The following is a 72089-nucleotide window of genomic DNA, read 5'->3' as shown; positions in this document are numbered from 1 at the left end:
TTGCTTCTCCCACCCTCTCTGTTCCTTCCAAGCATTCCTTTCAAGCAGTTTTCTGTTCTCTCCTCCAGCCAAAAACAGTCACAAGTTTTGGGCTTGGTTTGAAAAACTGCAGCACAGCTGCTTTGGGTGGGGTTGGAAGCCAATGACCTTTACAGTGAAATGAGAACTGCATTTCAGAGGTAAATTTTCCTTCTGCTTCTTTATTGTTCAACCTAGGCAGCCCTGCATTTAAGTTCAAACAGCATAGGATCCCCTCCCCTCCCTTCCCTTTCTCCTCTCCCACCTGGGGTGGTCTAGGGGCCATGCTGTGCTCCACCAATGCTTCACAATGTCACATCACAGGACTGGAAGTGACCCCATGAACTCTTGAGTTGTATCTCTGACTACTGAAAGCAACCAGTATGGTAAGTGGATCAGGCTCTGTTTTAAACCTACGTAGCTGTCCCAAGTCTTGTTTCATAGATGGCTGCAGGACTGAAGGGCCATTTCTACTGACGGGTTTTTGTGCTGCCATTTCCTTATCATTTAAAAAAATTATTTCCCACCCCTGGTGTGTTCCAACTGATATATTTTTAGAGAGCAATTGTATGCATTCAGCCTTGGTTTTCTCTTCTTTTCATATAGAATAACTTCTCTGGTCCTTTGATGACCCCACAACCTTACTTAGCCTTGCTCCAATTTAATTTACTTTTTTCAGAGTAGAGGTCACCAAAATTGTGCACAGCAGTACAAATTAGGTGTGAAAAGAGTTTTGTGTAATGTCATTAGTTCATTACTTCTTGTATTGGAAATATCTGATTCATGTCATTATAGCATCTGCTTTTCTTAAGGATGCACCATAATCTGTGGCCGGACATCACCCTAAATAATACACTTAAGTCTTCTCAGTTGTTTCACACAAACAAACTCCTCATCTATAGCAGAGATCCTTCTTATAAGGCATTAAGTATATGACCTTGTACTTTTAATTCCATTTCTACTGCTCTAGACTTCAAGGTCACCCAGTTTTTCTCAAATGATATCACAGTCCTTCTCTCTTGGCAGTTCCTTTCTGTGTTGTGTTAGCAGCAAATTACATTTAACACATGACAAACTGCAGCAAGTCATTCAGGTCATTCCTGAAAGTGTTACCGTAAGATCCAACATGTTCCATTGGATAAACTCCACTAATAACCTCCTTTCAACACAGCTGTGCCCCTTTTTGTGCAGTCTGTTCTCCTTTGCTTTTAGTCCGCTGTCGCTTGCAGCAATCTCCGCAAGCAACGCCGTAGGAAATGTTCTACTCGAGGCCAAAAGGAATAAACCTCTTACATTTTCTTCTTCCAGATATCAGTTATCTTGTACCCCCAAAATCATGTTAACCCTTCTAAATGCACTTCAGGTTTTATTGCCTTTTCCACTTGTCACAATGCCTTTAGTTGCTTTGACTTCACCGTTTCCCAGTTCCAGGTGCTAGTTTCTCTAGGATTACAGGGGAAGGAACATTTGTGCCATCTACATTTCATGCATTATCTTCTTTCCAATTTTCTTACACCCTGGTTTTGAGCAACTACCATTTCTAACTACTGTTATGGGCCATCACAACTTTGCTCCCATGTTCAAGATCACCATCTTTATTTAAAACTCAGGTTTTGGGCCTTGTCTAGATTATCCTTCATTTCAACCTTCTCCGTTCTGCCCACCAGTCCTACTCTTTCTGTGTATGATAGAAAAAACTTGCTTTTTCTTTCCAACTCCTTGCCTTTTTGATTCCTATACCTGACCTTCCTGAAGTCTTAATCATAGGCTTCCTTATTGACTAGTTCATCTTCCCCATTCCCTAAAGACTCTGTGATTGCTACTAATACCCCTTTTTTTGGTGGCAATACTACTTTTTGTGCTAGGTTTTTATTCAGTTAGATAGCTAGGCAGTCCTTCTGCATAATAGTTTTAAATTATTTGAAACACAGGCGGTAGATGGGTTTTGTACCTTTGACAAAAGATCTTCAAACCTATGCCTAGAGTACTTTTCATTTGACTTCATTTTGTAAAAGCAAATCTTCACCCTTTTTTTTGGGTTTGAGGCTTTAACTCCTGTTCACACCAATAAACATCAGTTAAGGGTGGTTTAATTGAACTGATCAGCTGACCACTTATAAATAAAGTAAGGAGATAAATCTGATTTTATAGAAAGTAATGTGGCTTGCCATACAGCATGCAGGTTCCAGCATGTAGTCCTTTGCTAGAGAGAGACTTAACAGGGCAAGTATTTTGGCAAACTGCTATTGTTGCATATTAAAATGATCTAATCCTGAAGTCAGACCTTCTTTGCAAAGCGTTGCATGTGTCTGTTCAGTTTTTGCACAACTTGTTTCTCAGTGTGGTATTTTTTCTCCTCCTAGGGAAAGCATATTAAAAATAAAGTCATCCAGGTCTTCACGACCTTACCAGTTATGGTGGCCACCCTCAGTGGCCAGTGTGAGTGGAGACAGAGCCCTCTTTGGCACATCCCTGAGATGGCATGGGAGCTGGCAGCTTTAGCATCCCAGGGAGGTTCTCCCAGAGCTGGCTGGGTGCGTGGGGGCCCGAGTGGGTCCCTTTAGGGGTGCAAGGTGATGGTTCGCATGGGCAGAGGGATCATGTGGCTCCACAAGGAACATGCTCCTTGGCAGCAGGGGGGACACCTGGATCAGACCTCTATCAGCATGTAGTTTTACTGGCGCTAGCACTTTGGAGGGGCTGGGCGCCCCACTGTGAACACAGGACACTTTGGGATGGAGACAGAACTCCTCCTCCTCTCTGGGTTGCTGCAGCAGCTTTACCGGTGGTTTTCCCTGTTGGCTGGCCTTAGCAGTACCCAGGTGTACCCCTGCAGGGATGGGGTGCTCCTTCCTGCCGCCCCAGCAGCAGGATGAGGTGCAGCATCCCTGTGTTCCCGCATCTGGCAGGGCTCTGCTTTTGCCGATTCAGCCCCCTGTGCTGGGGAGCAGAGGAGGGAACTGGGGGTGCATGGCTTCCACCAGCCTGCCTGATACAGTGGATAGCAGAGATTCCTGTGATCCGCCTTGGGATACAGCAGCTTGAGCTGTTGCTTTTGTCTTTATCTCACATTACTGAGTTTTAGCCCCTAATTTATTTTGTGCATGGCAAGGAGAAAGAAGAATACATGTCTGATGTATCCACGTTATGTATCACCACAAGAGTGGGTTTTCTGTAAGGAGGGAGCCCCACAATGGACTTATTTTCTGCATATTTGCTCAGGTAATGTATGCACTTTTTCTTTTTATAAGTCCTGTAGCATATGGTACTTTTTAATTTACTTCAGGTCATGCAGGGGACAATGTACTTTGAAATACAGGCTGAGGAATAAAAAAATAAAGAGACCGACTCAGAATAATGAAACTGCAAAATCCAAAGGACACAGAAGTGTTTTTACTGAAAGCAGTAGGACGCTCCTTCAGCTTCTGCTGCTGTGGCTTGTAGGTGCAAAAAGGTGGGGAGGTGCACCTGAGGGACAGCGCGGAATCAAGCCATGGCTTGGTGTAACTCAGTGTACATAGGAACCAGCCTGTGAGACAAAATGTGAGCACAAACTTTCCCCCTCCAGGCAGAAAAAGTCCATAGGAGAGACTGGGTGAAACTTCAGCCCGGCTGAAGTGGATGGGAATTCTGCCACCAATCATGGGATACAGGAGTCTCCCCTACAGACCCAGAAGGAATTTTGTAACTGTATGGTAACGTGCCAGGGAAAATGATAATATGGTGGGGTAAGTTCAGCACTTGGATAAATATGTGTTTGATATTACATCTATTTACATGTTTTCCGTTGAAGCTATACTGCGTCATTCCTCCTTCAAGGACAGTGAAGCCTGGAAAAGCCTTTGCGAGGGAAAGTAGCAGAAAGAGCCCCTTTTCTGCTCATTTAGCTGTGTCATACACAGAGAAGGCCCTAAGCCCACATGGGGGCTTGTGGTTTTTCTTCAAAGGCTCTGCATGAGTACAGACAGTCACAGTTGATGAGGGTTGCCCCCAGTGTGCACTTTTGTTTTCTAACAGAGCCTCCTCGGAAAAGATGATGTTACAGTATTGGCCAGTCAGTCAGTCTGTTGCTCTTGCTTGGCCGGTCTTGTTGTAACATGATGATACTGGGGTGGGTTTTTTGCTAGTTTTCCATGAGCTTTCAGAGAGATCAGGCTCCAAAGCACTGAATTCCTGCCGAACATTTGGATCCCATTGGTATCTCCTCTCTGCTGGGTCAGTCCATCCCACTTCCCAGGCAGTTCTCAGCATCCTCTGCAGAGCTGCATCCCTGGTTTATTGACAGGCTTTTCTCCTGCAGACTGCACTGAATAGCTGACTTTCTCACAAACATAAGTCAGTTCACAATAACCCTGTCAGATAAGGAAGAGTTATTACCTCTACTTACACCAGAAACAATGGGAGCTTTTCTAGTGACCACAAACATACAGTTGCCAAAGACTAACTGATTTTGCTAGCGTGGATTGTGTTCTTACCCAGAAGAGAATAATTGTTTCTGAATGGCGAGGAGATGTCTCCACTGACACAGGGTGTGGCACAGGGATGGTGGGGATAAATGTAGTCACTAATTTTAGTGATTCACTAGAAGGGATATTCTTCCCTCCAACCTTTGGTCAGCAAGTGCAGGGTTAGTTTAATAAAATACAAGGATTATTATTATTTTTTAAAATTAAAAGAAGGAAGGGATGTGTTTGGTTTGTAAACACAAATGCAAACACATTTGGTAACTAAGCAGTTTGGCCAGTGTTCTGCTTGTAAAGACTGAGGTTTGCTGTTAGGCTTTGGAATAATAGCATATAGCAGTACACTGAGTATTTGTCACAAAGTGATTTCATCTTCTATGTTAATGAAGTCTACCCAATGCCGAAACTGATGCTTTTAAAAGCCAGATGTGACGAATGGAAAAGTTACTGCTTTGGAGAAAGAATAACATACTGTTTAGCTTCACTATTTAGAACTATATGAGTATGAATTTAAATCATGTTGGATTTAATATCTCAAGACTTGAATGCAGCTCTCCACAAATATCAGCTCCTAAGAATCTAAAAAATGCTTTTGCATTTAAAGAAAATAAACATTTTCTGTGCTTTTATGACTAACAGCTTTTAATATTGAAATTCAAAGATAAAAATCACTTTGAAATAGCTTATGGCAATTGATACTGTATGTTTACATATTACATTCTTTCATTCTTTTTCAGTTTAGACACTGAAAATAGATGAGGTGGTTACTGAGTTTGTTTTTAGAAATGTCAGTTTCACATTCCTCTTAACACATTGCTAAAGCTTTGGCCAACTGTGTCTAAAACAGATCTGCCACCATGAGATGTAGAACCGAAGGGACACCATCACAGCTTAAGGTATGAAATTGCCTCACAGGTACAGAGTGAGACCTGAAAAAGACACCCAGCTAGACACAACCAGAGGAAGAAAACCAGAAATGAGAGAACCAGCCCCTCTCCTCCAAAAGAATGCAGTCCTGCTCCAACAGATGGACCTCAAATAAGCCCAAGAGCATGCCCACAATGAATTAACCAAGGCACAGTGTGGATGTGGTAATGACATGGATAGGAGAGTCTGTGTGCTTGCAGTCAGTCCCCTCACCTGTTACTGAAAGCACATAAGGCAGGAGTGTCTGTAAAGATGAATCCCAGTGGCTACCATCTCAGAGACTGGACTACCAGTGTCTAGGATGATACGTGGTGTGAGGAAGGGGAAGGGCTTTGCACTAGGGGGGAGCTAAGATGTTGAAGTGCAGCAGCTCTGTAGTCCAGCTTCAAGACAACATCACACACGATGGATTTGAACAAGAGGCATGCTTGAAGTGTCATGTTGAAGAAATGCTTAAGAATTGCTGATACCCTTTTGCAGCCTAGTGTAGCCTTGTAGGCTACACTGACAAGGTAACAACATGAGAAACAGCAGAAATGAGAAACACTGCTGCCAGGGTCAGGAGGGTCCTGACACTCCTTTCCCCAGTGCCAGTGAGGAAATACTAGAAGTTCTTTAAACCTTGACTGGGGAACCCTTGAGCAGTACCACCTAACAGCATCACGCCTCCACAACTGCATCCATCAACCACAACGTGACAAACCACACTTTTATATAATGGAAGTTAACTTCCCTCAATGCAAGGTGATAAAAAGGCTGTGATACACAAGATTGAAGATCTGCTAATTAAGAAATATGCACAAGAAAACAGCAAGATAGCAGTTTGTATTGTTTTTTCTTGACACAACAACCTTACATTGACATTGTACTTTTCTTTAACTGCATATGTGTGGGGATGGAAAGATGTTTTTGCATCTGATGCCATGAAAAGATTTTCCCTTCTCCATTTTATACCTTCAAATGCCCTTATGCTTTTGCTGCTCTAAAAAAAAATGAATCCCATTCCTTGCTAAAGTTTAAATCTCTTGTTTAAAGAGATTTAATTAACTAGTTACTTTACTTGCCTTTAGTCAAGTCTAATTTGCATGTTATTGTCACTTTCCTGGTTTGGTTTTTTTTGTTGGTTTGGTTTTTTTTTTTTGGAAATGTTCAAGTAGTGCTTTAAACCAAGACCTACAAAATGCCTTAATGGATCAGAAATAGTCTTTATATTGCAAATATCTTGATCTCTTGATAACGTGTCTTTTCATTAATGGCATATCCCGAAGATTATGACTTTGCTGTTTCAGCATAGCCTTTAACGCTAAGGACATTTTTACTGGTTCAGCATGTAAGGAGTGGGCACCCAGGGGCAGAGATTCATGTGGTGCAAATTCCCATTGCTCTCTGAAAGCCATTTCTGAGGAAGCAAATTCTGATACCTGTGTAAGGATATTGGTTTACAGCAGCTGTGAACCTTCCCTATATACTCTAAGTCAAGGCTGAATACTATTACTTAATATTGTGGTTACAGAATCTGCAACAAGAATGTTTCCAATGTTCATGTCAGGCCCAAACTTATGTCATATTTTATAAATTTCAATTCGTTTTTGCTGAATGCCACAACTGACTGCTTGGCATTAGCTATAGGCAGTGAGGAACTGACTTCTGACCCCAGTTATGCTCCTGCAGTGCCACACTGGTGACTCCGACCCCAGTTACGCTCCTGCAGCACCACACCGGTGACTCGGAGGCCATGGTTCCACCGCGTGTCTCCTCTCTTGGCTCTTGGCTGGCTGTTTGCCAACGAAGTATGAGTGCAATTTGGAGCATTTTCTGGTTTGTGGTGGCGCTTTAGAACATGTCCAGGCAGTGCAGGAACCTTAGTGCTCTGCTAGAAAGCAAGAAGCGTTGCTTTACACCACTTGGGAATTTTTGGAAAACCTTACCCTACATATTTCAGATTAGTAAAATCTCCTTCAAAAAACCCATGTCTTTATTTACTCAGAACACAGAAAGCTGAAGCTTCAAAAGAAGAGCTCCAGCATTTTCTGATCTAGCCAGCCTAGTGTGTGCCAGTAGCCATGTGCTTCAGCAGAGTATTTGTCCTCACAGAAACAAAAGCACCATTGTTGTGAACTCCCTCAGAAAACTTAGCACAGCTTCTGCAACTTCTCATATCCGTGCCTGCAACCTCCTTCCGTGTGTGGTACTGCATGGAGATAACTCAGTTGGAATTTGGTCCGTAGCATGTGTACTCAGAAGATTATAAAGAGGATAAAGTGGGTTTTACTCATTTCCTCTGATTTAACATTTAATGTATCAGCATTGCTTTCATTTAGTATTCCTTAAATTAGTAAATCATGGGCTTTAATTGTAAGATTTACATCTTTGTAATGAAAAGAATTATATGAAGTAAAGTTCAAATAGCCTTTTATTTTGTGAAAGACCAACTTTAAAACTAGTTGGATAATCATTGGAAGAGAGCACAGATTTCTGCATGTAGTGTAGATCTGGCCTCCCTTTCAGAGGGAGCACGGAGGCAGAAAGCTGTGTTGCTGGTGTGCTCTCAACTCCCTCATCAGCCCATCTGCACTCCCCAGGCGAGTGCAGTGAGAGGGACGTGGGCACCCGAGCACGTTACTGCCAAATGAACTGAGCGTGGACTTGGAACAGATCAGCTTTCCCATAACTGATTTAATGACCTTTCTTGCAGAACAGATTTTATCTCTGGTCCTGTTGGGATAACTCCCTCAAAAGATTCTTTGGGTGCCTTTGATCCTCCCTGTGACAAATGACTGCCCCAGTCCCACAGAAAGGGCAGCACATACTGCCTCATGACTGAGCTATTTGCTGTGTACTGATCACACAGCTTTCTCTCTCAAGGTGGGACTGACTACTATTACTTCTTCATTCACTCCATTTTTTGCTTCCTCAGTTTCCTGTTGCTTTACACTTTCTATCCTCTATTTTTGTTTTCCTCTTCCAATTTCCCATCACCATCTGCCTTTTCTTCTTTTTTTTCTTTTCTGCCTGTTTCCAACTATTTTAAGGGTTTTTCCTTCCACCTTTCTGCTCTATTGCCTTCTCCTCAATTTCTGTATTTGCTCCCTATTCCTTTTCTCTGCCTAGCTCTTTCTGCTCATCAGTGACATTAAAACAGTGGATAGCAGCTAGCAGAAACAAAAACTGTACATGCAGCTGGTGATAGCACCCAGACAATGGAGCAGAGATGCCTTAAGACTGTTTTGGTTTTGAACACATGGTACAGATAGGGAGGGAGAGGCGGGGGTTTCACTAGCCCTGCTCAGTTCACACACGCCTGCATACATGGGACAGTGTTAGACTGCCATGGGCATTGGTACAGCCGGGGAAGGTAGTGGCAGGAGGACAAGCTTTGCACGCATGGCGAAAGGAAATCCAGAGAGGAGACACAGCTTTGCAATGAGCAGCGACAAGCCAAGCAGAAATCTTTGAGGGGCAGAGAGAGCTCTGTGGTGTGCATGTCAGGCCTAGGGTGACGAGGCTTTTATATATGGGAAGGAAGCAAATGCTGAGCATGGCCCTGTCCGTGGTTGTGTTTCCCAGGAGAAGTCTCCCTGGCTTGCTCCTCACCATGGGTCTACCATGGGCCTCTCAGGTGGGACAGGCAGTGAGCACCCACTGAATGCATGCAGAAGTGCTGGGCATGGCAAAGGACTGCAGCTGAAGGGCAACCCAGCTGGAGGGGGGCGAATTAATGGACGGTGTTAATGGAGTCCTTTGCTCTGTAAGGATTTTCTGAATTAACATCAGCATCAACAGCAGTCATGACAGGCACTGCTGACTGTGGTTGTTTCTGGGTGACCTCAAGCCATCAGCACTTAAGGTTTGCTGATGACATGGTTTGCACATTGCTGGTGGTACTTGTACCCATCTAGCAACGCCTGCTCTGACTTTCCCCTTCCTTTCATAGATGAGTGATGTGGGACAGCCTCTAATATCCCAGGGTGAAAAGAAGGGGCAGACTGAGGTGTATTTGGTGTTTGACATGATGTTACTTGGTGTGGGAAGGCGGCAAGGGATGCCGGGACTTGGCTCGTGGCCGCTGTTGAGCAGGATGGAGCAGCACAGGGAGGCTGCTGGAGGGAGGCCACTGAAGGCGCTGGAGTCCAGGGAGAGTTTCAGTGTGTGTGAGTAAGGGAGAATGTGTGAATATCCGGAGGTCTGCAATGCAATGGCATGTTTAGGCTAATCTCACGTTGCTAAGGAGCCCTACACATGTTTGGTGTTGGCTCCTGTTACCCTTCCTCAGGTGGCCTCCCCCTCCTCCCAGTGAAGCCCATCTGTTTGGCCACAACCCCCATGACTTTTGGCTCTGAAGGATGTGGCCCATCACAAAACCCTAGAGTAAGCCTTTCACAGCCCTGAGGAGGCTCCGCATCCAGCACCCCAGCGCCGCTGAATGCCTCCAGCTGTTTCTTGACAGGCAATTTATGAGTGAGTCAAATTGCTTCACCGGCTCTGCCCCGTGGGGATGCTGCCCGCAGAGCAGCTGGCCCAGCATGCTTCGGGCAGGGAGATGTCGCTGGCTGCTGCAAAGTCATTGCTGTCCTTCAAAGAGCTTTTAGAGACAGCTGAGACAGTGGCAGCGTGTAGGGCTGGGGGTATGTGTGCCTCAGGGTCTGCTTTATGCTGTCTTTCTGGGAGATGTCTCCAGCCAGTTAAAAGGGGGATAACCCCCACCACACACTGCCAAACTGCGTTTGTATAAGCAATGGGAAGCGTTAGATGCTTGGCCTTTCTAGCTGAGGCTACCTTTAGGTTTCTGAGGACGGTGCCCTGAAATATCGATACCCAAGCATCACCTGGGGTGCTGATGCAGAGGCACCCTGCAGAGCTGCCTGTTCAGCCACAGGCAGTGACAAGCTCCAGAGATGTCCATCCCTTCTGCCTCAGTGAAAGGACCTGGTCCCATGCCTGACCTGAACCCAGCTGTCAGCAGGAAGAAAGAGTCAGTTTGGAGTCCCTGAGAATTTTTGGCTACGTGGATGGAGAATGATCATCTTGGTGCCATTGCCTGCTCACCTCCATTGCTCATCTGCACACCATCCACCTGGACTGATTTGTGTACACTCCTTGCCCCATGGGGGCCCTCAGGTCACTGTGAGATGTGTGAGACCTGCTTGGAGGATGGTATGGGGCTGGCTGCAGTCCTTCCAGTGGCTTGGGGGGGACAGAAGGCTGCTGGGGGATCCTTCAACCTGGGAAAACCCCATGGAGACAGAGGGTGCCCCGTCCCCATCTGGCTCCAGGCTGGGGGATGACAGCTCAGAGCAACAGGGCATGTGACTTTGCCAGCAGAAGGCAGGCTGCAGGCAGTGCACATGCCATGCCGCAGAGCCACAGGCAGTTGGGGAGCACTCCTGGCCAGGCACCAGCAGAGCAGCTGGCCGGCCACTAGGCAGGCAGCTTGTGTTTTGTTCCCAGAATGAGCAGCAGCACCTTCTGGAGGAACGGCACTGTGGTGGAGAAAGGATATTCTGAGCTTGCAGATGTGTCATGAGGTTTCTGAAACGAGAGAGGCTCTGGCTGCCAGTTTAGCCTTGTTGCATGCATGCTTCTCATCCTCTCTGCCAGGCTCTGGAGAGCTTCCTCTGATGCTGCACTGCAGCCCTTGGGCCACCTCTTTCTCTGGAGGTGCGGAGGGAAAGGTAGTACATGACAGTCCTCCGCTTGCTGTGCTCATGGAGAGGGCGGTCACTGTGGAAGGTGCCCCAGCTGCGGAGAAGCTCTTCAGCATCACAGCAGGCAGGCACTGATAGACACCTGCGAGACTTGAGGTGGGCTTCATTCCTGTCTTTAGGGCTCTGTTCCTGACTGGCACAGACTTGCCAAAGGTACTTACCTGAGATGGCCTTTCCTGGTGGCTTGTCCAACTCAAAAGTCACACCAGCCAGACATGGATGTCAGCTCTTCATTGAGTCTTCTGGGCTATGTGTGCAGTCAAGCTGATAAGTCAAGCATTGGGTGGTTATGAAAAGCTAGGTTTAAGCTTTCCTGTGCCACACCAACCAGCCTTGAGCCTTTGATAGCATCATCTTTCTCTTAGGATCTCTTCACTGACTCCAGCCTCCTGTTTCTCGTAGTCCAAGCTTCTACCTCTGTACTGCTTTGCTGCCAGCTCCAGACCTTTTCTCTCTTCCACATCTCAGTCTTCCCCTTATCTTGTCTCCCAATCTAAGTTTCTTTTTCTACCTATTAGTTTATCTTAGTTAGCTTTCACCTGACCCCCCGACATGCCCCACAGCTGCACTGACTTATGGCATACACCTCTCCCTTTTCCTCCCCTTTCTCCCAAATCTGTCTCCTGATTTGGGTTGTCAGTCCCACATCCCCAGTTACTCCTCAGCACTTTTTCTCAATCTGTTCCTTTCACTGTTTCTCTACTTTTGCATTTAAAACATGGAATTTGTTCCTACTTTTTGCATGCCAATCCCTCTCCATCCTAAGGGACCCCTATAACTACATCCTGCTACTGTGATCTGGAGCCTCCCTGCAGCCATTAGCATCCAGCAACAGCAGCTGCAGGTCCTGCACCTCCTCCTCAGCCCTGACACAGAGACACACAGGGAGGAAAGGTCCCAGTGCTCACAGACAGCTGTCTCTGAGGGGGGCTCCTCAGCCTCTCACAGCGCTGCTTCCCTCCATTACACAAGGGTTAACCTAGTTAGTTGCTTAAAGTTCAGATGAGATCAACCATCTTCACAGCATGCAAATCTTTGTCAAAGGGTTTAAAGAGAGGTAAACTTCTGATTAAGATGCAAGAGGGTCTTATAATGGAGATTGTCAAGGAAATGTGGCGTGTGCACAGCACAGCTACTGGGTTAGTCTGCAATAACTCCGTGTAAAGACTTACAGGGAGCTATGGATGAGGCTTTCAGAAAAATGAAGGCATTCCTCGTTTAATTTAATGGTTTAATTTATTCCCTTCTGGGGATATGAACTCATAGGATGTCACAGCAATGGGTCTGTGATTTTCATGAGGTAGAGATGCTTTCCAGGCTCTTACCTCTCGCTGGCACGGCAAGATTTTGTGGACATGCCATGGGATGTGTAATGCTGCAGTTTTTTTAGCTGAAGTCACGGACAGCAAATAGAAAGCATTGGGTTATCATCATACCGTGCCATAGCCTGTCCTCCAGGGTGAGGGAGTTTGGTTGGTCAGAAGCTGCACAGATGGCTTTGAAATATTGCAGTGAGAGTTTCATTTGGAATAAATCTGAGCACCATTTCTGGCTTTCTGGATAACTGGAAATCCTGGCTCCAAGCTTTATCCAAGCTTTATATGTCAGCCAAGAAGATGTAAAAAAGAGCATTGGACAGGTTGGCTCTTTAGGCAACACTTAAAAACCATGGTTATAAGCTTACCCTGCCCAAGGAAGTAAAAAGACTTCTTCACATGATTGTATGCCATCCTTTTTTGCTAAAGTAGGAAGACACAGGCTCAGAGATATACTTTCATCTCAGTTTTCTGAAGTTCCTACAATCTAATTTCCTGAGAAGTTGTTATGACTTCCAAGTAAGCAACTTTGGTCCAACACGTTTAGTTCTGGCTGAAAATAAAGACTGAGCAAATGCAGTCTGACTTTGGCCAGACTGCTGCAAGATTAATTGGGTGAGACATGCCAGCGCAGGAAATTAATTTTTGTTTGGACAGCTATTCTGCTATTCCACTATTGGTAGGGATGATTTTCCTTTGCTCAACAGAATGGTCATCTCCACTTTTTAGGATTGTTACAGAGGTGCATCAGAGCTAAAGAGAAATAATGTTCTTCATACCAGGCTAGAGCTTGGTGACAGGGGACGGGATGCAATGGACTCAGACCAGATGTTACATAAAAATGGGCAAGCTTTGGCTTCTAGCAAAACTTATTTTTTCCTAAGGAGATGTTCAGAGAAAGCAGATGCTGTGTCTCCCTGGTGTATTCTGCACTGTGATGCCAGTCTTCAGAACTGGGTCAGGCTTAGGGTAAGCCTGAACAAAACCAGGGTCTAGAAAGGAATGAGAATTTACAAAATCTTGTTGAGATCTTCCATTTTTCCTATGCCCTGAGCCAAACCTTACTGCAGCAGGTGTGACTGCAGGTTAGCTGATCCCCCAGAGTTTTGGGGATCAAGTTCAGAACCAGAGCCTGAAGGGAAAACTGGGGTTTGAATCTGAATCTGTGGTTTCCCTCACATCCTACAGGGAAAAAACATCTTTTGTTTGGTTTTGCCTCAGCATCTGTGCAGCTGGCATTCTGGAAGACCATATATAAAGCAAACCAAGCTAGCCAAATTAATCATCATGCTACTTTTTGTTGTTGTTGATTTAACAGCAGAAGGCGGCACTGATCATGTTTTACGCACTTGTCTTCTGAAAGTTTCCCAGAATGCAGGTAAGAGCGTTTTATGCTGTATGCACAGTATTGTTTGGCAACAGCCTCAGGGGATCACTTTCCAGGCGAGTATGTCTTTGGTCTACTTCGGAGGTCTCTCATGTGGGTCCTCTGGATTTTCCTTCTCTGTTCTTCTGAGGTACTTAAAGCTTTCTTATTGGGAGCTTGGAGGAGGAAACAAGCAACAGGAAACCCTCGGGACATGATGGTTCAAAGGAAAAGAGTCCCCTGCTTTTTACCTCCTGCTTCTTGAGCCTCTGATGTACCTGCCTGTACCTTCTGCCTTGCACACCCTCTCTGCCTCTTGCCCTCGGCCCCCACATACCTTCCAGCTGCTCTTCTCCTGCCCACCAGCCAGAGCTCTCACCCGCTTCTTCTCCAGCAACTTCCCATCACCGGCTGAAGAGTCTGAGGGTTCCCTTCAAAGTTGCTACGCTTTTTTTGAGTCTAGTTTAATAATTTTTTATTATGCCATGCCCTTTGTCAGAAAAGCCTCCTTATACATGGCAAAGGTATGTTTCTTGTACCACATGACACCTATTCCTCATCTCTGAGCATCACATAGCCACCTGCGAGGCCTCCTCCTGCCTCCTGCTGATCACACTGCTCTCTCCCACAGTTCTGTCCAAAAGCAAGCTCCCTCTCTGGGCGTGAAGGACTGAGTGGGACACTTGAGCATCATCTAATCCTTCTGCATGCTGGAATGGCTCAGGCTTTGTTGGACTACCAGTAGCAGTCCTCCTACGTGTCATTACACAACCAGTGCAATGTCCCTTGTTAAACCATTTGTTGGCATGAATTTGACTTTGAGCTCATCTACAATACCAGCACTGTTAGAAGAAAAAGTGATTTAATTATTACTGTAAGTTCTTACCACAGAATATTACGCATTGTTTTGAAATGCCTGGCTGTGGATCTTACTTTAACATTCTTTTAAGTCTGTAGTAAAACAGTGCTAGATGTTCCTCATCCTCCCTTTCCATTGTCACTCAGACAAGTCAAAACCAGCCCGTTTCTACAAGGTTTAAATAATTTTCCCATTAACCTTTTATGTAAAGGTTAGAATACACTTACAGTAAGACTAAGTTGATTTATTTTTTATGAGTTCCTAGGCATAGCATGTGGTTTTTTGTACTTCACTGTGTGCCAAAAATGATGACAGTCACATGTCTGGGCAGGTCCTGTCTCATCCCTGCTCTTGCTGCAGTCTTGGACTCCGAGACTTTTTATCAAACATGTTTTTAAAGTCTGGAAGGAAGGGGACGCATTCCCACATAGGGGTGCAGCTGGACACACGCTCCTCAGCTCCTGTTCCCAGCCTGCTCCCAGGATGAGTGCTGGTTCTGCTCTGGAAGCTGGCCAGCCACATGAGTGTGGCACCATGCCATATCCTACCCCCAGAGGGGCCAAAGCACAGCAATATCTGGGATCCCAGCCTGCTCCTGGCCATGCAGCCATTGCGCTAGAAGCAAATTGCTTAGACTGGCAGAGTAAAACAGGAGAGGAGCGGGTTCCCTGTCTGCCTCTTCCCCACTGTGCAAACACACGCAGGTTCACACAGCTCTTGTGCATCCTGCTGTGTTTCTCAGTTTTACACATGAAGCATTGGGTTGCTTAGATTCACCTGCACAGTAAGCTGTGGGGAACCCAGGGACCAGATGATGTTGTTTATGCTGTGCTTTTCCTCAGCTACCAGCCCTGGAAGAGCAGAAACAGACTGCAGGGCGTCACTGCCTTCTTGGGGTGGCCAGCATCACGTCTGCTCGGTGCAGCCTGCACAGGCAGGCTAAGCCTAATGTGCTGCACACAAATGGTACTGGAGAGGAGAAATCCCATGTCTCCACATCATGTACACTGAATTTTCTTTGGGTGATGAAACAATCTTACACCTTTCTAGCACCTCTTGTCTCTAAATAAAGATCTCCACTGTATGTATGGCACTCGTGCTGCAGACCCTAAACACCTATGGACATTTTCTTTTTTTACCCTACTGCTATGTCTGTGAAGCAAAAGGATGTTCCTTCCCCTGTTTCACAGGGTCACAAGAAGGCAGTGACCTGCAGTGATCTTCCCAAGGCCATGGAGGGCAGTGGTGATGGAGCAGCAAGGAGTCCTCTTCCTGGCAGTCCCAGGCTGGTGGACTTGAGAAGAACCATAGAATCACAGAACCATTTAGGCTGGAAAACACCTTTAAGATCATCAAGTCCAACCATTAACCCAGGACTGCCAAGTCCACCACTAAACCGTGCCACTAAGCACCTCACCTACACATTTTTGGAACACTCCCAGGGATGGTGATTCCACCACCTCCCTGGGCAGCCTGTTCCAATGCTTCACCACCCTTGCAGGGAAGAAAGTTTTCCTAACAACGACTCTAAACCTCCCCTGGTGTAACTTGAGGCCATTTCCTCTTGTTGTGTCATTTGTTACTTGGGAGAAGACACTGACCCCCACTTGCCTACAGCCTCCTCTCAGGTAGCTGTAGAGAGCAATAAGGTCCCCCTGAGCCTCCTTTTCTCCAGGCTAAACACCCCCAGTTCCCTCAGATGCTCCTCATGAGACTTGTGTTCCAGACCCTTCATCATCTCCATTGCCCTTCTCCAGAGACGTTCCAGCACCTCTATGTCCCTGTTGAAGTGAGGGGCCCAAGAAGAGAAAAGATGAGAAAAAAGCAAAGCTGATTTAACAGCGTGCAAGGAGTTGGCAGAGGACAAGAAAACACCTCACTGGTGAGACGGCAGGTATGCCTGACAAAGTGCAGGCAGGCAGCACAGCTTTGCAAATGTGTGACGCAGAGACCTGGGAGAAAGGGCTTGTGTGTCTCCTGCCTATTCATGTCTCACACTTTCTCGTCTTTAAATCCCTTTCCTTTCACTCCTGTGCATTTGAGCATGCAGCCCTGCATTTCAAACCCATGCACTGAAACAGGCTGACACAGAGCTGTGATGCTTGAAGTCTCTCGGACAGGCACTGGTGCGAAGCCCTGAGCCAGCAGCCGGGCTGGATGCAGAGGGCCAGGGCTGGTGACAAAGACCACACTGCATGCTCCCCCTGCCACTGATGTCCATGTTCCCCATAAGGTGGAGAAGGATCTCTTGTGGCTATAAGGTGTTGGCAGGACTACCTTCAGCTCTCAGCAGAACGCTGTGCCAACATATTGAGAGTAGCTTCTTTCAGCAAGGCACTGACTTCCCTCTCATACCACAATCATCCGCTCCTAGAACTGAGTCACGCCACCCAGCACCTAAAATAGTTATTTGTTTTAGCAGAACCCCACAGGATGCTCTTTCAGAGGGGCCAAGAGGTTCCCGTTCCCTTTGACGCAAGGCGTACCGAGGTATCTGGGGGGACACGCTGTGCACTGCCGGGATGCTGGTCCCGCTCCTGCAGAGCTTCCCAGCTCTGCGGCACAGGAAGACGGGCAGCCTGCAGCACCCACACAGATGGGGTGGAGTTACTCATCTCCTTGAAATGACAATTTTCTCTTTGTTTTCTATGTTTTCCAGATGTCAACTGCTGGCTTCAGGGGGAAGGGAAAAATTAATGTGAAGAAACTATTCTAGTAATTTGCCTGGAAAGCCAGGTGCTTCTCCAAGCAGCTTGAGCCACTTTTAAATTAAAACTTCAGTAGACAGAGAGCTGGGGCTTTGCTATGGGCATCTGTAAAACAACAAGCAGCTACCGAGGTGTCTTGGGAGGGACTGGTTTGCCCTTGGGCAGAAGCCAGAACCAGTTGCCCCCCTCTCTGCCCATCACTTACCTATGAGACCAAACTCACTGTGGCAGGGAGCGCTGCCCCTGAGCCCATCCCTGCCCTCCCTGCCTGTGGCTGCCGTCAGGTATGGGAGGCCACCAGGCTCTCTCCTTTCTGTCCCTTCTTTTGTCTTGTGCTCAGAGGGGCCTGGTTTCATACTGAGCAGGTGTAATATGGTGCAAACTGGTTATCGTGTTTGGGGTGACAGGATGCTGTCCTTTGCATATGAGCCGCCTCTGGAATAAGCCCTCTGGAGAAGGCAGTGGCTGCTGGTTCATTCCTTCAGGGGGTTAAACTCTGAGGTGGCAATTGTGATGTTTGAGTTCATTTAATGCAACATCTTAGAGCCTGTCTTTGTAATTTCTTTCTTGCATTTGATCTCTATCTCTTCCCTCAAGCCAAACCACTTTTGCCATTACCTAAGATCTTTTTGATAAAACAGAATGGGGAAAATGCAACATATTTTAGTGTACTCTTAGCATAATAAGTTTTTAATGAGGAAATAATAGATAAAAGGCTTCTTGAGTAGAAAGGGAAAAATGGATCATTAGCATTAAATAAAAATGTACCTTTAAAAAACCTGATTCCTTTAAAGAACATGGAAAAAGTATGTCTTATAATGTAAAGTCAAACTTTCCTCTACTAACACACATTAAAACAGAGCTAAATGATTGCACCACATCTCGGTAAGTCTGCTTTTAGGAAGGTGAGTCTCATGCTGCTTGATGAGACGTTGTTAAGCAGTCTCCTATGTTCATTAGTTATGTAAATAGAGAGGTAAAGTAGCCTCCTTCTTGCCAGTGCCTAAAGAAACAGAGCTTGGACCGCGTCAACTATAAATTAATTCCACTGTTTCCTGGAAGTCTGTCATACTGATGGCAATTATTTTTTTCCCCTTTTGAGTGGAGAAATATGTTATTTGGAGAGAAGAATATCCTTAGAGTTCTTGGCTCTCTTCTTGGCGTGCATGGAGTGCAGAGAATCAAGGTGGGTTTAGGTATTTTTGAGTAGATGTGAAAAATATTGAAAGGGATATTTTCCTCCTGAGATTAAGGTACACACCAACACTCACTTCCATCCTGCCCCCAGGCACTACAGCATTAGACAGTCTTGCAGCGGTGCATGAGTTTTAGAGAGAAGTAATTGTAATTATGAACTAGAAAACATGTGTTTTTATGTTTCTCTGGTTACCTCTTCGAGAAGTATTGGATGAAGCCAACAAAAGTTTTTCAAAGGGAAAAAAACCTCAGTCTCTTTTTCTCAGTGGAAATCAGTCCTTTTCTTGAAATCTCAGTGCTCAATTCTTCCAAAGAAACAGCCATATGAAAAATGTAGCCTTGGTTTCTCTTTTGAATTTCAGCAGACAAGGTCTCCTTTCTATTTTTGCACTTTCTCTCCATCCTCCCCCCAACTTTGTTTTCTCTTGCCAAAGAGAGAAGGAAAAGGTGGAAAAACAGCAGAATGAAAACCATTCTAAAACCGACAAGTTATAAATACAGAAACTTTTATTTTTGTTAAGCCAGAGTTCATGTTAAATAGTGATCCATAGGACTTCAATAAACAAACAATAACAACCTTCCTCCATGGACAGCCAGCCAGTCCTATCCTTTTCTGAGACCACACAAGAGAAAGAAATTTAAAATGTCACTATTTTGGATGATACATTGTACCCATTTTTTATTTGATCTCATAGCTGTCAAATCTTCACTCCTCGATAGCTGGCACTCCTGCCAAGGTGTTTGGCATAGGCAGTACATCTTACAATGAATCAAAGACACATAGTTATGGTTTATTATATGATCTGTCATGGCAAGGCTGGTAGATCATTTCTCACTGGAAGGTGGATAAAATCCTGCTCCCTCTCAGCACAAAGGTGTCAATAATGAGGGCAGTGCACAGCTGTTGTGCGAGGACCCACATGGCTGCCTCTTCATCACTGATGCTTGCACACCGCCTACCATGGGCAGCTATTCCCTACTCACCATAACCCCATAGTATAGGAAAGAGTGTGCATCTACTCATGAGAAGGGCTTGCAACAAGTGCATTCTTCCTTCATCCCTCACTATAGCCCTTTCCCCATTTAAGCTCTTTCTTTATGTTGAACAGCAACATTCCCATCACATCTCTGTATCTCTCTGCCTGTTCTTCCAGTCCTTGGGACCATCATACCTGTGGCAGAAACCAGCAGCAGGACAGGGATGGCGTACAGGAACCTGATCCTTTATCCAGAGGAAAATCCTGCCAAAGTAAGGCTTGATAACATGGAGGAGCCAAGTGCAGTTTGGAGTCCACTTCAACCTGCATTTCTCCATGCAGGTTTGCCACCATTGCTAATTCTTACCTCACAGTTAGATCTAATCAAGAAAATGGCACAATTACTCTAAGTTTGGGTTTAAAAGCTATGCATAGTCAGTCCAGGTCCACAAACCGATCAGCCGTTACTAATCCTACTAAACTCATTGCACGTATGACTATTTTCATAGACCTAGACATTGGTCTACTTTGTACAAATATTCTGAAAAAAGGCATAGTCCTTGTCAGTTAACCTTTCGTTTCAGTTCAGTAAATATCTTCTTTCAGCACGCTGTAGATTTGCAAACATTGATTCCTGTCCTCTTGCCAGCAATGAGTAATGGGGCAGGCAGCTCTGCTCCTGCCCTTCCTCCCTGACCAAGCAGACTTTAAGCAAAACACCAAAGCACTGGGTACAGGTCCTTTAGGGATTTCTTTATCAACGAGTGATGACTTTTTCCTGAGGAGCCAAAACTGTGGTCCATGCTATTTCATAGTTTTCAGGAAGCTCACTATCCAAGTGGAACAAATATAGTATAACCCATTACTTTTTCCCGGAGTTTTTTGAAACTTTTGTTAAAAAAAAACCACAAAAAACCAACACCCCAAAAAAGGGTCAGGTTTAATAAATTCAGTATTGTTGCTTTTGTACTTTCTCTGGAATTTATTTACTTTGCAGTCAATTTGTATTCACTCTCTGCTCCTTTACACAAGATGATTAGGGATATTTTGTAATTCAACATCATATAATGCTCCATTTCCTCTTTGCAGAGATAATGAACTGCAGATGACTGTGCAGAAGGATGTCCTGTAGGACTGCTCCCTACAGGAGAAAAGTGTTGCTGGGAGCTGGTACCACCATGCAGGCTCTGCACTGCACAGCAAGGATGCAGACTTGCCATGATGCAAACTGGCACAGGTAGGGTCACTTCTATTCCCATGTCATTAACTGAGGAGGAAAGAAATAGCGTTTTTAATTGCCTTCCTGGATTTTTTGAGTTAATAGGAACTTAAAATCAAGGGCTAAAGGGTGTGGGGTTTAATTATGGCTGTAGCTGTATATGCATAGACTCTCACAGGCAAATACTACTGCTTATAAACAACTGCAGTCCACCAGGACTTCCTCCCTGTATTTTAACAGTCTTTCCTTCTTCCATTTTTGCTTCTGTAAGCATGTGTCATCCATATCTTTCTAACTTTTGTTGACTTCTTGGCACTTCCTCTTCAGCTCGAGTGGACCTGGAAAAAAATTCTGGGTCATGAAGGTCAGTCCTTTTATCTACAACCATTGTTAAACTATGTCCAAGCTTTTACCTAGGTCCCTCCGGGAAGCAGAGAGATTTCTTATCCTTGCTGCACCTATTTGGAGACTGCTTCAGCACAGGGGTCCTCTAGTAGTGAGGAGCAGGCTTGTGATTTCCAGGGTAAGGGTACTTATGTCTAGTTTATACACATTTGAGCTTTGTACTTGGCTCAATCTGCTGCTTTCCCCCTCTGGTTTTTACTCTACTGCTGCATTTACAAAGGACAGTCATGTCTATTCTCAGCCTTGGCTTTCCTTTGGTTGAAAAGCCAGAGCTGTCTAGCCTGGTGTCTTAAGACAGCCTGCCCAGTAATCCCATGGTCAGCACCTGCTTCGTGTTCACTGAATCTGCTTCTTCAACATGAAGACTGGAAAGGAAAGAACTGAAGAACTGGCCAAGGAAAGCTGTATAGAGCAACCCTGTGAGGTCTCCAAAGGGCTGCCCATGCCCCATGGACAGTACTATCTACTACTTGTCTTTTTTGGAAATTCCTCTCCTGCACTCTCCTGTGCCTGCCTTTTCCCCTCTCATGCCCAGTTTGGCTTTGGAAGCTGAGTGGGAAGAGCCAGGTCAGAGCTCTGAGTCACCATGCAACCTGTACACACAGGTCTTCTTCCATGCTCGTTTTCAGCTGGCAGAACTCCTGATGATTGCAAAAGCTTGGGTAACTTGTCCCTATGTGCATAAGCCTGGACTTTGTAGAATATAAAACTTTGTTTTGTTTAATTGGCCTGACCCTCTAGGTCATTGGGTTTGGCCCATACGGCATCATGAGCCTTTATGCTAATAATGCTCCCAGCTTTTTTACATCAATAAATACTACCGGATGCTCCTTTTTCTCTGCCAGTGACCATCTTGAATTTATACTTAGCCTCATACTTATTCCTGAGAGAACTGTTCCAATTCATTACATTTCTTTGCAGAAAATTCCATTGTCATCTCCCCAGAAATGTCCTCATCTCTTAACCGTTTCTGTGCAGATTCCCATTTTCGCAGTTTTAGTTAATAATTCCCATGTGATATCATAGAGATGTCCAGAGAGATTTGGCTGACTCATATTCCTCTGTCTAAAAGACATCCATCTTATCAAAAAACTGATAAAGTGTTGTTCAGCCACATTCCTGCTGCATCTTGTCCCAGTTTCCAGTTACCCTCCTGGCTGTAATAGCCCTCTCCTTTCACATGTCCCAAAGTCTTTCACAGATCACTTTCCCACTCTCCCTCATCATACCATGAACTTGCCTGCTCTTTCAGACACCTGTTTGGATTTAACAAAAATCTTTGCAGTGCCACTTCCCTGCCCCATCACAGTGCTGCTTGATTCTCCCAAACTCGAATCTCTGGGCTGTGGCTTTCCATGCTGTCCCATTCCTTTCAACGAGGCTGTGAAAGGCCTCCTTGCACACTGGAGTGGTGGTGGAAGAAGCCATGCCGAAGGACTGGGCTCATAAGAACAGCCACTGAAAGCCTCATTTTTGTAGCTCTCAGTGTCCCATCAAGGGGGCTGTAGCTGAAATGCATAAAGCAGCCTGCGGTACCCAGGGGCTCAGCCAAGGGCTCTGCAGAGCTGGTGTCCTGGGTTCAGCTGGGACAGAGTTATTATCTCCTTAGTGGCTGGTGCAGCGCTGTGTTTTAGATTTGGTGTGAGGACGCTGTTGGTGGCACACTGATGGGTTTGGCTGTTGCTGGGTCATGTTTATACTCAGTCAAGGACTTTCCAGGTTCTGGGGCCCTGCCAGCGAGAGGGCTGGAGGGGCACGGGGAATTGGGAGGGGACACAGCCAGGACAGCTGACCCCAGCTGGCCAAAGGGATATTCTGTGCCATGGGACATCATGCTGAGTATATAAACTGGGGGAAGAGGAAGGAAGGGGGCGGGGGGACATTCAGCATTATGGCATTTGTCTTCCCAAGTAACGGTTACGGGTGATGGAGCCCGGCTTTCCCGGGGATGGCTGAACCCCTGCCTGCCCATGGGAAGTGGTGAATGAATTCCTTGTTTTGCTTTGCTTGTGTGTGGCTTTTACTTTACCTGTTAAACTGTCTTTATCTCACGAGCTTTCTCACTTTTACTTTCGTATTCCTCTCCCCCATCCCACTGTGGGGAGAGTGGGTGAGCAGCTGCGTGGGGCTTAGCTGCCAGCTGGGGTTAAACCACAACAGTCTATGAGAGGTTTTCCACCGGTTGTTCCAGACTTTGGACGAGATGTCTTACAGCCTTATTGCAAGACTAAAGAAGATAGAGGATCTTTATTGCAGGACATGTATCTAAATATCTGAAGTGCAAACATAAAACATCTTCCAGTTGTATTAAGAGAGGTTATCTGAGCTATCAGACTCAGTATTTGCTTCTCTGTTTTGGGGAACTGTTTTTGTACTGTTTTACAGGTTTTCTGGTTCGCGAAAATCTTGCAATTCACCTGTAAGTCTTCAAGTTATAACCTTGCAAAGTATAACAACATCAGTGCCAAAATTAATTTCCAGCCCTGTAAAAGCAAACTAATGTGTGATGCAGACAATGCACTGAGGTAAACACTTCGGTGTAAGGATGTCACTTATATGATTCATGCTTTGAGTAGTAACATAAAGGAGGCTGTACACAGTGTTAGCAAGGCAGATGTCATTACACTGTTTTCTTGCGTATTAAAAGTTTAAAAGAAAGTAAAACTTCAAGCATTGTCTTAACCTGTGTTTTAGTGGAGTTATACTTGCTTCTGACTTTGTTACCCTACCTGGTCCGTTCTGGTTTCTGCAGTCATGCTCTTCAGTTAAGGATTGAGTTCAAGAGAGAATTGGGAGAGTCTTGGAGAGTGGTGGGATGGGATTCAGACTCTCTGAGAATCGAAGGAGGGAAGTGCTGATGTCTGAGGTGGCCTGGAGTGAGCTGACTCTACCTTCACTGAAGAGGTGGGTTTCACATTGGAAACACTCTCTTCATGAAAATACCAGAAAGAACCCATCCTCCTGATTAATGGGGATGAATGGGTGTTGAGTAGAAATAAAAGGAATCGGTGACAGACAAGCTACACAGGCTGGTAGCTGGACCGAACTATTTGAAAGTGTGGAAGGGAAAAACATCGATTTTTTTTTCACTTGTAGTTAAAAACACGGTGTTTCCTGACGCATATGGACTTTGTGAAAATTATTTTTCTGTGATCATCATAAAAAAAGCATTGGAATGGAATAACTATATGTAACAGAAAGCATCTTTCAGTTGCAACAAAGTGTAGTGGGAAAACCCAGTTTGAAAATAGTAATTTGACAGGTAAATGGGTCAAACAAATCTTTTTGTTTTGGAAATCTTTGCCTTACTGTTTCTAGAAGTCTCATAAATTAAAGTACTCTCTGTCTTTCTTGACTGTCATTTTAATTGCAAGGAGGAGATAAAAGCTGACAGGAATGCAGAAATGTTAATAAACAACATCTATGGTGAACACACCCTTTCAAATATGCAGTCAGAGGAATATGCCCTTTATAAGTCATGAAATAGAAAGCTAGATTATGCAGAATAAATAAAGTGTTTTGTTCTGGGGTGACTAAGTCAAACTTGCAAATGACCCAAAACTTTGCTGTCTGCTGGAAATTCAATGTCTGAGCTGGCTGGTCACAGCATTACCATCTTTTTAAAGATGCTCAACACAATGAAGGGACGCTTGATTCCAATTAGTCTGTTATTAGTGATGACTGATCTCCATCCTCCCCGGATGAAAGGTGGAAGAAGCTCAGAGGAATCCCACTGCTGGACCACCACATGTGTAGGAGGGGTTTGTGCAAGTCTCTTCCGCGAGGAAATCAGCTCAGCTTCCAGAGGACAGTCACCTGCTCCCACACATGGTCATGAGAACAAATCGTTTCTAACTCTCCCCAGACTCCTGGTGTTCACACCTATGCTCCTGTGAATATGGCTTCATGATTCTATGATGTTGCAAAGTACAAGAAATCTGAGTTGCAAAAGGTGGTGTTAACCCTGTGCAGATTAACTATATTATCACAGATACGATGAAAGAACCAACAGAAACAAGTTTCATTACTGCATATATTTAGGATCACTGCCCTGCGGTGGTACAGGCAGATTGCTTGGTGCGACCATGGGTGTAATGGTACTTGTGAGAATGGGCTGGTAAATGACTGTTACTCTCTTGCTTAGTATTCCCCTGGAAACAAACAAACTCCCCAAACAAACTAACAGTAAATAAAATACAAGCGGATGGATGTGTCTTCAGGAAAAGAAAAAAAAAAAAAAAAAAGAAGAGAGGAAACAGTGATGCCTCATCGCTTTTTAACAGAAACCAAGGCCAAACTCCCACTAGCTCCACGGGACTTAGATGCCTTTAATCTAAGTCACAATAATAGATGAGGTAGTGTATTACATCCAAAATGTGGTGAAACATCAAGATGTGGTCTTTAGACTGATGGGGTCAATTTTTTCCATGTCTAGAGGGAAGGCAGCTGTAAGTGACTGAAGCAGGCACAGTAAATGGCAGTGCACAGCAGGGGCTTCAGCTCTTCCCCTGCTGTGTGTGAATCAGTGTGAGGACCTTATCCAAAGCCTGCCAGACTTCTGAGAGCCTTTGACTTTGCTGTGTCTTAAATCAGACCTTACATGCATCATTTATCTTATTTGCCAGAGGTACTGCGTCTGTGCTTTTTCCAGCAGAAACAATTAACCTAATATGCTGGCTTTTTCTTTTACTAGTGTGCCATGTTTGGGTCAGTCTGTTTTCAAGGGATCTTCCCGTACTTCCTCCTGAACACATCAGTGGTACTGGTGGGTAGTTGCAAATTGCTGTTATAGTAAAGGGCAGAGCTGATGGACAATGTCACGATACAAAGATTTTCTTTGGAATTTTCAAAAGGCCATGGCTTTGATCAGTAGTGACTGGGGGAGAGGTACCATGTCAGTCATGCTGAACCATTCCACCACGGTTTTGCTTTCAGAGAAACTCCCGAATACTTTTGGCTCCTCCATGGTTTATGGAGCTGAACTTTCCAGCTTGCAAGTGGCAGGTGAAGCAGGTTATCTCAGCTACTAGAAACAAATCTGCCCTGCAATTTATGTGAGGTGTTTGCTTAGTGATCACATGGACTTTCAAATCAAATCCACACTCTGCAGGGGAACAAGGACACCAGTGTTTGATCTTCAGAGTGAATTTCATGAGTTGAGTTTGATGAGATGCTTGCCAAGGTTGACTCTGAGCAAAGAAAGATCTCTGCAAAGAATCCAAACCCATTTGGTTTGTTAAAAACCAGTTCATTAAAACAGAAAAAAGAAAAAAGTCCCGTTCTGTTTTTAGCTGTCAGTGTGTAGGAGCTCTCTTAGACGTGTCTTCCAACTTGCATTACTTGGAAGAGAGGATTCAGACCAGCTGCCTACTTTTATTCACAGCTCATCTCAGCAAGCAAGGGCTCATCTGATATAACATAAAGTGGATGACAGAAGCTGGGACTTATGTATAGCAGAGCAAATGGTCCTGTGACAGGAGGTAAAAGAGAAGGAATAATTCTGTATGCTTCAGTTCTGTGAAATCTTGTCCAGCTTCACAGCAGTGAAAGACTGGAAGAAGAGGTGAGACCCTCAGCTGAAGATACAAGCTGTATTTGACATTTCTTGGTGCCAAGGTATTGTTGTCATGTTAGCCATAGAAAGGATGCAGAGCAGTGTATAGTCCAGGTGAAACCTGCAATCTCTGAGTTCACAGAGATATATAAGTAATGGTGTTAAACTGGAGAACCTCTTCCAGTCTTCTGATCCCTTGCATCTGTCAAATCCAGCAGTCCTGTGGCTTGAGCCACCTACATGCTCATTGTATGGAGTTCAAATATCCTTTCTTGGGGACTTTGAAGAGAACAGTTCAAAAAGAGCTTAGTCTCAAGCTATTTTTCCTTGCCATAATTGCTCCTATGGGAATTTCTCTGCTTGAGATCTGCTCTGTCCCTGTCCTTTCCCTGTCCTGGGTTTATGAAACCTCAGTTTTTCAGAGACCACCAGCACTTGTTAAAATGCTGAAGCAGCAAAGGGAATCCCTCTTTCAATGCCTAGGTACCCCTTTTACTAACTGCTACTGTAAACTAGAAGCTACCCATTCCTCCCAGTTGAAGTCTGGTGCTTTACGGTGGGTTAATAGAAGAATCAATTGTGAGGGGGGAAGAATCACTGCAAGGCTTTTTTTTTTTTTTTTTTTTTTTTTTTTTTTTCCCCTGGGGAAAGAAAGGAAAGAGAAACAGATGATTAATCTTCTGTTTCTTGATGGTTCAAGTATCCTTTTATGTATGTGTCATATGTCTAAATATTCAGGGTCACCAGTGACCTTGGTCTAGCTGAAGTGTCTAGATGCATTCAATCCTCTTGTCTTTCTGGGCTTTCCTAGGTCTATGCTTTATTTTTGCTTTTTGGGGACAAGTGATATGAATACAGTAACAAAGACAAAGGATTTTTTTTTTTCTGTATATGGTTCCTATAGTCCTTACAAAGACCTGCCTGTGTCTTTTGTGGGTGTTTTTGCTGGGTAGCATATAAAACATATTTTATGTGGAAACAAAATGTACCCAAACATCTTTCAGTCCACTCCCTGCATTATCAAGATTTATAGAAATCTTATTTTGAAGCAAACTGATTAAGATGGAAGCAGTTACAGCACAATATTTATTGAACCATTATAGAGCCAAATATTACTTCATAAACCAGGAATAAGCAAATATTCACTGGTTAAGGGATAGAAACTTTTACAGAATTTAATTGAGCAGGAGTCATCTCAGGCAGTCCCCACTCAACAGCACTCAGCATCTGTACTCTGTATATCAAATGCCTACCACACTATGTATGATTAGGAGACGAAAACTTCGTAAGTCAAAACTGGGGGCTATATTTTAAAATCTTTGGTGCCTATTTTCTTAGGTTGCTGTCACTGTCTGCACATCCACACCCTTGAAAGGTCTACAGATACATGCTCTGACCCCTGCTTGTGCAAGACAGGGGCAAGATTTAGGATCCTGTTCTTACAGATGCTGATAAGATTGGGTGAGGGAACTGCTCATGAATAAAAATATGCATGCACATAACATCTGTTAGGAATATTGCCAAGAACTCTACAGATTTCTACCAAAAGCAAAGTCATAGGCATATTAGCTCTCTGAAGTCTAAGCACACCAGTACTCAGTCTGTGACTTGTTTCTTGCTGCTTTTATTATACCATTCTTGCTGCTGCAATTACAGCATTCATTTCCATGGATGACTTCCAATCTGGGTCTTGATTTAGCAACACATTTAAGCAGTACTACAGGACAGAAGGTGAAGGTGATGATGCATCTGTAAGGACTAACAATTTTTTAATTAATAACCTAATGATAGGGTGTTGTAAAAAAAGTAGAAAGAACGCCACAGCCAGTCTTGTACTGACATTTAATAACAGATGTGTTGTGTAATCCACAGGAGGTAATTTTTCAGATTTGCTCAGTGTGGGTGAGGTCTTGACTGGAGCACTGTGTCTGCTTTGGGGCCATGGACTTCATGAAGCATAGAAACTAACTGGAGAAGAGCCAGAGGAAAGCAACAAGGATGATGAGATGTTTGGAACACATGACCTGTCAGGAAAGGTTCAAGGAACTGGTGTGTTGGGGTTTTTTTGATCTAGAAAGGAAGGATCCTAATATGGGAGATAATGAAAGACTTACAGTACTTAAAACATTACTATGAAAGACTATGATGAATTGTGCCCATAAGGATACGGGAATGACTGGTTTAATTTATGACAAAAGTGATTCAGGTTAGTCATTAGGAAATACCATTTACTGTTAGGAAAATCCAGTACTGGAGGAGAACACCGAGAAAGACCTGTTACTTTTGTGACTGGAGATTAAGGACAGACCAGACATACATCTGACAGGAAAGGCCAAGATATAGTTATCTTGCCTGTGTGCATGGCGTGGGGAAGGTGTTCTCCTGAGATCCTTTCCAGCCCTGTATTTCTGTGATTTATGGTCTCTATATGACTTAGATCTCTGTCAAACCAGGGCCCTAGAGTACCACCAGGTCCTAGACATCAAAGGCTTCTTTTGGAAAGATTCATAGGCTGGCCAAGCGTCAAACATTTTTCTGTCCTCTGAGGAGAAGACCTCTCTCTGGCTGTCACTCCAGTCTCTGAGCTACAGCTGACGGTTCTTTGCCTTGCTCATTAGTCACTCAGCTGAACTGGACCTGTGGCAGCATGGCAAGAGAGCAGGCAGTTTCTGGAAAAGTTTTGCCAAGGAAGTTTTAATGAACCCAGGATTTCCCTTCCCACCGTCTTCCCACCCTGTCTTGCACTGTTCTTGCCAGGGGCCTGGCGCTGGAACACCCTTCAGGAATGCTGTGCAAGAGGCAGGAAAATGCTCAGTAGTCAGATGTGTAACCAAAAGGTAAAAGGTGAGGTTTCAGACAATATGGATGTGGAACAAGTGTTGTCCCAGCAAAAAAAACCTGAGCACAACAAACTTGTCTTTCTTTCACACCTGGTGAAGTTGGCCTAGAGGGGCCCCACGTTTACTTTTAGAGAGGGAGGAGTGATGACTGGTGGCACATAATCAGGAGTGCTGTGTTAGCATCCATGCTTCCTCCTACCAGTGCCAGCAAAGTCAAGAGATGAGAGAAGGGGAAGGGCCCTTGACTCCAGATGTGACTCAGACGTATTCTCTACTGGGTTTTTTGTGAATGCTGTTACTGGTGTTCTGCCTTGGACTTTTAAGGGGACTGTCTTTTCTGATGTATGTACTTCTGTGTGGTGTGTCTCTCTGGATGCAGCACCGACTGCTGACCTTGGCCTTATGTACACTGTTGTCCCACCCTGGTTGGCCAGTGAAGGTCCCAGCAGTGGCGTGCTCAGCTGGTGACAGCTGTGAAGGTCTGCGTGATCACAGGGAAGTGCTGGTATGGAAGTTAAGATTAAAAAGGAAGAAGGCAAATGTTAAATACCTGTAATAGATGTGCTGCCATGATGGTGATACAGATACCATCAACCTGTAAAATACACAACAGGCTTCTCCTAGTTGTTGATTTTTTTCTTTCTCCAAATTTCTTTTCTCTTGATGTTGCCTTTGACCTATTCTGGGATCTGAAATCCCGTCTGGCCACTGAAGGCCAACCCAAACTCTTCACCATAAATATTTCCAACCCATGGTTTGTCAGGTAGCAGTATCCCCACTGTCGTTCAAGAACTGCAGTTTGCTCTCACCCTCTCTCTCTTTGTCCTCTCCTTTCACCACATACCACCAACAGGCTTGTGTCAGTAAAGTTTGGTAACTCTAGGAAGCCTTCTTTCCAACAAAATGTCAACCATGTCAAAACAAGTTTCTCCACAAGTCCTCTCCTTCTTAGGTCTGTAGGAAGTGCTCACACTTGGCTCATGGACGCCCTGGTGCATAGGACGCCTGCATGACTGTCAGCACATTGACCGGTGCCAAGCGCAGCAATGACATGTTGGACGGGGTAGATTTCATACTGTCAAACTGTGCTAGTGCTGGACCAACTAAAAATTATTTTTGGGAAACTGAGAAATGTAGAAGTGTCAGAGTAGGCACTCTACACCCAGTGCAACATGGAAGAGACTCTGGGCACTGTTATCCATCTGCATCTTGTAAGAAATTTGGACTGCTCCTGCCTAAACTTCCAGGGACTGCCTGTAAGAATAAGGGAAGAGAAATCTTTAACCTTGTGTGTTCTACATTTGAATCAGATCCTTGGTTGCATATTAGATTATGTCATACTGGGTCCAAACAGCATCCCAAGCACCTTGTAAGAGGTGCACCACAGCAGCATGGTTGTTTTTGTTTTTTTTTTTAACTTGTCTCCAGCTCCAGGTCTATTGAAAGTTTGGATGTACCTAGAGGCTTTCCAGCAACCAGCCAGCAACTCTCAGTCACTCACCAAGCAGATTCTCTTTCTCTCCTACAGCTCCAATGGGGCTGAGTACAATAGCAGTCTCCCAGCTGGAGCTGACTCTCTAAGAAAGACCTGACACCTGGAAGTGTTGAACAGCAGCCTCTTCAGGAATGGAGAAAGTCAACAAACCAAATACATCCTGACCTCAACCTTGCAGCCATAAGGCTCCAAGAAATCCCAGCCACTTCTCCAGCCGGACATCACAGGGCAGCAGATACCGACACAGTGGGGTCAGCAGCTCCCAGGCTGTCCGATGCTGAGTCCATGGGAGATGGAGGTGGGTAACAGAGCAGGAACCCTGGTACAGCTCTGCAAGAGGGCAGAGGGGCCTGCCTCCACGCAGGAAAGATTAATGGGAATCTTCTCTTGTTCAGAAGAAAAGGATGGGCTTCATTTCAGATCTCTATCAGAAGGTCTGCTCCAAAAGGTGCAGAGCAGCTGATGGAGAAGTGCAGGCTATGTGACCATGCGGAGCGGGGCAGCTGCAGTATGGCTGACATGCAGAGCACCTTGCCTCAGCACCATGTGTGCCCGTGCTGCTGGCAGCCCAGCGAGCCAGTGTGTGGTCGGGCCCCCCAGATCAGGGCCCAGCAACACCCCCCATCACAGTCTGTGAGCCTTGTGTTTTAGGTGTCTCCAGTGCCCTACTTTGGGCAGCTGCAGGACTGTACTTCCTAATGCTTAGGAGAAGTCCACCTCCTCAGTTCCCCACGGATCCTTCTCCCCAGGCTCACCCCTGTATGCAGTGTGCAGGCAGCTCACTTGCAGCAAGGTGCTTCCACAGAGTCCCAGCAAGTCACTGGGATAGCCTTTGGGGTGCTGATGGGTTCATTTCTTCTCTTGCCACCATGCTGGATGGTGTCCTTACTTCTTCGCAGCCTGCTCAGTGGTCTCCAGAGAGCTGAAGCTCCTGCAGTTGCAGGACCCTAAGTTCCCAAAAGTCTAACTTCTTTCCCAGTTCCCCTAGAGAGGGGATCCTGGAGCTTCTAGACTGCCAGTTCCCAGTTCCCAGTTAAGTCTTGGTGATAGTGAACTGGGAGACTGCAAGCCATAGGACCTGGACTTAAACCTGCCTAAGTTACTTGGATAGTCCAGGTTTCCCCTGCTCCACTGAAAGTCACCAGGTAGAATGATCAGGGTCTGGAAGTCCTAAAAATACAGACTTTTGGCTCCTGTGCCAGCTGGCATGCCACACCAACAGGATGGGTGCCCATTTTGGGACAGTTGACTAGGTAGGGGACCCTGGAGCTGAGGACATAAGAGCCTCCAGGCTGTGCCCAAGGCCTGGGGCAGCTGAAAATTCCAGCCTCACTAAGGCAGAGGTACTGGTTCCCCCGGAGCTCAGCCATCAGCAGCAATGTCAGGCAGCGGGGCAGGGGCAGCATCTCCCCATTGCTGCCCAGCACAGACCTCGGTGCAGTCTGGCAGCCCCCTGGGGTAGGACACCCCACCAGTGGCAGGCAGCTTGTGACTGTGAGGTGCTGAGAGCAGTTAATTCCTCGGGTCTGGCAGAAATGCTGTGAGAGCATGTCTGGGGTCCTGCAGCCCCCCAGATGTTTGCCCCCTGCCACATCAGCCAGGGCACACACCTTGCCAGGTGCCCAGGTTGGTGTGCAGCCTGCACAAAGAACTGCTTCTGTCATGAACCAGACCTTTCGACCTCCTTTTCTTGTGTATAAAGTGATCCTGTAGAGAGGACCTGTATATAGGCTATTCCATATATAAAATCATAAAATTTTACAATCCCTCCTTAACCTTTTCTTTTTGAAGCCATAGAATTATTTTTCTGTAGGTAAGACAGGACATTCAAAATCACTAGGGAGGTGGGAGATTCAAAAAAGTGTGGGCAAAAAAAAGGGTCTTTCAAATTAGATTCAGGAAAGGGCTATGCATTTTCCATGAGACAGGTTGTAAAGGGACTGGGACATAAAACAAAAGCCAAGCCAAATAATGAGAGCAACGTAACCAGTGAAACAATGGGAAAATTATTTAGCAATATACACAGCCCTGGAACAGCCGCACTGTAAGTTAGGCATGTACACCAAATGTATTTTGGGCTGCTAGTGCCAGATAACTCGGCTAACCCTCTGAAAACTAACTCAGACACAGCATGCTTACATTTCCCTCTCAACAACAGCTTGTGAGGCAATCACTGCGAGGGGATATGCAACACTTATTTATTTCAAACAACCACTCATGCAAAACAGCTTGGACTCTGTGATCCTAACCAGATGCTCTTCAGTAATCCCACATGCAAGGTGCACTGTGCAGCTTCCACGTGCATCCCTGGAGCGGCATGTCCTGCTCTCCTACGGCTCTATACCACACACCATCGACCGCCAACAACCCTGTCCAGTAACTTCATCTGTCTCCTGAGCATCACCCCTCACAAGTCAGCCAGTACAGGATGATTTCTGTTGTAGCACAAGAAAATCTGTTCATGCTCTCTCAGAAACGATACCCTTGCTTGCTGGTAAAATAAAGCTATGACCAAATCGCACTTCTACAGCAGATGCATTAGCCTTCCCTTTGACCCAAGTGTTCCTCATTGTGCCAGGTTCCCCCCTCGAACTGAAATCTGCTTGCTGCAGTGGCTGTGGGGAGAAGAGGTACCACAAAACCAGTTAAGTCTACCTGATTCACAGATGTTCCTTGCTCTTGCCTGGACCTTCAGGGATGTTTTAGCTCAGGGCGTGCCTGTGCTGATGTAAACTGGACTTAGGGATGCCTTTGAAGGCTGAAATCATAAGGGATGAAGAAATCTGGGGGAAACAGCCATGCTGAAGGGCTTGGCTTCTCTGCCATTATGTGAAGGTGACTGACATAACTTGTGTGAAAGCTTTAAGAGCAGCCCACATTTCCGTTTGGATTATTTCCTTGGCAGCGCTAGAAGATTTTTTTATGTCTTTGAAGGATCTACAAGCAGAAGAATGCTGACAACAAGTGCTCTGATTTTTCTGTCTTTTTCTCCATGTCTGGGAAGAAGAGAGTTTTGGTATTTTCTTTCCAGTTTCCCACAGTAGAGCCTTGGAAAGGCTATGTCATCCTGGGTCTGGAGAGCAGTGCAGCATGTGGAGCCATCCCCAGCACAGAACATGCCAGAGGGGCATTCTGCTTCCTTGCAGCTAGCGGGGAACAACAGGAGCACCATGTTTCCTCTGTGCAATAAAATTATTCCTCCTTTTCATCAGGTACTTCTCTGCACTTGATACCCAGAGTCTGCTGGCTCCCACAAGCATGTCCTTCACGTGATTTGCTGTTTCTGTTTCAGAAAGTAAAGTATTCAGGATGGTTTTTGAATGAGTGAAATTTTTTCTTGGAGGAATGTTCCTACCACAGCCACCAAAATCTGCTCTCCTAAATACTTTGATGAGAAAGCAAGTAATTTAGGTGAAGAGAAGGCATTTTTACATATCTAATCACTGTTGTGTCTCAGCTGAGAGACAGGGCATCAAACGTCACTGATAGGGTTTTGATTTACATTTATGATTTTTCTGTATCATGTTCATGCTTTGGAATAGCAGGGTCATGAGCTGAAATATGGTGTGTGAGTACGTGTGCATGTGTGAAAGAGAGAAAAAGAGAGGGGAAGGCATCAGAAACTTCAAGTAAAAGAAGCATTTTTAAATCTTCAACTTCACCCAGCCTGAACGTTAGGACAGATCATTAGAAAACAATTTTTCTATTCTGTAGCAATTTTCTTTTTTGTTTTGTTTTGTTTTGACAGCTAATAGCTCTGCTTGCCAGCACACAATGAAATCAGCTGGTGTTTGTGCTGTTAAAAATGAAAGGGTTTCCTATTATTCCATTGATTTCATTATATTAGATTAAGAAATCATGTGGTTGGCTACCAGTGACATGAGCTCAGAGTACACTGAGCAATGATTCATGCTGTTGCATGCTGAATCTGCTAGGGAAGCTGGTCACCAAAGAGACAAACATGGACCCTTTATTTGAATTTTCTGGGCTGGGATCAAGGTCTTGTCCCAGAGAAGTCCCGAGTGTTACTGCAGCTTTGGGGTGCCATTGTAGCCTGTGCAAGTCTGAATAACTGAATAGTCCTGACTGTTAGACTGAAATAAGTTCTGGTGAAGCAGGAGAAGTGGGAATCCTGGACCAGGGTCCTGCCAGAGCAGCACACACCTTGGCAAGCATTTACATTTGCTCAGCATTTCGACGCCTGCTCTGCACCCCTGGGAACTGTCTAGTTGGCTTTATTTTAAAAGAAACAGGAAAAAGTTATGCACTGCAAGAGTCATGAAGAGGTGTGAGGAGCCAGCTTGTCCCTAAAGATTGATTTTGGACACTGAGTTCAAGAAGTCACATTTGGACTTGCCCAGACCTATTAGACTTTGCCTGTATTTCAGGATTGGCCTCTGCCATAAACACTGTGGCATTTTAATTATTTCAGAAGCAGACTGTTAGGGACAAGTTTAGGTGCTCACTGCTTTGCCACCACTTGTCACGTACTGGGTCACAACCAGCAAGCTCTACAGAAGGTCCACAAATCCCACCCTCCTGTCTCTCCAAAACTTTTCCCCCAAACTGAATCAGGGCTCCATAGTTTTGATTTGTGCCTCATTTTTCATTATTCTTTTTATTCATTATTTTGAAATGATTTGCAATGAAATAATTATTCATTATTCTTACACTTATTTTACACTTACACAGAATTACACTTGTTTTCTCCAGGATGCTCCACTGAGCCTGTCTACCAGACGTATACAATGTGGAAAAAAGATGCAAGATGAAAATTTGCATATAATGTATTCCATGGGCTAAGCAGGAGATAAAAGACATTAGGAAGCCCAAACTTTGCATTTGTTCTCATGCTGACATTTGGCTTTGCCCTATATTAGGATCAGTTTGTGGGGATCACGAAGGCAAATTACCTGTGTTGGCACTTTAGTTTGTGTTTGGTACCAGAGGGCAGTGCTGACATCCAGGACCTCCATAGGCTGGGGAATAGGCTGGGAGGTCCCTCATCAAGTTCAACAAAGGGAAAGCGCAAAGTCCTGCCCTAGGGAGGAACAAGCTCAGGCACCTGCAAAGGCTGGGGGCTGACCATTTGCACCTCTGCTTTGGTCCACCATTGCATTGGTGGGCAATGAGTTGATCATGAAATGTGCCCTTGCAGCAAAGAAGACTAAAGGCTTGCTGGGATGCCTTAGGAGGCTGGTCCACTGCGGGCACAGGTTGTCCAGACAGCCTGTGGAGCCTCTGTCTTCAGAGATCTTAAAGACTGCACGTGGCCGTGAGCAACTTGCTCCATCTGACTGTGCTCTGAGCTGGGGATTGACTAGGTGATCTCCAGAGGAGCCTTCCAGGCTCTGCCATTGTCTAAGTCTGTGGTTATTGCAAACCCATAGCAATGATGTTGGTGCAGCTACAATTGTGCCTCTGCAGGTGAGTTCATGATGACATTCATAAAACACGCAGCATGGAAAAAAAGTATTCGTGCATATCAGGTCAGGATTTAATTTAGGAGTTTCCGGGAAGTAACAGCACAGGGCAAAAAGCATGGCAACAAGGGTATTGCTGCTTCAAGTCACCACCTGAGATGAATTTCTGCCTGCCTAGATACCACTGATCATCTCACATGGCACTTGTAGAGGAGTGATGGGCATCACATTTTGGTGGGACTGAAAGTAATTAAATTCTGTGGAAAGGCTAACTCAGGCCTGGCTTATCTGAGGTGGAGCAGGGTCCTGGAAATGACACTTCTGGAGGAGGATTGCAGGACTACAGAGGATAGCGGTCCCAGCAGATTTTGCAGAGTTTCCACTGTGGCAAGAAAGGCTAATATTAATCTAAACTAAATCTCCTACTTTTATACCCCTCCAGGTCCCATTTATTGTCCCTGTGGATGACACTAAATCAATCAGGGCTATAAAGATAAATCAAATGTTTTCTGTCTGCCCTTCCTTTGCTCAAACGTGTTTGGATGACAAATGAAGAGAAGGTGAGGTTATCTGAGGATACCAGACAAACAGGCTCATCTTGAAAGATGGCATAGAAAATTGTTAGAGGTTCTGACAAAACTCAGATACCTGGAGGAAAGGACACACAAGGCAGTCAAGTACAGGAGCAAATCCCTTACTGTGAGTGTCTTCAGGCTTGGTAAATTTAGCATAGCTTAACAACAAGGAAAGCAGTCTGAAAAATAGCTTGCTTATAGCCTGTGAATTCCTGCTCGGGGATAAAATCCAGGGCTGTGAAGGGTTATTTAATCCTGTTGAATAACAGGAACTGAAGGCTGGACACCGAAGGCAAACAAATTCAAACAGAAAACAAGGCCTGAGGGGAAAGGCATCCACATGAGAAGTTCTTGCTGTTCCCTCCTTGAAGCCATGGGTCTCCTCTGGACAGGTGAGGGGGGTATGGGTGGAGGAGAAAGACACCTGGCCAACAGCTCGGTGCCAGTGCTGGGGCTAGAAGTGTTTCGGCCAGGTTTGTCCTTCCCCCGTGGCATTACCTCCTCACTGCCTCCCCCCACAGAGACTAACCTCCCCTTCCACTGAAGAAGGACATTGAGCATCCACCTGGATGCCACACAGCGATGCCAGCCGGCAGCACCCCTGCTCAGGCAGTACCCTGCTGTGGCTCAGCTTGTGCCACCTCTGAGCAGAGCCAAGGACCTGCCACTTGACCTCCAGGTCTGACCCAGACTCTGTCCCATGGGTCCAGAGTGGATGTGCCTCATGCCTGACCCCATGGTGCTGCTGTGCCGTGAAAAGTGCCGCGGGGCGCAGCCCTCCTGGCCTCACTCCCTGGCTCTTGCTCGGAAATGAACCCGAAGCCATTGCAGCCTTGCCCTCTACAACCTCTGTTGTTAATAAATTTGCATTTATACTAAGTGCAAATAGTTAATTTACTGGCTGGGCTGGGTGAGCTGGGTATTTTGGTAGGTCCTGCAGGAACCTTAGGCAGTATGGGTGCTTTGGCTGTACAACCCTTACTTAATTAGGAATGTTTCTGTACTGTGTTTTTACACATGGATCTACTCTCATATGCATCTGGCAATTAGTTTACTCCCAAGAATGTGAAGTAATTTTTGGCCTCTAAACTGGAGGCGTGAATGTCTGGGTTTTAACTCTTTGCTGCCACTGGGGATGCTACATGTACCTCTGAAAGGAAAGAAACAGTTCCCCATTTGCTCTAGCAATAGCTGAAGGGAGAAGGTTCTGGGACCTATAGTAGTGACTGACTTACTTGTTACTGTTGGAAAGGCTTTTTCATGGTAACGGATTTCAGAACTTAACAGATCACTTTAATTCAAGCCTTTTGCTATTTTAAAGTAGGCAGGACAGGATTCTGGATAAACCATAGACAGGTTTGGCTGTTCTCTTACTGGTAATGTAGCAGTCATATCCATTTTATATTATGTTTTTCATACATTTTCTCAGTAAAAGAAATTTTGATTTCCACAATCTTTATTTCTGTTAACTTTGGCTGAAGGACCAATATCTTAGTGTCATCTAAAAATGCTTTATTACAATTTTATGTGTTGAAATCAAAAGAAGTTTTATTAGAAGAAGATAAACGCTTGACAGGAAGTTGGATCAGCATTTATTAGTGTAAATCCCATGATCTGACTCTCACAGTGCAGGTAGTTTTTCTGTTGCAGAGAAGGATAAGGTTTACATGTACAGGTAATGTGCACAGGAATTCTTTGGCAGCAGGAAGGACATTGCAAATCCTTGCACATTTGAGATCCCATATGTCCATGTATTCAGACAGACAGCTGGATAATTTTCCTATGTGTGAGGAGATTAGAGCAAAAGAGATGAAATGCTGGTGAGCAGATGGTTTGGATATCAGTTTTATGTTCAGCTAGCAGTCCTTAACACAATGCTGCAAAGAGAACCTGAACATGAGACGGTTTCAGTGGAGCTGATTTGTAGTGTAAAAAAAAGGGGATTATAATTTTTATCATTCACATTAGGCACAAGATAAAACCAGTAATTTGATTCTGAAGTATGGTCTTTTTGAGTAACAAATGTTCCTGTTTGTGGTGGTCACTGATGTATAACATGTGCTGTAACTGACTGAGTATGGCATTTTCTCTATTCATGTTTCCCAAAATAGGATAACTTGTTGCAACTATGTTGTCACCAAATATGTGCCTGTAATGTAAAAAAGAAATCATGCAAAAATGAAAATAATACATCTTTTTGGCACAAGACCAGAGATCCAAGGTCCTATCTATCTGTGACTCTTGCCTTTATCCTTGTGAGTGACCTTGATTTTGGGAGAGATGCTGCAGAGGAGGATCTAGCACATGGATGAGAACATAGATCATCAAATTCTTAGTCCTACCCACAGAAACATGGGGGGAGAGACAGAAAGAAGGGGAGACAAACACACTTATTTTCTGCAAATGACCCCCCTAACTCTGTTTCTTCTGTTTCATCATTCTCAACAGTACCCAAAAGGCATAAAGTCATGCCATCCTGACAGGGTGGTATTTGGTACCCTCTTCAAACTTAGATGCATGGTGAGGTGCCAGGCTGTGGAAAGTCATGCCCCCTTAGCACTTTGTATGGCCTGCATCTTTTGCTTTCTTCTTCTCCTTACATGCTCTAATATGACTTACGGTCACATCACAGCTTGGAAAAGCATGCTGCAGCCCATCAAGGTTGCATCCCTGAGGTATTCAGCTGTGCTTGCGTGGCAGCTGGAGGTGTCTGCTACATCTGATAAGGTTACATGGGACTTTACTCTCAACGAGGACAAGATGATAAAGGGTAAACCCCAGTAACTTCACCTCTGCTAACTGCAAGGTTTGGTTTGACACCATCACCATTACAGGACTCCTATTGCAAAGCTCTAATGGCAATGCCAAATCTTTACCATTACAGTCTAACAGTTTTGTGGGTTAATCTTCTGAATCTGCATTCTGTCTGGGGATCATCACTATCTCATATCATCGCAGTCTTCAAACTGGGGCTTTTTCTGAAGCTGAAAGGAGTGCTGGGATTGCTTGTTCTGAGTCCTTCAAGCAGCAGCAGAAAGAGCAGAAGAGCACCTTTCAGCTTTCCTTTACTGATGTTCGGATCTGAACTGTTTGAAGGTAATATGTCAATTATTTTTTTCTTGCCTCTTCTTGTTTCTGCACTCAGACTGAAAAGTGGAGAACAAGCCTCTGACCTTGCTGCAGAAGACTGGGAAGGGAGCAATGCACCTGAGCAAGCCCCTGAGTATGTCAGGAGATACAAGTACTACTGCAGTGCCGGAAAGCACTGGAAAGCAGAGTTCTGTGAATGAAGGTTTTGTGATCTAAATAATCTCTGAGACTGGCAGGACCTTCACAAGGATCAGAGGTCAGACCAAGCAAGGCTAGGTGGTGGAGCTGGTGGGAAGGCTTGTGAGCGCAGCCTTGGGTTCCCAGGGGAGAAATTGCTTCCCTGCTGGCAGGAGCCCTTATACTGTGCAAAGCCACTGGGACACCTGCAGTGTGGATGCAAGAGGTAGGAAAAGAGCAGAGACTTGCTTACTGGTTTTAGCTGTTTGCATCTGGTTGCCAAAACATCTGAGTGTCCATTGCAATTACATACAGGTTGCTAAAACAGAGACCTGGCTAATTCCATGGCTGATATAAGAACTGCTGCACTGATGGTTTGTTGGGACATCTGGATTCTCCCAGAGAAATTAGGAGGATCCAGCATGAATAAACAAGCTGTTAATGCTGTTACACCTGCATCCTCACTGAGAGCAGGCTCCCAGCCCTGTCACTGCCCATGGTCCCTTGTGCTCGACAGAGAGGGCTGCTGTGCAGCATGCACCCTTACCTGCTGCTCGTGGGCTGCTTGCCTGGATGGGTGTATAAGAGGCGCACGATGCGGTGACACTGCCATGGCTGCATGCACTGGGCTGGTAACTGGAGCTTGCATCTGTGCACCAGAAGAGCTCCACAATCCTCTATTCCCACTGTATCACCCAGGCACTAAGCCTTTGACTCCAGAAAACACCACCAACAGTTGAAGGATCTTCTAGGAATGCCTCCAGGCATGCGGGGCAGATCCAAGTTTCCAAGACCTGCTGCAGCTGACGGCAGAGGTAAGAAATGGGTCCTGCACCCAGTACCTTTGCACCTCTTCCTCCATGTGGGGAGCAGGAGGAAGGGCAGTGGCTGGGGGAGCATCCCTGCTCACCAGCTTCAGCATGGAGATACGGCTTTTTGCCTCATTTGTGCAGTCCCACCACATGTCACCTTGTCCTTGCTTGACCTCACTGGCCAGTGTCTGGGGGGCCTTCCCAGCCCTTTTGTGTGGTGCATACTGTCGACAGCCCGCCTAGGGGAATATCCATCCTTTCAGTGGGGCCATGGGAGTGGTGTAGCTCGGCGTTCGGGGCGATGCATGAACATTTTTGCTGTGGCTGAGAAGACTCCAAAAGTGGGGCAGTGAGATGTCCTGTGGGATAGGTGGGTCCTCAAACATTCCTGGTTTTCCTGAGCAGGCTGGGGTGGTGGATTGCTCCCCTGCTGGTCATCAGGGACTTTCCAGGCTGGAAAGTGACGCAGCTGGAGGTTTTGCATTGCTAGCATCTGTGTAAATTTTACGAATTCATGTCATGACTCCTACAAGTTATTGGAATCCAGTGTGGGAATGTGAGCTAAAGCTGGAGCAATCACCTGGGGCTCCATACTAGCAGTGTTATGAAAAATAAGTACATGGTTCAAAAGCTGATCTCTAATAAATTGTTTCCTATTTTTCAGGCATGTGAAACCATTAGTAAGTGGACTCAGTATGTCCACCAGGCTGAAAAATAAGCCAGGACTGTGTCTTAATTGTACTAAATCATTAAGTACCGGTCACTCCCCCTTGGTTGTAGTGGTTGTTTTTCTGTCAAGAGTCTGTCAAGCTTTTACCTTGGCAGTCATCCAAATGTCACAGTTGTGGATGTGCAACTTGGAGGAAGAGATCACAGCCATAAAAATGTAAGTTGAAAACTGTTACATCTTATAGTCATTTGTGTTTCACATACTGTAAGCTCTTCTGCTCTGCTGGTTTTGTAAATCACTGGACAGGGAAATGCACCATGATGCATGGAAAGTGCACCGTGATTTGTGGTCTCTGTCCTTATCCTCTTGGGGGTGACGCTGGGCTCCTCTGGCAGTGCAGAAGGGCCATGGCAGTGCCAGACATGGGACAGGCCAGGGGCAGGTGGCAGCGTTCTGCGCATGCTGCGGTGCCACACTAAGCACACCTGCTGCCCAGCTCCCCGCGAAGCAGTTGGGTCTGTGCACAGGTTGCAGAGCTCCAGCTCATGGTCCAAGGGTGGCTGAAGCCTCGTTCTGTCCTTTGCAGGGAGAAGGGCTGCCCAGCCCCGCAGTACCCTGGGCATGGAGCTGGGCAACGGCAGGAAGGGGCTGAGCCTGCAGACGAGCGGCTCCTCACAGTCATGGCTTTAATTTGAGTCAAGGGTGCCTTTCTGCTCCTTGGTCACAGCCACACGTCAAGTGGTCACCCTGGCCTGGAGGCAGTGAACAAGAAGAGTGAGTACAAATGCAGCCTCAAGAGGCCTTTGGAAGAGGACCTGAGTGTTCACCCTACAGTCCACAGTGGTTTCTTGGGATTCCTGAGAGCTTAGCACTGTGGTTTTGCCCACCTTGGGGGTCCCACATTTTTCCCAAGCGTGCACAAATAGCAAGGTGAATAATTACAAAAAGGAAAACAGGACTGTGCATAATATGGTTTCAGAAAAGCGTGTTCCTAATCCACATGCATGAGAAGGCCCATGAATATAAGGTAGTGCTGCATGCTCTGTTTTGCTGACAGATATATACTTTTTCAATTATTTTTTTTTCACTTTGGAGTACTTCTAAAACAGGAAATTTCTGTTCATTGAACAGTTATGCTAGATTTGAAAACCAATCACACCTATGTGTCTAGAGGGACCATGTTACCTTAGACCAGCTGTGATCCACACAGAAACATTTAGGAACCCTTCCAGAAAAGCTGTGACTTTGGTCCTGTAAATATTTAGGTTTATGAACAGTTTTGTGGAATTTTATGGGACTGGACTTGGTAATAAGGCACACCGGGTAACAAGTGCTTGCAGAACTGGGAACACTCTTCCCACTTGATAGAAAATGACATTTCTAAAGAGGATCAAAAACTTCATCTATTTTTGCAAAAAAATAAGGGGAAAAAGTTATTTAAAGATGCTGAAAACAGTTTTGTATAAGGCAGCCATATCAGAGAGATTATAGATTGGTTTTGGGTAATTTTTACAAGAAAGATTGTTCTGGTATTCTTACTGAAACCATTATCAAAATAATGAAAAACCTTTTGCTGCAGCAAGACAGAAATCACCCTTGTTTAGTAGCTTGCTGAGGTTACAGCCCTTTCAGCACTGTTCTTTGAGCTCTTGGACTATATTCAGCATCAGTCGGGGGTTTCATCCCGACCTACAATTCAAAGTGAAAGCTCAGCACTGGGATGTGTGCAGGCAGGTGCAAAGCTGGGGGACCAAAGCCTGGCTCCTGGAAATGTGCCGTCATGATTAGCTGTTCAAGGAACCGTTCTGCAGCTGTCAAGATATATTCCTGCACTAGCTAAACACTGCCTATCAGTGCTATTTGTTGGGTTGAATTTCACTTCTGTTGCAATAATAGTCCTGTTAGTAGATGCCTGAAGTTGTTAATTTGGCCTCTTTTATTTTTTCTTCATGCTTTGCCCCCTGGTTTGCACTTAGGTTTTTCTAACATCTCTGTTTTTTAGCTACTTCCCTCTGGCATACATTTGTTACTTAGGAAACAACAGGCCCGTTGTTATGAGAATTTGCTTGTCACCCACGAGTGATGTATGAGGTATGTTTATACAGCATTTTGGATTTTACACAGCAGTTTGGGAAGTGTGTAAGCATTCAGATGATTGGGTTTATGACCGCATATGTGGTGTGATGCACGTGTTTTAGGTGCAAGTCATGTGTAGCAGATAAAGTTTAATTTCTGTTATTCTTAACTATTATTCTTAACTAGTTGTAAATGCCATTAGCCAGAGCCTCAGCTGGAGATAGGTGCTGGCACCCTGCTCTGGCTCTGCAGGTGCTGCGAGCAATAACTGCATGAGAGAAGAGGCTAAGCTAAAAGTCACACCAGAGGATGACAGCGGGCGCACAGGCTGCAGCTGGCTGTCCCCAAAACTTGTTTCCAGCTTCAGGCTGCAGCCCAGCCCTGAGCACAGCATGGCCATGGTCTGCAGCAGGCAGGGAGACAGCAGTGATGGGACTGAAGACCAGGCAGGCCACCCCTGCCTGTGCTCAAGCCTGGGCTGGCTCCTCCTCGGCAGGCGTATTGCTCAAAGGGGCTCTGGTGTGCAGGCATGCCATCCCACCGTCAACACTTGCCCTTTCAATAGACAGCAAGGACAACAGGGTGGGAATGTGGGCATGGGTGAGGTATTATATGGTTAAAAGGGAGTCTGCTCTCGCCAGAACAGCAGCGGTGTTAAAAACGGCATCTAGCCCCTGAGCCCCAAGCTGTCCCTTACAGTGACCTTCTTCCTGCCATCTTCTGAGATTAATCCCATGTCAGCCTGAACACATGTGTTGCTCCTCCGAGTAACACAGACACCCCAGTTTGTTTCCTCTCTTGTTTCTATTTCTCTATCAGAAAGACCTGGACCGGCAAGCACACAAATGCAGGATGCACAGTGAACCCTTTGCAGCTCCTGGGTGACATAGCCAGTGGCACTGGTCACCTAGCAAGGCTTGGTGAGTCAGACCTTGAATTTGCTGACATGGCACTCTTCCCTGCTACTATGCTGTAAACCAATTAGTGGATGCTCGTTATTTCAGGTGTATCAGTCTCATATGGGGTGTTGCAGGGATGGAAAGGGCAGGACTGTGCTCCTGCAGCTGCCGACATGCCAGCAGGATGGGAGCATGGCTCTGCACGGTCTCATCGATGGGCATCATCCCTCCAGCATACTAGGCAGCTGGTTCAAATATACTTAGTTTTTGCTACATAATCAGCAAAATTACAGAGATGTAATCACTTGTTAATTGAAAAATGTTTTATTGCTGCTTATTTCTGTTTCTGTTTTCCTTAATGTGCAGCACACCATGGAAATGCGGTGTGTCAGGAGGTGGCAAGTCTGAGATAGGTGCTTTTGCACCCGCTGGCCACTTACGCCTAGCTTGTTCCTTACGGAGTGCAGTGTAGGCATATGCAGTTCAAAATAACCAGGCCAGTTAGGAATAAAGGCACTAGCTGGTTTTATTTTGATCTGTTTTTTTTTAGTCTTTTACAATATACACAGTTCCAGAACCCTTCTTGATTGAAAAAAGCAGTGATCTTTAAATCTATCTTACCTAGTTTTTAATCTGCTTCTCTGCCTTTATCCAAGAGAGAACAGTTTATTATTTTAAAACAAAAGATAATAACTTCTGTGGGACCTGCTACCTGTTGGAAAGCCGGAAGGCCTGGTGGAGATTCCTGATCTATAGCATTATTTTTGCTATTAGCTTTTTACAACAGGGCACTGCATAGTCAAGCCAGCCTCTTTAGATCATATGGCCCAAACTACCAGGACTTGTTGATTTGATTTTTTGATGCCAAGAGCTTCCCTAGTTTATCTGCTTGAATATTTTTGCATAATTTTTTGCAAGACCACTCTAACCATTTGTTCAAATCACCTTTCAAAGGAGCAGCAAAAAGTTTGGCATTCAGATACCAGATCTCTGTAACAGATTAGGTGCTCATCTCACATTATTCCTGATGGAGAGAGTAGCAACAATGAAGGCAAAGTTAATGATTGCAGGGAAGAAACTCTTGTTTTCCATTTGATGACCTCTCATGGTCTTTAACTTCATTTGTTCAGCAGACTTTGAACAGATGCTGTACTTTTTCATACTTCTGAGAAAAACATTTGTTCTGATGGCAGCCAGTGCCTGAGAAATGTGCTGACGTTCTTCTGAAAAGGGATTACAAAAGGAGGGTCTTCTTAAGAAGTCAACATTTGAGAAAGAGTCCTCCAAATCAGTTTCTATTCATAAATATTTCCTGACTAGACAGAAACTTTGGTTTCACTCCTGAAACATTCTAAAAGCATGTGCTTGATATAAAGATTTTTGCTTTGTCCTGCTAAGTCCCGATTAACCATATTTCTTGAATCAAGGCCTAAAATGTCAAAGGCCCGACCAATTTACAAGCAATGGTTGAGTTGCTATGAATTACTTTGGAATTTTATAGCAGCTTCAGAGAGGGGCAGCTTGCTGGGAGGTTTGTCTGTAGCTTGAAGTGAGCGGTTAAGTATGGAGAGCATAAAATCTGTTCATTTTTAACTGACAACCTACTTTTCCTATATCTGGCTGCAAGAAAAAACCTGTCAGGAAAGACACAACACTGGTGCCATTTGGAACAAGGTTCATTACCCTCTTCCTGACTGTGACTCAGACATTAGGTCTGTAGAAAAACATCTGCTGCTTTTTTTCCCACTTCTTTTCCTTTGGTGATGAAAACCAAACCATTGAAAATGGACATACTGTAGAAACAGAAACATTTCCTCTATGGGTGAAGAGAAACAAATGAGTTAAAAAACTGAGGACTCCCTGACTCCATATTTTCCATAGTACACTACTGCAGGAATTAAAATGAATGCTAGCAGATGGGGAGTGGAAAAGTTTGCTGCTGCTAACACTGAGGTGATACTGCTCTGTGTAACTGTAAAAGCAAGGACTGTTTCCATTTTGCTCTGTGCATTTGTTTTCTCTGCACTTTCCAGACTCATCCCCCAGGCATCTGCACATGCTTGGTCACTGATAAATGAAAAAAGCTAGGAAAAACACTTTGCTCTTCTGTCTCCATTTGGTATGTGTCCATTGCAGCAGATAGGTATGCTTCTGTAGGACTAAGATCAACTCTTAGTATTTGAACAATAAATAAAAACGTCCTGCTAGGTTGGTGTTCACAAGTCTCTGTTCAACAAAATACTTGTATATCTGCTTAAATCTACCAGCAAGGAACTGAAGCATGTTTAATGATATCCACATGCTCAGTTCTATTAGCTTTAATGGTCTTTAAACCTACATTGAAAATCAGATGCACACTGAAGGATGTCCTGAAGAGCATTGGCTTTGCTAGGTACTCAGGAGCCTGGGAGCTGGGGGTGACCCACTTGCCAGGTAGTCAGTCTTCTCCTGGCAGCAGCAATGATTCAGAGTCATGACTGTTAACTCGGACAGGCTGGTGGTCAAACCCACGTAGCGAAAGGATGTGCAAAGTGGAGTGGGTGAGCACTTTGCTTCTGAGACCTGTATTTAGTGGCTGGATGGCCAGGGGGAGACCTGACTTGTGATTGAAGAGGAAATGCATTGCTGGGATGCTTTTGGCATCTTTCCCAAGAACACTGCTTGAGAGGCCCTGCTGTTAACTACAAACCTCTCCAGCCCAATGCCAGACTGAGAAGTATTTCAGGGTATCAGAATATATTACCTCAAGCAGGAGTAATTTTATGTTTGGAGGCAGTCAGGAAACATCCATCCACAGGTAGGGTAAGAGCCCCTGGGGACTCCAGCCAGCCACCACCAGCCATGCTAGGACACTGCTCTTCCTTGGGGCAGGTCAGCAGCCCTCCTGGAGCACTGATGGACATCCCTATGGAGGCAATGGAGTTTTGCCATTTTTCAGTAGCTGAAGATATGGCCTGAGGGGAATTGAATGAATGCACACGACATGCGAGGCAGGAAGGGGGAGGGCTTTCGGTACAAAAGGAACATTAACTTCACCAAGTTTTCAATTAAAAAAAAAGAAGGGTGGAAAACAGACATGAGGGGAAATTGCCCACTGATTACAAATACAAACAAAGAGTCCAAAGAAAACAGACTTTATGAGAGGGTTATGAGGAGGTTACCATAAAGTTTCTCTTCACCTTTTGACCCATCCTGTGAGTCACTCCAGATAAGACTGAGCAGAGAATTGTCATATGGGAAACTAAGCAAAGGCAACTCTTCTCCTAAATAAACAAGTGCTCTATCCAGGGGGAATTACAGAAATGTAAAGTTGATCTCTCTGTCCCTCATATCCTTTAGCTTTGTCTTTCTGGGCATTGCTTTAGGCACTTGAAGTGCTGGGAAAAAAACCTAGGCTTGAGCTCAAGACCTGGTAGGTAGAAAGAATTCAAGAAGTATAGAAGCACAGCACCTCCTCTCCTCTGCCCTTTGACATATACAGGAAAAGTTAATTGTCTATACAACCATCCCCTCTCTACTTGGGCTCCACCAAACAGCAAGAAGCTTCTATGGAAAGAATCCCATGGACTTCAGGGGTGTTTCTAATGGGCCAACTGAAATCATTGACAATCTTCTCTTGATGTCTGCTGTGGGATCCATCCCATGTTCTGCTGCTGCTGCTGGGTGATTGCACTGTCTGTCACTAGGCAAGCCTCTGAGATAATTATAGCCTATGCTCATATTTGGATTTAAAGAAGTCAAGAAGGCACAGCAGAGCAGAGATGCAACTGGCTGTTTTCCAGGTGGGTTTTGCAGACAGCTACTCTGCTAGTGAAACTGAGCTGATTTCCACTTACTGGGGGGTATGTCTGCATAATACCATTGTGACCCACCACGAAGCTGTAGCTGTGATTGCTGTTGAATAACCCTAATGAGGTCATAGCCCACTGAGTATAAAGGCATGTTAAAATGTCTTGAGCTGGTGCTGACATGCATTTGGCTAGGGTTTTATCTGATCCATTGGAGCTTGACACATAAGACTGGGTTGCCCTCTTGGTATTGAAGAACGCCCTGATGAAGGATCACATTCCTGTCTGTCTGAAAAAAAAAAAAAAGTTTTGTCTGTTAACTAAAGGCCCTGCCCTCGAATGACTGTCACTGAGCTTGTCCCAGCAGGGGCAAGGAGGGAACATGCACAATCAAGTGCTGCAAAGCCAAGCCATGAGGAAATGGTGAGGTTTGCTACACAGAAGTATTTTTGGAACGCTACTTATTTATAAAGGATCAGTGATAATGAACCTGGACAAAAGAACCAGCTAGTAAATGCAAGCAGATGGTGTTTCCAGATGCTCCCAGTAATTTCTCTAACACAGTGCCTGATAGCTGAAGAATGGGTGACAAACAAGGATAAGAAATGATCTGGTTTTATTTTTAGTGATGCTTTTTTTTCATACAAGGAGCTTAGTTTTATCTGCTCTGACACCATCATTTGACAAACTTTGGTTCAATGAGTTTTGTTTGGATTGGAAGAGGGACTTCTACATTTTCTCACATTGAATTGGCATTCATCACCTTGGAAAGACAGGCTATATGAGTAAAAGCCTACCAATGCAAATCTCAGCGACTTCCCTCTCCCACCACCTTTCCTCCTCTTCAGCTCAACCCCTTGCAGGCAGCGCCCTGCCTTCCCTCCAGAAACCCGACAGCCATCGTGCTGTGCAGTTGATGTGATGCTGGCTGCCACCATGCCACACAATCTGCTTGTGCATTTAATTCATCTCTTCTCTTCTGTGTTCTCTATTTGGACAGTATCCTCTCTGGGATCAATGACTGGAACAAGGAGACCTTCTTGCTTGGCAGTAATTTGATAAATAAAAAATAATAGCAATAATGGTAATAAAAGCAGTGATAATAGCTATGACAGCAGCAACAGATTAACCAGGTTATTCATTTCACTCTTCAGTGAATGCAGTTGCTTGGAAAAATGGATCAGATAAGTCTTCTATGAACAACCAGTTCACTTAAAATACATGCAGGGTACTCACCTACCCACTGTGTCATGGTAGCTGTTCATGCAGGTGCTCTTAGAGCATGGCAGACAAAGTAAGGCATCTTTATATAGTTCCAGGAGGAAATTGTCTAGGATAAATGTTGTCACCTTACAATTCCTGCAGATATACATAGGGCAAGTGCCACTGCTCAGCCCATGCAGAGGGGCCTGTTGATCTGCAACAATGTCACTATGTGTGAGGCTCAAGTTTACTCACCTTGCACTGACAGCTAGTCACAGGCTCGGACCAGAATGAGGTGTCGCTAGCTGCCCAGGACACTTCTGTGCACCACGATGCCAGAACCCCCTCAGAAGTCCAGGGTGTAGCATTTTCAGTAACACTTAACTGACAGGTGAGCCTGTGTTTTCTTTTCAAAATACTTTCACCAACCTAAAACCAAATGGCAGACAAGCTTTCAAAAGTTTGATGATAAATGCCCCCAAAGGTTCTTTTTTTGTTGTTTGGGCAGGAGAGAAACAAGCTAGAGGATCCTTCCCAGACCTATAGGGCCAATTTCAGTTTCAGTGTGAGGCTCTCTCCACCAGCAGATAGTTAATTTATTGCACTGAATTGCTGAAACATCACGTGTAAGGATGGCTTTTTGATTGATATGTGAAAGTTAGGAAGAACCCAACCAAAACACCACAAACCCAAAGGAAACAGACCCTGTTTTGCTGTCAACAGCCTGACAGACACTAGGTGAGGCCCCATTTTCCCTACGGGCTATCGAAGAGTAACTCAATCAAGGCAGTGAGATAAATGGAGATGACACAGTCATGCCGGGACTGGAAACATGCCTCTAGCAGTGGCAGCAGAGTGTGTGTTGTTTGCTAAGGAAGAGATGTAGATTTCTGCTTCAAAAGGCTGTTGTGAGCAAGTGTGAACATGCTGGGCCTTTGGCGTCCCAGCCATCAACTGTGGTGGGAAACCAGGACCTTCCCTAGAGACAACGGCTCAGGTACTGCAGTGAAAATAACTCTGTGTTGAGAAAACCTAAGGCTTTTTAAATTACTTATTGCAGTAATAAAGCTGAAAACACAAGTCAGTCTGAAAATTTACTAAAAAAACCACAAGAGAGCCAAAGACATTTTCCCAAGGGATTATTGTCCTTACCAGGACCCCAAGAAGTGGGATCGTGCGTGCTTTGAGTTATCAGGTTATTCTGGGGTTAAGGCTTTTCTCCAGAAAAAATTTTATCCAGGACTTAAGACAAGGTTGGCCAATGCTGACACGAAGCTGTTTGGTTTTCAATAAAACAGCATTTTTGACCAAAAAAGTGTTTTTTTGAAAAGCATTTTCTTGGGTCAGGTGCTTTTGCACTATGTCCAAATGTGCATGGTACCAAGCGCTCTTCTAGTGTTCAAATACTCTGCATTTTTCAGTCACAGATTTGAAAAAAATGTTTTGAACTTGGGAAATATAAAGCAGTTCCTGCAGCCAGATGAACCTACAGCGGATAGTTGGTTTGGACATTCTAATGGCTGGTTTTATTTTGTATCCAGATACTGGTTTGATGGTGAAAAAGTTTTGTGAAGATATAGTATTTGCAAAATTATTTTTGATGAGATGGTTCCTGAGGTACTGAGAGGAAGGCGAACAATATGGAGACAGGAGCTGTGACTTTATTCTGCTTTGTGAAAGCATTTTGGCTTTTTCCCAGTCTGGAACAAAACCAGCTTTAGGCTCCCTCATAAGTCTGTCCCATAGCAGTGTCATTTCCTGCCAAGTCAGATAACAGTGCTGACCAGGTGCCCTGGTTTCTTCAGAACTTCGGTGGATTCTTGAGAAAAGTGTGGAATGGACTATGAAAAGGAATAGCACAGCCCATGCAAATCCCCTAGAAGCCCTTATCTTTCATGTTATGTTCAATTCATTTTATCCCAGCTGTGACACTCCTGCTGCCAGGGTGCTACAGGCATTTTCACTGATGATATACAAGTGCCTCAGTTTTCCTGCTGCTTTCAGCCCTTGAAGCCTGTCTCAAGGGCACATAGGCAGAGGAACCCCTCATCTTCCTGGAGAACATCACGTGGTCAGTGGGATGCAGAGCATGTCTGCAGCATTTCTTCAGAGTCTCTTGCAGCTATTGGAAGGACTCCCCATGGACTGGAAAAAGGGCCTTACAATTCCTCCAGGCAAGTGTTGAAAGGCATCTTCAGACTCAGGAGACCAACGTACCTCCAAGTGAGGATCAGAACTTTTTCTTCATACAGGGTGAAGGGCATCTACTGAAAAGGAAAAACCAGTACAGATGTAGTTTTCAGGTACTTATTCTTACGTATTCTTAATTATTCTTACATTATTCTTAATGTTGAAGGAGCTTGACCACAGGATGTATCTAATAGACTAGGAAGGTTCAGGATCAAGACTTGGACTCATGTGACCAAAAGTGAGTGTCTACACTTTGTCTCCATGCATGTTATCCTCGACCCATTAGTGAAAAGTGGAGAGAAATGGTGCAATTCACCTCTTCCTAAAACAGGTGTCTTGAACAGGGCAGATGAGCAAGACAGTAGCAACCTGACTATAAAGGCAGCTGACATACAGAGGTTAGCTCCAGCACAGATTCTGTGGCAGGTCCCTCAGTGGTGGGAACAGGGCAAGGCAGAAAGGCTGGCTGCCCGCTGCATGCAGCTGGTGGTGCCTGGGCACTGGTGTGGGGTGAGGCCATCACTGGCCCCCGCTCAGGGCTGCTGCCGTGAGCCCCCATGCTTCCCCCTGCTCTCTCTGCCAGGGGTGCCAACCCACAGCAGCTCTGCAGAGCGATAATGATGTAAAGCAGCTGTGACCTGAGAAGTAAGCTCTCCCATGCCCCTGTCCCTGCTCCTTGCTCCCGTGCCCTCCCAGCCTCCCTGCCTGCAAAACCAAGAGCCCAGCCACTCGGGCTCTGGAGCCTCCACTACAACACATGCGATAATCTTCAGCTGGATCAGATGGACCCATGCCAAGGTGACCCCAGGACTGGCATGATGCATGCACAGCAATAAGCTTTTATCCTCTCTTTGCCAGGAACCAATTTACAGCAGCGAAGTGCTGTACTTGCCTGGCAAGTCAATCTCATTGTAAGAGCTCAGGAGGCATTGCTTTCAGCGCCAGCAGAAGATGCTTGACAGCACTGCTCCTGCACACAGGTACAGTTACAGGTAACTTCTCTGAGAGTTTTTCTGATCAGCCCATTTTGAAAGCCAGAAAGACAAGTGGTAAAGGAATAAGTTCCCATGTGCACTCTCCATCTACCCAAGGACAAAAGCCAGGCAAAGGAGCTGTGTGTCAGTCCTCAGTGTGCTCCCGTGCTACTGCAGAGATCTCATATGCAGGGCAGGAATCTGTCAAGGAGAAGACTGCTTCCTCCCCTGTGGTCACAGGGAATGGGGACACCCACAACTCACCAAGGTGTCTATGTTCATGCATGGGGTGAAGCTGTAGCCTCCAGAATTGCTGCAGTTTGGGGAATCTCAAATCTCTGGCACAGAAGTAAGCATGAGCATCTCAAGTCTTGTTGCCTACTTGTAAGATCATTTTTTCAGTCTGTTTTAAGACTGGTGAATTTCAGGGAAATCGCAGCAGCTACCTTACATGAAAAAGCATATGATCTATAGACAGACCTGAATTTTAGAATTTATGCCTTCTCTATTGGAGATGAAGATGTCTCCCTAGTCCTCCTTCAAAGATCCAGAGAAAGCAGAACATTGTGAACTTGGTTATGGTAAAGACCTGTCCACCACAAAAAGAAAGGACCCACGTGTTGTCTGTGCTTTGCAGCACACACACTGCAATTCTGGGTAGCAGAAGCTTTCCTCTGGAACGAAATTAGGCAATGGTATCATTCTTTTCACGCACCACATGTGCTGTCTTTCATTTTGAGGATTTCATTGTGCCTTGCAAATGTCAACTGCTTAAGGCACACAGCTCAAGTAGGTATAATTTATCGTTTTTCATGATATTTATTACCAAGATCATTTGAGTGGAACCCAGGTGTTCTGGGGCAGAAACCCTTCCTCCTCAGCAGGCAGCACTCCCTGGCCCTCAGGGAGAGAAAATCCTCTTCAAAGTGATTCCCAGGAATTCATTTCCTTAGCCTGTGATTAGGTTTTCTAGCCTTTCTCGGATCTGAGTCCCGGTCTTTTACATTTATGCATCTGGGCATACATCTGAGTTCTGGGTGCGTGGATGCCCAAACTGACAGTCCTGACAAATTTCTTCCCAAATCTCCATGAGACCCTCTTTGTTACGAGGGGGCACTGCCTGTCCACAGAGAGAGCCTAGACTTAGCTGGGAACAGAAATTCACAGCAGCCATAGGAACCTTCCTGGCCAGCATCCTGCCCTTTGGGGTACAGGGTCCCAGCCTTCCTGGATTTTCCTTGTAGGTGTGCCATGTGCTGGCTAATGGTCCATGACTGGGCATTATTTTTTTTTTTTTTAGTTTTTACTTGCTTGCCAACTCCATGTCAGCTGGGACGTTTTTCAGTCCTTCATTTAGACCATGGTGAATGTGAAGTGATGAAAGATAAATTTAACGCTTGAGAGTGAATATTGCGCCTGTATTTGACTTTGCAAAATTTTTAGGCTACTTTGATCTTAAGCTCATATTTTTGCCCACTCATCGGTGAGAGTTGATAGAAAAACCCAAGCCTTTTAAAGTGACTGAATTGCATTGTTTTTACTCTGGTAGATTTTATAAGTATTTTATAGAAGTAGGGCAACCAACTGCTTTAAACCCAAAGTTTCCTACAAAACTACTTGTCCTTTAAAGTGACTACTGAGCAATCCTGATACGAAACCTGTGCAACCTGTGTTCCCAGAAGTGCTAGTGCAGTTTATAAATTTGTTATTATTGACAGCAACGTGCACCCTATAACACTTGCCAAGATGAATACGAAGCATCAGAAACTAGGCTATGTGTATGGCCACCTTTTACTTATCTGGTGAAGTTTCCATGTAGTATCTGGAAAAATACAGTTTTCTGTTATTTGGCCTCTGTTATGTTGAATAGAGTTGGGATAACATGAATGTTTTGAGCAGTGTCTAAGCAAGGGGCCAGGGATTTGGGAACAAATAAAAGAAAATTATGTTGAATGGACATATATACATATGTTTTCCTGAGTTTCAGGGTTTTAACCGATTTCCAGGTCTTCTGCCTTTAATAAATGGCTTCATTTTGTTTCAGTTCCCCCTATGAGATCATCCACATTTGAACCAAAGTACTGAAATGTCTTTTGACCAAGATGACTATTTTGAGATAGATTTACAGAGCACATTGACAGAGGCATGTTCTTCACTTGTGTTTTGGCACTGTAGATTGTTCATGGAGAAGAAAGAAGAAGAAAAAATTCCACATCAGTACTGGCAAAAGGTTTCTGTGGAGTAGTAGAGTAGAGAACCAGAGCTAGAGCATCTCCCAAGGGGTAGCTTCAGGCAGAGCTTTGGGACGTGCCTGGCTTCACCTTTTTGTGTCCCTGCTTCCCAAATGAAGGTGTCTGTAAGTAGGCTATTTTGGCTGTGTAGCAGTAAAGAAAGGTTCTGCCTGATGACAGCCCTGGGGAGAAAAAATGGAGAGATTAGGCAACTTGTCCAAGACAGGCTTACATTGTAAAATAAAAGAGAGAGAGCAGATGGAATGTGAGACTTGAGCTTGTACAGCCAGTGTGGCTGAAGAGGTAAAAACAACGATGGGGCTACCAGTATCTACATCAGTATAAATTATATTTCTTACTTTCTGTAAATAAATTACACAGGAGTAAATGCATCCATATGAGGGGTTGTACTGCTTTAGCTGTACAATTATAGTTTAAAATATGCTGGTCTTGCCCGTAGGAAAGTGTTCAGCCTCAGCAGACAGAGAAGCAACACGAGTAGCCTTGTGGACCTCCCTCCTCTGCTTGGGTGCCCTGATCCTGTCTGCTCTCTTCTAGACCTGGTTACCCTCCCCATGCGGCCAAGCCCTGGCCCTGCTGGTGCCTTATCCTTCTGCTATTCATGACAGGCTGCTCTGGCTTGTAGATAGCCATGTGAAAATAATCAACTGCTACAAGCAGCCTTCGGCACAGAAAAGAGCTGCTGTTCAATACACAAATTAAAGCAAACCAGCTTTCCTTGTGAGAAATGCTCAAGGCTCAACCCTTATCAGGCTAAGCTTAAGATAAGTGTTGCAAAGGACAGGAATATTCAGAGGTGATGGGAAATAGTGCTGTGACACCTTTTTCTCTCTGGCACAGAGCCGGCCAGAGACTATGGTGGCTCCCAGTACTTGCCAGGGGAGCTGCTCACACATCTGCCGTGTCCCACATCTGTAGGTGTACTTGGAGGTGCAGCTGCTGGAGCACATCTAGTTATGCCAGCCATGATTTGCCAGTGATGAGCAATCTACAGCCATCCCTTAGCACAGGTTTTCTGGTTTCATCCAGGGTAGAGCCCTTGGTCTACTCTTAAAGCAGGATCTCCAAAGATTTTACCTGGCCTGCTTCTCTCTTGCCAGAGGGCAGTCTGATTGCTGAAGAGACAGCCACTGGTCAAGTTAAAATGCCAACGGGAACTGGTACACCATATGAGAGGGAGGACCCCCACAATGTGTGTTTAGAAAGGACAGGAGTAAGTCTTACAAACTGTTTTCGAAAGGTATTTCACTGATAGGTGCTGAAGTCCTGACTCATTCCCACAGTGCTTTAAATCGATAATGACTTCCAATGGGCAGAAGGCGTCATATGCAGGTTATCTTTGCTTCACTGAGTTCCAAAGCCTTGTATTAGCTTGTATATGGGCTGAAAAGAAAGATTTTTGCACAGTTATTTATCTCCAGACCATTCAGGACTTTGGGAAAAAGTATTACGTTAAAATATCTGTCTTTTTGTATGTTACTTTCCGTTGACACAGGAAACTGAAGTTTAGGGCACTGTGTACAGGCAGGTGCTTGCCCACATTTGCCATTCAGAAAGCAACAGATTCCAGTCAGTTTTGGTCCATCACTGAGACACACCTCACTCCTCAGTAACACTAGGAACAGTACATGCCGTGTGGCAGTACACGAAGGAGAAAGGAGAGGCACAGAGCTGCTAGGGGCTACAGCTCTGGAGTCATGAACTGGTCAGCGGGCAGGAACTCACAAGCAAGGCTTCAGCGTCCTGAGGAGACACAGGCAGGGAAAAGGTTCAATAGGGAACCTGACTCTGTCCCCTCTGGAAGGAGATGATCTTGGGCAGAGGTGACCTTGGGAAGGGAGTGATTTAAGCAACCTGGGGAGCAGAGCTCCCCAGCTGTCACACCACAGAGCGTGGGGAGGGAAGGCAGTACAAGAGTAGTAGAGGGGCAAGAGGCTTGTGGAGGCAGCTGTCTTCCCCCAAAAGGGCTGGAGCTGGCACGTCAGCAGATATATTCAAGCTCCCCGTCTCCCTAAGGGTGTGAACTGATCCCATGCTGTTGAGGTCTTAGCACTGGTTAGCAAGTGAAAAATGGTCCAGAAATGTACAGCTTTATTAACTCTTGTGAAAACATTTACACAGGCCAGTTTTCATTCTTCCTTCTTGGAAACCTTTTGGACCAGACCTCTTCAATTTAGACAATGTCTCCATTCCTGAAGCATCCTGTGACAGGGAGTATCAGCTCTCTTGGTCTCATGAGACCAGGGGTTAGCCATGTTTTGCTGCTTAAAGAATGCCAAGTCCTATAGCTCGTTTTTTCCTTTCAGCTCTGTACAGAAAGAGCAGATACAGATGGGTTCAAACATATCAGTCCCAGCTGTTGTGCATGATAGGAAGGAGAAGGAAGGGACCAGCAATCAGTGTCTGCCAGGGAGGAGTTCCTACATAAGAAAACCTTGGTGCTAGAGCTGCTGGGAATTGTGGCTTTAACCACTATAACAAGGAAACAGGGCCATTTTCTTTTTTGTGCAAAAGCAGGAAGGAGTGTGAAGAACATATTTTGGCACGTATCCCAAAGCTGGAGTTTAAATTGTGATCCTCACAGTATTGCCCACACGTACAATTCTGTCGATGTGATAAAGCACAGGATTACTGCCACAACCATAGGGGCTGGATGAAAGCACCCATCCCTGGGGTTGTGTGCTGGATATTGCAATATTGTATTCATGGACTAAGTATATGTTAGTGACTACATCCAAACCTGGGGTATCTCATGAGCTCCCACGATATGGTAACATTTTAAGAAGACCAGAAATTAGTTCTACTGGTTTGTTCAAGGCAAGAACTTTTTAACCCTTCCTTGGGAACCATTTGAGAAAAGGGAGCTTGGGTCTCAGGAGTCTGATATAATAGAGCCCAACACATTACAATAAAGGAGGACAGGTACAGATGTAATTGAATAAATAGGGCTTTCGGTGAATGAAGAGTTTTCAATGCTATTGCATGTCAAGGAAACATTGTCCATCATCGGATAATGTGTTTTAATCAGAAAGGGTCAAGCAGGCAATGCAACACTACATAAATTGCGGACAGACCTGCTGAAACCCTTACAGATTCAGCTTGTGCATGGAATATGGTTTCAAAGCTTTGTACTTTCATCTGTTTAAGTGTCTACTTGTTCTTTTGAATCTCTGTAAAAATGTAGCCACACATTACTCACTGTCAGAAGAAATTTGACTCATCTGCCTCAAAAAGGTTACTCTAGGAATTCTTGAAATGATTAAAAAAAAAATGGTTCTAACTCTTGACCAAGCTCTTCAGTACTTAACTAGGAAAAGACATCAGGAAGAACTTCACAACATTATGGACAGTGAAACTTTTGAACATGGAGTGAACTCCTTGAACATCCCATGGAGCCCATACAGTTTCCATCACTGCAGGTCTGTAGAAAGAGATTAGACAAGCACCAGTCAGCAATTACTTTGTTCTCCCTACCCGAGGGTAGGGAATGTAATGGACACTCATTCTATTCTCTTTCTATGAGAGGAACACGTTTGGCCAGAAACAAATGGGACAGAGATTTCATGTGTTGTTCTCATCAACGATCTCATTGCTGAAAAGGTCCTGAATAAGCAAAAGGATTATTTAAATGACTGTAAAACATTAAAGTAGCTGAGCTAAGTCAGTAAGTATTCATCAAGAGCTGCTAGAATGTACTTTGTGTGATGGGATCCTCAGGGATATTTTGCTCACATGCTTGATTAAGCATCCTAGATGCTAAATAGGCTTTTGAGTAGGTTGAGTTGAAGATCATGAAGTATGGTGAGGTTAGAAGAGTATTGGGGCCATATTTTATGAAATGAGCCTGAAGTTTACGTAAGTGGCCAGCTAATCTGAAGGAGCAATTCATCAAGTTTTTCCTTTGCCTCTCGCCTATGTCCTTATGTGAAGGAAAAAAGCTGATGTGATCCAGATGGGTTGAGCATGCTAGTCAGATTACCCCTGTGGATGCTCTTCATCTGCTCACACTGCTCAGTCAAAAAAAATCAATGGGCACGCCCTATTGCTAAGCCCCACATACAGCTAAGAGGCAGGCCAGCTATATTTGAATCTTTTCTCTGAACGAAAAATACACATGGTAGGTGACATTTGTAGGTAAATATAATGTTTGAATAATTGGCAGTGATATCTAGAAAAGTTGTGTGTGTTTTTATTATTTTAAAATATCTGAAATATTAAAAAATGGCACATAAAAAAGTATTTATGGGTAGCTTATTTTCCCTTTTCTCTCTTCATCCCTCCAGTCAAAATTGTGCACAAGTCTGAGAAGTCAGCTGCCTAAAGAAATCTTTTGATGCAGATTTCATATGGCCCCACACCTCAGATTTTATCTTGCTCTTATCTGAAGCTAAGCATTTTTTCTTATATCACCTCCTAGAAATGCTGATCAACGAGAAAGACATTTCCTTTTTTATTAGTATTCACACACAGAAGAAAAATTATGCCTTTATCTTGGGGGCAAGAAACCAGCTTTTGCCTTTTCATACTGAAGCCAACCCTATCTTAGCTACTGAACTTTATTTTAAAGTGTCAATAGGATAATGTCTTGATCTGTACTGAACAAACTTGTTTCTTTCACAAGGGCTGGCTTGGACTGTTAGACCTTCAAATGATGTAAAACTACATACTTCTATGGCTTAGATCATAGCTATAGCATTTTATACCAGCAAAGGAGGTGGTGCAGTTTATAAAAAAAAATAAATTAAACAGTTTATGCTTGCATTTGAACATCTGTCTCACAATGGATGAAACCTTGAGAACCTGAAATTCTCTGACATTATCTGAACGAGCATGTTTCTCCCCGCTTGACACCAAATTACACTGCTGAGTCTGAGCAGAGAGGTGCCTTTGCTTCCCTAAGGAGGGCTGCACGCCTGGCTCTGCTGGGGAAAACAACAGTTTGACCCATACCATCTCCTTTCAGGGGAGGGCACCCTGGAAATGATGGGCATTGACCTAAGACTGCATACATCTGTTTTGTCATTTTTGGTTTGTCATCCATTGAGGACGCTGTTAAGATCAGTTGCTCCAGACTTGTTAGGACCTTCAGTAGACATGCTGAATTGCTCTGTGTTTCTGTGGGATAGCAGAAGTCTAACCAAAAGCAACAGCAGCTGTTTTTGATGATAATAGCTTTTTCCTTCTGTGTAGTTGTGCAAAACACCTGTCTATAGGACAGGATTAAGAGGTTAATTCCTCCTTCAGCACTGCATGATTTAAAGACAAAAAGCTGAAGGAGGCTTTCTGTTCCAGTGAGCCTGCATCTGTTGCTTTTCGTTAAAAGGCAAGATGTGTCAGCAGAAGGCCGAGTTAACTCATGGGCACTGTGTTGATAAGGATTTACATTCTTATCATGGTTAGAGTTTTATGATAAGGATTTGCTAGGAGGCTGTGATATCTGGGGGAGGGATCACAACAGGTTGTAGGAAAATGAATGCAAGGAGTGCTGCAGGTTGAACATTGGAAGGGGTGGGTCACTGAATACCCTGTCCGAGGGCTCTGGAGACACAAGGACACTGCAAAGCAGGGGTAGCTAACTCCAGGGAAGTGGCCTGGACAGTACAGCTGAGCACCATCAGTTTGCAGAGTGGTGAACCCTTCCAAGAGTTCAAGAGCTGTGCAGTCCTGAGCAGCATCCAGGGCCTCTTATGGGTAAGGAGGGCCATCAGGTCTTAAACACGTGCTTAATTTTAAGCGTGTGAACAATCCCACTGACTCTGTGGTTAGCGTACATAGAGGTGCTAACTACATGGAAACCCACATAATTGGTCTCTCACTCCAGCCCAGCTTGCAGTGTGCTGCCTGCTGAGCAAACAGATAGGAGGGGAACAGTGCATGCCCACCACTGCTACTCACTGGTTAGTGGCATACCTGATTATGGCTTGGCTGGCATCCATATGGTGCACCAGTTGTGCCTCCCTGTCTGTACACACAGCACTTTACAGGAGCGTTGCTGCAACAACAGACGGATGCAGTGACTTCGTTTAAAGCAAGCCTGCTGGCAAGATGAAGAAGTAATCTCCTCTCTCCCTCCCATTTGTCTTTCAGCTGGAGGGAACCATGCCAGTCAGTATGTTGTAGATTATTCAGATCCTGGCAGGAAGATTCAAAATCAAAAGGCCAGTGAATGGGGGTGGAAGGGAAAGGCTTTGAATCAAGCATACTCTTTATTCTTTTTATTGGGTGCCAAGAGCTTTCGTGAGCCGAGTGGAAGCTGTTAGCACTTGAAAACCTCTCCTCTGAGTCCCCCAGACCTCTCTCTATGCCTGGGCATAGGAAGGGTGGAAGTCCTATCACTTCACTTACATACATAAAGTTAGTCATCTGAGCCCAGGTCTGTCACCTCAAGTCTCCTGGGGAGAAACAGCCTCCTTCAGGTGCAATTCTTCTTGCATTAAGACACCTGGATACCTATTTCTCTTCACTGGGTATAGAAGGAGGCTTGGGCGTTTAGTGTCTCAGACCACTGTACTTTTAAGTGTCCAAAGTTAATAAGAGAATTCTCTTAGTAAATTATGATAAAAAAATATCAGTAGGCATGCTGGATCAGACCCAAAGTCTACCTATACAGAGGGACTATTATGTGCCCCCATCCAGTTGCAGGTGGCTGGGAAGGACACAGAAGCAGGGTGAGAGTGCAGAATACTTTCATCTCAAAGTAATTCCTTTCTCAGGGACTTCACCCCACCAAGACCTTCAATCTGATCTTTCTTTGAGAAGTCAAAAATCAGTAACAGCCAGCTTAAGATAGATCTTGATCCAAATGATAGAACTGCTTGACCCAAATGCTGCTTTCAAATACGTGTATGCAATATTAAATCAGAGTATTTTTGAGAGTAGCTTTCCACACACCCTGAATGCAACTTGCTGGAAACAGATAGGTTCATGGATTTCTGATGACTGCCTAATTTCATGGAAACACAGTGTGGTGAGACTTTCTTGCCTAGGCATGATATAAGCAAGGAGATCTAGGATTGTCTAAACGTTTTATTTTATGTGTCGTCATATATCCCTTCTGTCCCCCATGTGCCAATCTAGCAAGGTATGGGTGTCCTGTAGGTTCTGCACCATATCTATCAGCCCTGTGCAGTTTTCTCACACTCCTTGAGGTGTCTCAGGTGGCATTAGATGCTTGTGCATAGACAACTGAAACCTGGTGGTGGTAGCTGCTTAGCTGACATGCTAGCAAGGTGCTGCTGACTCACTCAACTCCGTGGGCTATGATGGGACCTTGCAAACCTGGTGTACACGGACAGACCTTCACTGAAACTAGATCTTACTCTGGGTGCCCACTGCTAACTCCTCTGTTTGCCGAACACAGTGCTCTAATGACACTGTTAAACCACATATCTCTTTTTGATTAATTTGATTTTTAAGATTGATTAGGAAATTAAGATAAAATTTGCACACTTAAAATGAGAACAAACTGAAAAAAAGCATGTTAGAAAAGGCTCAATCAATGATGTTAAATTTACCAGGCTGTTTAGAAAGATCACTTCCAGCCATCATATACACAGATGCATCTATACTCAATAAAACTAATTTAAAGGAGACCTGAGTTTTATCCTGCGTGATCACTGCCCTTCCTTTCCAGTTCAGTAAACAGCACATATTCCACACTTATATACCATGAACACTTACCAGCTGTGCACTGCCATCTTCACACTGTGTGACTCCACACTGCTGCTTGAACCTTCACATTTCTGGTGTAAGGGGGTTTTAACTCCTTCCACCTAAGCCCTGTGTTAACACTTTAGTGCGTAGGAGCAGTATCTCTCCTGCTCTCCGTTGCTCTGTGTGGGTGAGTCCAAGAGCTGGAGTCCCCAGAGAAAGGAGGCAGCCAGCATCTCACCGCTGCTTGATCTCAAGCTGCTTTTCCTGGTGCTGCTTGGGAACAAGGACCCACACGTTAGCTCAGCAGCAGATCAGCAAAAACTGGTTCAACCAACTTGTAAACTCCCACCAAGAGCCATGGTGAGGCTCTAATGAGGTAAACAAGAAATTTAGGGGGAGAGGTGTGGGGATGTAGGGGTGTGTGAGCAGGGAATCTCTATTCCCAGAGATGGTTACAGGAACTTGGAAAGGGATCATACCAGGGGCAATTCCTTGGTTATCCCTCACCTCCTCCACCATGCTTTGGATCAGGAAAGGAAGTTCAGGTTTTTATTAAAACTTAGAAGCTGCACTCTCCTTTCTTGTATCTGTCTGAAGGACAACTTAGCTGCAAGTTCTGCTAATGTGACCCATCAGCATCCAAAGGGTTCAGTTAAAAGGATGAATGTTATCTTCTTGTTATCTCCAAGAGTCATTTTAAGGATTTGGCTCCTCCAGTTTCAGTAAAAAGCAAGATGTAGGTTTTATTTTTACCTCATTTATCAAATATTCTTGGAGTTTATCTCTTCATCTGCAACTTTTTTTCTTATCTTTTGTCTCCTTTTACCCCTCATCAAGGTTCTTAAATCTGTTTTATATGTCTGGATCTAGGATCCACATTTCTTCTTGGATGATGTTTCTTCAAGCTAAGTGAAGAAATGGTGTTATATGCAAGAGGACCATTTAAAGGTCATTTATTCAGTACAGCAGAGTCTGTCTGCTGGTGCAGAAGGGGATGTGTCAGGATGTGTCAGATGTGCATGCAGAACTGCTGGAGCAACGCAAGCTGACTCTTCCTTTATCTGTTATAACTTTTGAAAGCTGAAGATGTTTATGTGCATCATAAAGATATGTGCATTATAAACATTCAGACATCTGCTGGGAAAAGCACAACTACATTGAAAATGATTACAATATGTTCAGGATTCCTGGTTTTCATATCATCCAAGAAAACTAGAGTACTCAAAACAAGGACCTCTGTACAAAGGTCTTCTCCAATGTCCAAACCGAGTGTTTGGAAAACAGAAGTTGGTCCACCATGAACAGATCATTCCAACATACTAATTCATTAGCCTCTGTTGCGCAAAAACCAACAATCCTTTAATTTCACACAGGCTTGTTCATCTGGAGCTCTCCTCATCTTGTTTAAGTCTTTTTGCCAAGAGTTATAGGGAAAAGACAGAAACTGCAACAGAGTCCAAAAAATTTATCACAAAATGAAAACAATCTTCTTTCCCACATTACACACACACACACACACACACCCCCCCCCAGAAAATCCAGCTATCCATGTTTGTAAAATTGTAAAATTTCAAAATTAAGTAAACCATCTTAGTTTTCTATTTTTGGTCCTGCACAAATAAGAAGTTCAGGGTGAGGCGTACAGGGACTGTAGGGCAAGAGGTATCTACATGTAAATGGGGGAGTGGGGAAAGAAATTTAGGCCATACGTTTGGAAACAGTTTTTCACTCTTCCAGTGAGACATGTGTCAAAGAGACCTTTCCAAGACCAAGAGCAGCAGGGTGTTCCCATCTGTGAAGGATCTTCTCTCAGTGGGATGCTAGTGAAGAGCAGAGTTCTCCCTGTGTGGGCTGGACTGCCTTCCCACACCCCACCTCACCCAGCGGGGCGTACAGCCATGGCCCCCGGGCTCTCTGATGGGGCAGGGTATGGCAGACCTAAGGGCAGTGTAGCATTTAGCACAGGCTCTACAAGCCTGCTTGGATCCTGTGCACCATCCTGAGGGACCTCTTAGTCTCTGCCCCCCAGTTCATTCACTGTTCTTCAGTTAGCTTGACTAAAACTATCTGTCTAGGAAACATGTACACTTAGACAACTGTATTTCCTGACCGTGCTAGAGCTTCACTTCTGGCACCTACAGGCAACTCTCAGTGTCAATGGTGAGGCTATCTGAATGACAGGTCTGCTCAGAGGCAGCTGCGAAGCCCATGGAGGGCAGCAGCATGCTGGTGTCTTCAGAAAAACGCACTTTCATGTGAGAAACCTTGGTGTTTCCCCAGATTGGTAGGTGTGCAACAGAAATCTATAGCTATGGTGTCAACAGAGCCCTGCAGTGCATCTGAACACTGGGGAGAGGCCACATGAAAGTATGGAGAAGGGGAGATAAAGGCAGTTCCCAGTGACCAAAGTCAGTAGTCCCAAGCGAAGCATGGAGCTTGGCACTTTTGAAGTCTTCAAAGCATTACGAACCCACCTCACCTAACAGCTGAATGAGTAGGTCAGACTGCTTTTACACAGTAAGAAATGGGCACAGTTTAGCTCTTTCTAAAACAGAGGTGATTTGTTCTGTGCAAATGCACTGTGGACATCTAAGGCTAGGGGAGACGAACCCTGCTCTAGGAGTCCAGCTTTTCACATCTGTTCTCTCAAAGCTGGGATTTGCACAGATTGATCTGTGTTGCACTGGATTCAGTCTGTCCGTTTTCAACCAGCACAGATTCCCAGTGGGGGAAATGTTACAAAACCCCAGTCCAACATACTTTGCTTTTTCTTATTCTCAACAACTTCAGATTTGATATGCTATTATTTAATACTCTAAGCATGGAGGAACAGGAAACTGGGTGTACAACTACATGACATCACAAAAGCAACAGCAGAAACCTCTTGAAACCTTACTGTTGTCTACAACTACATGCATGTTTCTCTGAAATGAAGAGGTTTGTTTATAAACAAGGCATCTCTGTTTGTGTGCAATCTCTAAAAAACAGAGTATAAAGCCATTTAGAAGAGATTTAATTGACTCTGTATAGCTAGGATCTCTCTGTCTTTCTCAGTTAGAAGCATCTGTGAGTTCCTGTCTGAGCTGCTTACAAATGAATCCCAAAGAATCAAGTCCCTTTCACAATGCATCTGCCTTAACTGCTTGTACATGTACCATATAAACATAAATAGTTAGCTACTGGAGTAATCATGAAATGCACTTGGAGATTAATTAACTTTTTAAAAACACATATTGTAAAAATAAACAGTAAATATTTGTGGAAGAAATTTACATTCTTATTTTTCTCTATATAAATAAATTGAGTTGAAAGAGATTATTACATTAGCCGCTGGCAAGCAGTTTACTTAATCCATCATGTTTCCATAACCACAGAGCTTGAAGAGCCAGGATGGATGCGGGGCACTGACAGCCTTTCCTCTCTCACCTGGGATCTCAAGTACAAATGTACACCTGCAGATACAACCCTTGTGTAAAGAACATCTTATTAACAGTTCTCACCTGGCCCCCCGAGCAAAATCAGGGTCTGTGCTGGGGTATACTATGCATGTTCTGCACCACATTCCTTTTCTGTGTAGACTTGCATGGGATACTAGAGCAAAGGCTAGATCCTGCTGAAGCCAGTGAAAAAACACCTACCAACTTCAGCTTGGGTCAGAGCTGTAAGTTCTGCTTGACCTGGTGGTTCATAACTTGCCTTTTCCCATTCAGTAGGCATCTGTGCTGACTACAGTGGCCACATATCAACTTTCCACCTCTCTGCTGCCATCTCTACATGTGGTGGTTTGACCATCTGAATCTCAGTTCCCAAACCAAGAATGATTTAGATTAAGTGCATCAGGAAAGCCATGTAGTTCAATACCTGGCCTACCATGCTGCAACATCATCCACCTTCAGTTCCAGGCTGCCTGTAGGGAAAACAATATGCTAGGCTGGTATAGCAAGAACATGTTAAATGGCTATAGTACACATATAGGTGCTGAGGACAACATCAAGGTTTTAGTGTGTTTGCATTTGCCACAAAAGTAAGGACAGATTGAAAAGGGCTTGAAACCTCAGCTTGTCTGTGCTGTGAGAGAGCGGAGGGCTGAGCCCAACTCCACAGCACTAAAGCCACCTGCTGTCTGGGTGACAGCCTGGATCCTGCCACTTACGGCTCTGAGCTGTCTCACCGCTGGTGGTCCTTACATCTGCCAGAGGTCTCTTTACAGCACCTGACACCTGGTAATTCCAGTCTTTAATCTTATTTTTGTAGATTAATGGCACATGTAGACCAGAATTTGAAATATCCAAACCCTTCTCTAAGGCAGGCACCTCCAGGGCACTGTTTATTTAGATCTAAATAAACCAGTGCACTTAGAGGTGCACTGTTAATTTTAGATCTATTGCTTCTGCAGCAACAGTACACTTGTTCTTGCCAGATTCACCTGAGATCACAGTGCACGCCTGTCCAAGCATGAGGGCATGCAAATAGCCGTGCAGACACAAGCAACAGATGCACCCATCCCACCAGCCCAGCTAAAAGCAGAGATTTTTGGAAATTCAGCATAGAAAGCTGCTGGCTAAATTCTCCATTGCAAATCACAAAACAAATTACAAAAGTCTGTACAGAAATAGACTTAACTTGAGATGCCTTCCCTAACCTTTTCCTAGGGACATTCAGTGCCCCACACTTAGGATCTTCTTGTCCACGAAGCCAATTCAGCAGCACTCCAAAATGTTGCCCTTCATCATTCATCTCTCTTCTCTTACCTAGTTAGACCTGGAGTTTTTCTGATTGCTATTTCATTGAAATGAAGCCTCGAAGTGGCATTTCTGAACACATCTCCTGCTTTTCCTTCATATTGCCTAGTTTAGTAGTAGACAATCAGTCTTAAATATTTCAGCCTGCATTAGCCCCTTGTACCTCTGAGAATGCAAACAGACACCCTCCAGCTTGCCTGCACTGATTTGCTTTAACTGTGAAAATAACTCTTTGAAATGTAATTTTCTTTTCTTCCTTAGCATCCTGCCTAGGAAGTTGTTTTAAATAATTTTTTCTTGATTTTTCCCTGTCCAATTTTTTTATTGTCTTTATAAAATCTTACAAAACCCATGTATCCAAACATGTTTGTGGCAACACTGTTTTTATAGGCATTGCCCATAACATGTTAACTCAGCAGATGACCAAATTGGCATTTGGAGGACTTGGTCGAAAACCTCTTTTCCCCATTTTGTCTGTGTTATGGCTTCACAGGTCCATTGAAGATATTAACTCAGGAAGTGTTTGCTCCACTACTTCTGGTTTGGAAAATCTGAAACAACCATTCCAGTAAGACTTCAAGCCAAAACAGTAGAAATACTGTCTTTGAGGTTGACAACTTTCTTCAACTTTGGTCTTAAAACTTACATCTTATTGCATAGTTCAAGTCAGAAAAATCTATTTCAAGATCAGATCTATGGTGCTGGTGGATTCATATACCACCACTCTTCCTCTAGAAAAGGAAGCAATGCCTAACTTAGGCTCACTTGAAAATTATGAACAGGGTTTTTCATAAGCGTTGCTCACGTTTTTATTCTCTGGGGAGTTTCCAACATACTCAGGCAAACCGAGTACAGCAGCGTTCCTGAAAAACTGGCAGGAAGGAAACAACTATTTTTCCAAATTAAAAAGGTAATATGTATGTATTAGAACAGAAAAAATGTTTCGCAGTTTAGTACGCTCCAAGTCAACTCCATACTTCAGCTCTTTTAGCTGATAAGGTACATATAATTAGGCTTTTGTCTTCCTTCACTATCTGTGACTATCTTGTAGATTATTCATGGCTATCTTATTTTCTACTGTGATTTTTATCATCCCATTGGTGAACAAAAATGACCTCTCCAAAGTGCTGTTTAGTCCTCAGATCCATTAGCAAAAACTTCCTACGGAATGCTTGTACACAGGGCCTTTGGGTCGGAGGTACCTGCATAGAAATACTTTTGCCTGACAAAGGGTTGGGGTTTTCTGCATTGTTATACCTCTGTATTTGCACAAAAAAATGATGCTTGGTGACTGTTATTTATTTTCTTACCTTTTGAGGTTCTCACCGACAAAGATAAATGCAATGGTTTTATTTAGATTGTGTGTCAATAAACTAAATAGAAACCACATACACACCCACACATGCACTCTAAAATTCTCTACTGCTTTGGCTTAAAACAGAGCAGTGAGCACTGTGAAGGAGCCTCCAAGCTGTGTTACGAGATCTGACCCATTGCACATGCTTTGTGGGCTGTAAGGACCCTGTGCTGCATGTAGGGTGTTGTGCATCTTCCACCTACCACCGCAGTCACGGGTTTAAAAACTCCTAGAATGACTCAGAAATATCACAAACCTCTACGCATCGTAAGACAAGCTTTCCTTCTCACCGGGCGAGCAACAGTGGCTGGCTGGCTGTCCATCTCCGTCAGCACGCAGCTGTAGGGAGCACCAACTCCCGAATGCAGAAGATGACAGGAGGCTCTTGCTGTCCCCTCTAGCTAGTCACCTGCTCCTGTGGCCATGGCGCGACGGCAGCCGGGGCGTGCGAGCCCAGCCCAGCAGCACGAAAGGGCAGGGCGGACCCACCGCGCCGCCTCTCCGCCATGCCCAGCACCCGCCGCGCGCTGCCGGCAGATGGCGCTCACCGGATGTTTGACTCGTCCGCAACCCCGCAGCGCCGCCGAGACGGCGCCTCCCCGGTCCCCGCGTGCCTCACGGGCCGCTGCCTGTCACTCCTTCACAACAGGGGCCGTGGTTCCAGCCGGGCCCACGTTCCGAAGGAAACCGGAAAGGTGAGGAGATGATGGGCAGGAATGTCCCTCGGTGGCAGGGGAGGCATGGCATGGGTCACCTGCCCATGCATGGGGAGCTGCTGGCCGTGCCACCCCACCTCCCTGCCCTCCACCCACCGCACGGCTGAGTAGTCCTGGGGAAAGGTCCGCGGGGTGAGACGCGGCCAATGTGGCAGGGAACGGTGAAGGAAACCCCTCCCTTTCCTAAGCTGGGGCTGTGCTGACACTGCTGGCTGCTGGGGTCCCTACCCCCCGCATCCTGCAAAACGCCGTCCCCAGCTACGCTCCTTCTCACCTTTTGCAGAAGGAAGTAGTAGGGTAAAATCTTCCTTCTCACATATCCCACATGGGATCAACTGACCTCCCAAAACATGTACTTTAACTCCAATCTTCAGCTTAGAAAAGAGTTGAAGAATGAGGTGGCCAGCCAGGTAACACAGCAAGGCCTTGAAGAAGGAGAACGTGTAAAATGCCAACGCTAGAAACGGTCAGTGCAGCGATCGGGCTTGACCCAGCTGCATACACAGATCGCAAGAAATTTATCCTGCATCAAAGCACGTCTGTTAGAAAGATACCCGATCTCTCCTTCAAGACCCCAGGCAGTAATGAATCTACACTATAGTATTCTCCCTGCTTGGAAAAGTAGGAATTTTTTTCAAGTATGAATTCTTCTGCTTCCATCTTGCAGCCATCGGACCTTGTTACGCTCCATCAGAAAGGCTGAATATGCTGATGTCCCACCACAAGGATTGCTTTGCAGCCCTCAGTTGACTTCTGTACTATTTCTGCTTCTTTCTCTCAGGGATGCTTTGGATGCATACAGAGCCCAGGGACTTGCACCACCATGGTGTCTGTCCCATTTCTGCAGTGCCACCACACAGACATGGCAGGCTGCCCTGGCAGGGGCACCTGGGTGCCCTTGTACCAGCTGACCCTCCAACGCTGGCATATGGGAGGGGACCACCCAGCTCACTGTTGGTTGTCTGAGGCAGGAAACTCCTCGTTCAGTTTCCACGAGAAATGTCTCGGGAGGACCGACATGGATAAGAACATCTGACCCCCATGAAAAGAAAATTTTAAAACACAAACCAAAACATTTCCTGGATCTTCTAAGGGAAATCAGAGAAACTGCACACACGTGAATGGCTTGTGCTTATTCCTTATTTTAATATCTCCATGTAACATGTCCTGGTTTTGGCTGGGTTGGAGTTATTTTTCTTGTTAGTAGCTGGTACAGAGCTGTGCTTTGGATGTAGTATGAGAATAACGTTGATAACACACTGATGTTTTAGTTGTTGCTCAGTAGTGCTTACTCTAAATCAAGGACTTTTCAAGTTCCCCATCCTCAGCCAGCAAGCAAGTGCACAAGAAGCTGGGAGGGAGCAGAGCCAGGACAACTGACCTGAACTAGCCAAAAGGATATTCCATACCATAAAACGTCATGCTGAATATATAAACTAGAGAAAGTTGGCTGGGGCAGGCCGATCGCTGCTCAAGGGCTGTCTGAGTGGTGAACAATTGTATTGTGCATCACTTTTTTTTTTCTTTTGGGTTTTACTCACTGTCTCCCCCTCTCTTCATTAAAATTGCTGTTGTTGTTATTATATTTTATTTTACTTCAATTATTAAACTGTTCTTGCTTCAACCCGTGAACTTTACTTTTTTCCCCAATTATCCTCTTTATCCCGTTGTGGCGGGGAAGGAGTGAGCTTGCAGTTGTGTGGTACTTAGTTGCCGGCTGGGGTTAAACCACACCACCACAATAGCATGCACGTGGTCTGGCCCCTTGAACTCCTGCAAGTCTGTCACTTGATTTCACTGATCATGTTAGCACTGTTCTGGGCTGCATGGCCACCAGGGAAAGGAGAGAGGCAGAACCGTGCCTATTCTCTCCTATTTGCAGTGATGTGTATCAGACAACCATTCCTTATTGCCTTCCCCCCTCCGCCCCTGACTCTTCTTTCACAAATTAGCAGTTTCCCTTTGACCTCCCTCAGGACTCCCGGCATGCTACTTTTACAAAACAAAGTACTGAAGACCTAAATTACTTCAACTTCTTTCCTCCAGCAATTGCTTTACCAGAAGGTACTTTTTGCTATATGCAGCAGTCAGTTGGAAAAGAAGCTGATCATACAGCTGTCTGTGACAGCAAGCCCTTTATCATGTGTGATAATTCTTGCCAATGTTCTTAGGAGCTGCAGGAACCTTGGATATAGAAAGGTGTTGATTAATTGTAGCTAAACCTGAAGCAACAGGGAACTTGTATCCATGCCTATAGTTTTAAGCACGAAGTGTGACATGAGTAAGGTACTGCTGGTAAACTTAATTGGTGTCTTGTGCTAAGTTTGCTTTTAAAAGCCCTGTAGCTCCTCAGTGCCACCTCAAATCTCTGTTGGCCCCAGCCACCAACTTGACCGTGCTGCCACTGACCCCTGTCACGAACAAAAGCACTCTGTCCACTATG

General features: G+C 44.9%; 1 long non-coding RNA gene across 5 annotated transcripts; it reads left to right on the top strand.

Moving 5' to 3' along the window:
* The first annotated feature begins 23099 nt into the window (after window positions 1-23099).
* Window positions 23100-68870, top strand: LOC119150123. Of its 5 annotated transcripts, none has more exons than XR_005104943.1 (7): window positions 23100-23140; window positions 23913-24064; window positions 40193-41129; window positions 41791-42012; window positions 42383-42570; window positions 43799-43887; window positions 44692-68870. It is a non-coding gene; the product is annotated as an uncharacterized LOC119150123 (long non-coding RNA). The 5 variants fall into 5 exon arrangements; XR_005104945.1 differs by having other exon boundaries at window positions 23135-23171; XR_005104946.1 differs by lacking the exon at window positions 23100-23140 and having other exon boundaries at window positions 23268-24064; window positions 40193-40270; window positions 41014-41129.
* Window positions 68871-72089: the final 3219 nt, after the last annotated feature.

The sequence above is a fragment of the Falco rusticolus genome, chromosome 6, assembly GCF_015220075.1.
Source record: "Falco rusticolus isolate bFalRus1 chromosome 6, bFalRus1.pri, whole genome shotgun sequence".
Classification (NCBI taxonomy): Eukaryota; Metazoa; Chordata; class Aves; order Falconiformes; family Falconidae; genus Falco; species Falco rusticolus.
This window is presented reverse-complemented; position numbering and strand designations above follow the sequence as displayed.